The 72,089-nt window shown below is 40.9% G+C and overlaps 4 protein-coding genes and 1 long non-coding RNA gene across 8 annotated transcripts in view; 2 read left to right on the top strand and 3 right to left on the bottom strand.

Moving 5' to 3' along the window:
• LOC140763814 (electron transfer flavoprotein subunit beta, mitochondrial-like) overlaps window positions 1–2,326 on the bottom strand; it is a 6,023-nt gene extending 3,697 nt beyond the window's left edge. The window contains exons 1-3 of the mRNA XM_073102169.1: window positions 2,163–2,326; window positions 1,783–2,070; window positions 567–647 (exon numbers count right to left, since the gene is read on the bottom strand). Of these exons, the coding sequence (XP_072958270.1) occupies window positions 567–647; window positions 1,783–2,070; window positions 2,163–2,231 (438 nt within the window). The 5' untranslated portion in view covers window positions 2,232–2,326. The remainder of the gene's footprint in view (window positions 1–566; window positions 648–1,782; window positions 2,071–2,162) is intronic.
• A 24,241-nt stretch (window positions 2,327–26,567) lies between these two features.
• LOC140762556 (uncharacterized) lies at window positions 26,568–28,374 on the top strand (the record flags this gene model as incomplete). Its single annotated transcript, XM_073100432.1, has 1 exon — window positions 26,568–28,374. A coding segment is annotated over exon 1 (1,692 nt), but the record flags the coding sequence as incomplete, so codon positions are not given.
• LOC140763647 (MDIS1-interacting receptor like kinase 2-like) lies at window positions 28,365–30,161 on the top strand. Its single transcript, XM_073101933.1, has 2 exons — window positions 28,365–29,380; window positions 29,609–30,161. Exons 1-2 carry the CDS (start codon window positions 28,396–28,398, stop codon window positions 29,920–29,922), a joined length of 1,299 nt encoding a protein of 432 aa, XP_072958034.1. The 5' UTR covers window positions 28,365–28,395; the 3' UTR covers window positions 29,923–30,161.
• A 14,079-nt stretch (window positions 30,162–44,240) lies between these two features.
• On the bottom strand, window positions 44,241–56,197 carry LOC140763648 (uncharacterized). 4 transcript variants are annotated; one of them, XR_012104859.1, is made up of 7 exons: window positions 56,089–56,197; window positions 55,333–55,401; window positions 55,049–55,176; window positions 54,802–54,938; window positions 54,639–54,713; window positions 52,216–52,276; window positions 44,241–44,874 (listed from the first exon to the last, which is right to left on the bottom strand). It is a non-coding gene; the product is annotated as an uncharacterized lncRNA (long non-coding RNA). The 4 variants fall into 4 exon arrangements; XR_012104860.1 differs by lacking the exon at window positions 52,216–52,276; XR_012104858.1 differs by lacking the exons at window positions 44,241–44,874; window positions 52,216–52,276 and having other exon boundaries at window positions 54,508–54,713.
• A 1,668-nt stretch (window positions 56,198–57,865) lies between these two features.
• LOC140763307 (CDT1-like protein a, chloroplastic) lies at window positions 57,866–61,562 on the bottom strand. Its single transcript, XM_073101433.1, has 7 exons — window positions 61,172–61,562; window positions 60,819–60,938; window positions 60,451–60,685; window positions 59,477–60,157; window positions 58,899–59,100; window positions 58,716–58,806; window positions 57,866–58,258 (listed from the first exon to the last, which is right to left on the bottom strand). The coding sequence occupies exons 1-7, from the start codon at window positions 61,534–61,536 to the stop codon at window positions 58,171–58,173; spliced, it is 1,782 nt and encodes a 593-aa protein (XP_072957534.1). The 5' UTR covers window positions 61,537–61,562; the 3' UTR covers window positions 57,866–58,170.
• Window positions 61,563–72,089: the final 10,527 nt, after the last annotated feature.

Below are 72,089 nucleotides of genomic sequence, written 5' to 3'. Positions count from 1 at the left end.
TAAATACATCAAAATGAAAGATCTCGATGGGTAAATTCTCAGTGCAATCTGCATCTTACTTTCCTTCTCTGTACGTATGTTGAATAATAACATCTTCTGAACTTTGCAAACTATCCGAAGTTTCATATTAGTTGACAACTAAATATCTAAATGGATAAATATTGATACATCCATCTCCAAATGTTGATGAAAAAGAAATTTGTTCGTACATGTCATCCTTCATATGTTTTATAGAAGAGCTTGAATTACAGCAAGTGATCAGTAGCTTACAATGCATTAGCTATGGGATTAGTTTTAGTAAATTATACTGACCATGATAGTCAATAAAGAGTTAGACAAAAAAGGTCAGTAACTGAAGTGTGATTTTTAAGGTTTTACAACTCAAAAGGACATATAAATAGGATTAATAAGTACCCAATGAAACTTTTCATTCTAAGGCAACAAAGTTAATGTTGGATTATTGACCTAGATAGGTTTCTTAGTCATTTTCATAATTGAGCATGACATGAGAGAGAGAATTGCAAAATAAAATCATTTTGTAAACAGAATGATATATAATGAACAACCTTTGAAGCAAAGGTTCCTTGTGGCCATTTAAGCAATCCAGCTACCATCTGCCCTGTTTGATTGCAATCATCATCAATAGCCTGAAAACACCAATGCAGAGTAAGCATGAGAAACACTCACAGGAAAAACAAAAAGGTTGTGAAAGTTTGCTTGAAATCTATTGAGAATAAAAATGTAGTGGAGACTACATAATAGAATAGTACTATAACATTATAACAGGTAAGGGATAAAATGAACTGAGTGAATGGTGTGAGCAAGGATAGGAGAAAACTCTGGATGCACCTAAACTATTGAAAAAAAAAACAGAAAAAGGAAAAAGATATTGTTCATGATTCAATTACTCAATTTAATCAAGGAAGAAGATGGTCAGGAAACCTTTTTAATCCATGCCTTGTTCCAATATTCTTGTATTTAAGAGGATTGAGTATAAGTTGTGTTTGGTGGTCATTGCCAAATATCAGGAGTATATACAGTAATAATAATAAATGACAGTACAATCAGAGGATAAATATTGGGATAACACAATTCAATTCCTATTAGTAGAATCAGACTAGCTATCCTGAAACTAGTCAAGGCCCTTCCAAATCTTCTACTCTGGCAAAAAGAAGCCCCATCAAGCTTGATTAATCCAATTATTGCCCCTTATTTCTTGCCTAGTGTTAGTTCTCTGCTTTTCCATGTCTCTCCATATAAAGCTCTAGCATGCACTCTAAAAAGATTGTTTTCATCCTCTGTTGATAGAGGGCAGGTCTTTGGAATCGCAACCATCAGAAATGCAATGTAAAGCTTTCGCTTAATTTTTCATTATAAATCAACCAGATGATAACATCAAACCGGTTTGTCAGATTAAAGCAGAGGATCAGCTTTTAAGAAAGCAACCAATTAAATGCATATAATCATCCTAACAAAGAGACACAACCCCACGAACTAATTCCAATTTCTCTTATGACAAGACATAATCACAATCCAAGCAAACCCACCTCCGAAAATACCACCTGTAGCTCGCAAAACCAAACGTCAAGCAAACCGACCTCCCAACTTTCCATTACGGATCCCCTAACTTGATAAAATCAAACATCTTTCCTTCAATTCAAATATCGAAGAAAACGCACTTACCCGTACGATTTCCTCTCTCATGTCCCACAACCTAACCAGAAAAATCACTATCCACCACCCAAGATCCCAACTTTAGCTCAAAAATCCAAACACCGTTACCTGTTTCCCAAGGATCAGTAGCCCAGTCTGCTCCACCTGGATGAGTGCCCGGAGAATTTTCGCCACCGAGAGCGGAAGCACCGGCGACACGCCAGCGTCCACGTGGACCGCGCGGTCGGCCCCCATGGCGAGGGCGGTGCGAAGCGTGTCGGCGCACTGCGTGGGGCCCACGGAAACAGCGATGACCTCGGAGGCGGCGCCGGATTCGCGGATTCGAAGGGCTTCCTCTAAAGCGATCTCGCAAAAAGGGTTCATCGACATCTTGACGTTGTTCGTCTCGACGCCGCTCTGGTGGAAGGCATGGAGGGGATATCAGAGCCGTCAGCCGTGCGATGGGAGTAGACAGTAATTAGAAGAGGAGGGAGGCTGAGGCTGTGTACCTTGTCAGGTTTGACGCGGATCTTCACGGCATAGTCGACGACTCGTTTCACGGCCACCATAATCTTCATCGCCGGTTGCTTCCTGAGCTCAATTTCTTCCCGTTTATCTAGTAAGAGTTGACGATGATAAAACAAAGCTTATGGAACGATTAGACTCGATAGAGTCGGATGGCAATAGAACATGCGGAGTTAAAAAATAGATAAGACCGTATCGAACAGTTTCGGCTGTTTGGGTGACTGGCATCAAAATTGAAATTTAATTTTTTATTATTTTATTTTTTTTATGATAAAAAAGATAACCGGCTATCACAAAATTCAAATCTATCGTGTGAGAATAAATCTAGAGATTACTTAGTTTCCCTATAAATTTGATTAAAAGTAAATTTTACAGAATATATAAATTTGATTAAAAGTAATTTTTACAGAATATTCCTTAATTATCAAAATGTCTTAGATAATGTGATGTATAGTCCATGTTTATCCAGATCCTTCACAATGATTAATGAACTTTAAACTTTGAACTTTGAACTTTGATACGCTACATGCCATGCTCCCAAGCCTTTGGTAAACCAACTTTATCGCCCAAGTTTCGGTGAACAGCAATGACACCGCTTATATAGGGCAAGCCCAACCGGCTAAGTTTCGTAAAATAAATCTAGCCAAAGCTTTGTTAGGCAGATTATCAAAAGCCTCTTTCGAGTTGAAGGTCTGCTATCTGCTCCCATCGGGAATCAGATTACAACTATCCTTGAAGAAGGCAACAATTTTTCTAACCATGGTGTGTGTGCATGGGGATGCTCAGTAGTTTATTCGAAAATGAAATCATTCCTAGCTTTCCATAAGTAACAGAAGTAGTTAGTAATAAATGAAGGAATGAAGGGGCCACCATTACCTTCAAAGTTTCAATCTGCATCGTCCCAAGAGTTACAAAGTTGAAATAAGGTATTGTGATCTCAAGGCAGATTCTGAGCTTAATAGCATAGCAACACTGAAACAGGATATAGGCAGAAGACTCTTCTCAAGGAAACACAAGTGACAGAGGGTGAATGGACCCACAATAATCCAATACATATAATCCATTGTGGGGAGACGCTTCCAAAGAATCTTCCACAAAAAGGCAATTACTCTAGGGGCAGTATGTTCAGATCTTCCCCCAACTTTTTCACTTGTCAGTAAATTTTGTTTCTCTTTTAACATCATAACCTAATTTGGATTATCTCTACCCATTCTTTACTTAAAGTAAATCTTTTTTAATCTTCTCTTTTTTTTCTTTTTGAGGAAGAGCGACAAGCAGAGCAGGGGGTGGCAAAATTGACTCAACCTAATAATCTGACACGATAATATAACTCTTATTCAAGTTTGAGTTTAATCTAATCGGATTCGGGATGTAAATGGGTCAACCCACCTAACCCAATTAATAATCGAGTTGTGTTTGAATTTATACCACTGACCCATTTTGACACATTTGACTCGTTTAAATATACAGATCGAGTCAAATCAACCCACCAACCCTTAACCTAATATATATACTAAATTTCTAACCCTAATCCTACCCTAACTCATCACACTCTCACATTTTCCCACTTTCCCTCAAATATCAGCAATCTCCCACTCTCGTACTCTCCCTCAAGCATTAGCTACTCTCATCACACTCTTTCTATTGCCTCCCAGGCTCCCACCATCTTTCTATTGTTGCAGCCTACTGCCCTCATCGAAAGCCCTCTTCCTCCCATGCCGTTACCGCTACCTACCGAGCCTTCACTGCCAACTCTTTTCTTGCCAAGCCCTAAGTGCTGCCACTATCTTCCTTTCATCGCCTACTGTCCTAAAACAAAACCCTCTTCTTGTCGAGCCCTCACCGATGCTCGTCGAGCCCAAGAGTCATTTTTTGGGCTTACTTTCTTTAGTTAATAAGTTATTGCACTTATTCTTATGGAAGATTTTGATGTTTAATTGGTTTTTAATTGTTAGATATGCTTGACCATAAATTTAAGTGCTTTCCCTTATTATTACTGAAAAAACCCCTAGACACACGTATGTATCTAAACACTAGGCAATGATCTCGCTCGTTCGCTTAAGTAAAAATCCGAAAAAATATTAAGAACGAAAGTAGAGATGAACGCCAAGATTTTAACGTGGAAAAACCAAAAACGGGAAAAAACCACGGATCCAAACTCAGATCAAAACCAATCACTAGAATAGTAGCAGTTACAAGACTGACTCACAAAACAACCCGTCGATTCAAACGACTTTGTTTCTCTCAGTCTTGATCGCTAGAACCCACGATTCACTGCTTCTTGTGATTGAAGTCCAATCTCAGTAGCTCTCGAGATTGATCTTTCGTCTAGATCGCCCTTAAGACAAAAGATTAAATTCTTGTAGATGAGTAGAACCTTGTTGGTTAAAGAACCGATGTAGCCTCAAGAAGTCTCCTTCAATAATATTTCTTCAACCACCATAGAGATAGGGTTTCATAATCCTTATATATGATATTCAAGATAGAGCCAAATCCGAGTCTTATCCGGACTTATGATCTTCAAGATAGAGCCAAATCCGAGTCTTATCCGTACTCATGATCTTCAAGATAGAGCCAAATCCAAGTCATATTCGTACTCACGAAAATCCAATAAATTGCAAACTTCATAGGTGCGTTCGAACGCGGCCCGGGTGCGTTCGAACGGCCTGACTTAATCTCAGGTGCGTTCGAACGGGCCTAAGTGCGTTCGAACGTGACAGCTTGAATTCTTCAGGTTGCGTTCGAACGCGTTTGTGAACGCTGCTCTCGGTCTGTGTGAACGCAGTGCCCGTGTTCGAACTCGTTTGTGAACGCTGCTCTCGGTCTGTGTGAACGCAGTATCCGCGTTCGAACTCGTTTGTAAACGCACCGCGTTAGAACACGTTTGTGAACGCGGTGTGAACTCAACAGTTTTTCTCCCCTAATCTTGTAATTCTTCAAACCAGAGATATTCTAGACTTGTGTAAAGCTCATATACATGAAAAAAATACACTTAGAATATTTTGTACACAATTGCCAACAAATAAAAACCTAACAATTACTACAATGTTTTAGATATGTTTAATTAGTTTTGTTTATTGCATTGATATATTATATAAGTTTTGAGTTGAAAAGAGACTGTTTTGTTTGTATAATAGATCATCTATATATGGTAAATAAGCAAATGGTGATTTTTATATAGGGTAAATATTATTATATTATTTGTGATTTCGTGTCATATTAAATAAGTAATCATGTTACCTTGTTGTATTACACAGGTCGTGTCATGTTACGCGTTTAATAATCTAGATGTATTCATGTCTACCAAATGCAACCAGTTTGATAATTGAGTTGTGTTTGTGTTAGGGTAAATATAACCAAACCCAACTTCTATTGATGACCAGGTTTTGATTAAAAATGCTTTTATGAATTTCTATTGCTCCTTATGGGAAATCGCTGAGAATGCTATAGACCATCAGATCCCTTAGCCAACCACCCTTCATGATCTTGGCAGTGGTTGCTATGATGAGTTTATATCGCTCCAATAGGATGAACGTTCTACTTTTGTAGATTATCTTATCTAAGTAATTTGCGTTCATGGTAGGTAGGCATAATCATGATAATATTGTTCTTATGCATGAACTAGCCAATTCTATCTTTGCTAGTGCCGGAAGAGAAAAATATATCATGATAAAAGTGAATCCTGAGAATGCCTATGATCAAGTGAATTGATATGGATCGTACGTCCGTTCCGGATCAAGCTCAAATGTAGGAAATTAGTCTGCGCTGTCAGAGGAGAATAATCGCAAAATATTCTCCCGTAGTTAGAAAATTATAAAACTAGTGGTGGTCATTCCGTATCTTTTTTATCTACATTTTTAATATTCACATCCCTTGCATATTCTAACTGCATCTTGGGAGAAAATATCTAAAAATGGGGTAAATGTGGAGATGATGGGTGATGGTGATGATGGTGAAAGAGGGGTGATTATGATGATGGATTGGGTGGCATGTGGTGTTGATGGGATAAGGATGAAGGGGGAGAAGTTGGTCGAGATCCTAAGGAGGAGGGAGGACTCGACAGTCGAGGGGGATTAGAGGTAACCGGCGACAAGATGGCACATAGCTAGGGCTTCAACGAGGAGGGAGATGAGTTGGGGTAGAGAAGCAAGGGAAGGGAAGGAAAACCAATGTTCATTCATAATCATCCTTTAGGTTGCCATCTATATCTTATAAGGCTAACCTAACAAGCCAAAATGACCAAATAATGAATTTTTGTTGACCGTATTCGAACGGGGTCTTGCGCATTCGAATGTGGAATTAATTTTTACTGTCAATGCAAACGTATATAGGCATTCGCACGCGTGCGTTCAAACGGGGTCAAGCACATTCGAACACATAAATTGTATTCTTTGTCGATGTGAACGCCTATAAGTGTTCACAAGGGGCGTTCAAATGTGACATTTAGAATCCTTATTTTTTTGAAGAAAATAACTAAACAAAATAAGAAATAGATCCCATAGGTTGTATCCATGCTCGAGATGATTCAGTGTGGTTTGAAGACGTCATTTGTCAACCATTGGAAGGTGGAGGGGGCATTAGCGAGTCCAAAATGTATGATCTTAAACTCATAATACCTGTCATGTGTGCAAAATGTGGTCTTAAGCACGTCCTCGAGTCTTACGCAGATGTGGTGGTAGCCGGCTCGCAAATCTAACTTGCTGAAGTAAGAGGCCCCCAAGAGCTCATCCAAGAGTTCTTCAATGACAGGGATGGGATATCTATCCTTTACCGTGATGGTATTGAGTGCATGGTAGTCCACTCAAAATCGCCATATTCTAGCTTTCGTCTGCACTAAGAGCACTAGTGATGAGTATGAGCTCTGACTTAGTTGGATGATTTTGTTGTCCAGCATCTCCTTGACAAGCTTTGTGATCTCCTCCTTTTGCACAAATGGGTATCGTTAGGGTCGTACATTAGCCAGTTCAACTCCGGGAGTAATCTCAGTATGGTGGTCTTGGGGTCGAGTTGGCGGCATGCAGCGTGGTTCTTTAAACACCTCGTCAAATTCCTTTAGTAAGGCGGACAGATCAGTGGGTACTTTTTCTTCCTTTGTATAGTCTATTTGACTCTGGATTAATTGTATTAGATGTCCATGGCATCTAGCCTTTGGCAATCCCACCATCGGCTAAAGTTGGGCTCCAAATTGCAGTCGAATTCCGTCTAACCGCACTCATTTGCCACTTTGTTTGAAATTCATCCACATTTCTAAGAAGTCAAAGGTCACCGGGCCCAAACTTTATATCCATTGAGTCTTCAATACAAATGTCAGCTCCTCATAAGGTCAAGGGGTGAAGATTCAAGGTGAAGGAATTGCCTTGAATCTTCAAAAAAACCCCTCGGCATACGCTGTTCGTCCGGAGCATCGTGCCGTCTCCCAAAGCTACATTGAATCCAGAGATAGGGTCTATAGCCATTCCTATCTTCTTGACCACACGTTCATCCATGAAGTTGTGGGTGCTCTCGGTGTCGATGAGGATCCTCAATGTTTGATTCTTCAAGGTGCCATTGACCCGAAGCATCATAGGTGTATTAGCACTAGTATAGGCATGTATGGATATCTCGGGATGGACCTCCTCACTACTCTCCAAGGCTTCATGGTCTTTCGCCAAGTTCTCTAGTTCATCTTCCACTACTTCCTCTTCCTCCGCATCCTCTACTTCATCCAACACCATCATAGTGGCCATCGGTCGAGCACATTTGTGCCCGGGAGTGAATCACTCATCATAATAAAAGCACAACCCTTTAGGTCTTCTTTCTTCAACTTGGGCTGGGGTAAGTCTCCTCATGGTAGTTTGGGGAGGTCCCCTCACCTTTGGTTATGGTCGTGGAGGCAATCTTGCACCTATTGTCCTCAGTGGAGCTATTGACACATGATGTGTGGCTACAGTTTATTGATGTGCTCTTCTAAACTCTGTGGTGCTCCAACCACCTTTTGCCACCAACCGAAGCTCTCAAAGTTTCTCTTCCATCAATTGAGTTGTTGCAAAAGCCTCAAGCAATGTGGTTGGTCGAGTAGCTTTCACTTCGGCTTCAATGTCTCGTCTAAGGCTACTAATGAATGTGCTCTTGAGTTGAAAATTTGACCAGCCCCACACTCGATTGCTAACACACTTGAACTCCTCTTGATATGCTCTCACCGTAGTACTTTAAGTTAGCTTGGTAAGAACAGCTTGGAAATCTTCATAACTAGAGGGCCCAAATCGGACGCAAATAGCATTAGCGAACTCCTCCCATGTTCGATAGGGCTGAGCTCGATTTGTGGCCTAGTACCATCGAATGGATGTGTCTTCGAGATGAAAAGATGCTAACAACACCTTTTGTGCATTAAGTATTCGTTGGTACTCGAAGAATTGCTTTGCTCGATAAACCTAATCGAGTGGATCTCCTTTATTAAAGGGTAGGAAGTTGAGGTGAACAGTCCCCGCACGGACGCCACGTTCTTTTTCTTCATGTCAGTTGGGCCTTCTTTCCCTTGGGTTTAATCCAGCATCCCTAAGATGATATCAAGGGGTCGTTGGTTCTTCGTAATCCGTGCACTTGTCATCGTCATTGTGGAGAGTGAATCTATTGCTCGGTCGTGATGAAAAGCCGGCAATGGTACATTGTGCCTTTCGGGCGGCGTAAGCAGCAAGGGCCCCCTTGTGTGACCACTCATGGGGTCTTCATGATCTTCCTCCCGCCTAGTACGGAATGGTGGAGGCGGTGTCACTTGGCAAAAAGATGGTTCCATCGGTGGTGCAGCTCGTGCTCGTGTAGGGAACTTGGTTGTCACCATACCCCTTGGTGCGCCTAAGAGTACTTGAGTCATTACTTCTATCGACTCTTGCATGGCTCGTTGCGTTTCCATCATGTCCGCAAACATCTTGATCAAATATGAGTTGACCGTGGAGGTCATTGGAGAAGTCTTGACAGGTGAATTTGGGTTAGCCTCTGATCTAATAATATCTGTGGCCTCCCCCCTCAACGAAGGTGCCTTCATTGGGTCTCGATGCCGTAGATCTAGTTGTTGGCATGGCGTTCGAGGAATGGTGGCTCTGATACCACTTGATATGGATCATACGTCCGTTCCAGATTAAGCTCGGATTTAGGAATGCAGTCTGTGCAGTCAGAGGAGAATAATCTCAAAATATTCTTCTGTAGTTTAAAAATTATAAAACTAGTGGTGGTCATTCTATAACTTCCTGATCTACTTTTTTGGTATTCACGCCCTTTACATATTTTGATTGTACCTGGGGAAAAAAATATGCAAAACTAGTGAAGGTGGAGATGACAAGTGATGGTGATGATGGTGAAAGGTAGAGATGCAAGGGAAGGGAAGGAAAACTAAAGTTCATTCATAATCATCCTTTAGGTTGCCATCCACATCTTATGAGCTAATTTAACAAGCCAAAATGACAAATAATAATCCTAGAAATAATAAATTCTCACCAACCGTGTTCGAACGGGGTCTTGCGCGTTCGAATGCGCAATTAGCATTCACTATCGATGCGAACGTATGCAGGCAGTCGCACGCGTGCGTTCTAACGGGGTCGAGCACGTTTGAACACACAAATTACGTTCTCTGTCGATGCGAACGTCACCTCCCCGCGTTCGAATGCGACATCCAGAATTCTTATCTTTTTGAAGAAAATAACTAAACAAAATAGGAAATAGATCTCATAGGTTGTATCCATACTCAAGATGACTTAGTGTGGTCCGAATCACATCATGAACTAGAGTTCGATCCGAGAGGCTATGCTCCATATGTGGTTTCCTCGACTCATTATTTTGTTGCATTTTTTTGATCTCGTACATAGCTCTTATCAATGGCTCTCCATCGCATTGATTTTTGGGGCAAAGGGGTATCCACCACGCGAACCTCTTTCCCCATATCTATTTATCATTTTATCTTAAATTTGTTTTACTAGTTTTATGAATGAGGCAGTTTCTCTTGAGCGTATTATGCCATTAATGAAGGGTAATAATTTTCCATTACTCACCTTATGTAAGCTGACAATTTTCTTATTACTATGAAAGTCAATCTTGACTCTTGTAGAACCCTTATGGATATTTTTAAAACTTATGAGAGTTTCACTAATCTGTGCATTAGGTTGTCCAAATTTGAGATGTTCTTGCCCCCAAATCCTCCTGCCAACATGATTAGAGATTTCAAAACTATTCTCAAAATTAAAATTGACAATTTCCATTTCAAGTATTTGGGACCAAAAATCTCCTCGGAGCACCTTGCTCATCCAAGATCATGAGGAGCTTTTATCTCGCATTAACTAGCATCTTGCGAGATGGAAGCAGTACTCTCTTATTCAAACAGGTAGATTAACTCTTATCAATCTAGTGCTTAATGTTGTCCCAGTGCTCGTCCTCTTATGTACTTAAACCCCACTTTCTATTATTCATCAGATCTTTAGGCTAGCTCGTTAGTATTTGTGGGCCCTAGAATAGAGCCACTAGGGTCCACACCTCCTAGGTAGAAGATAGCCACCTGGCCAAAGGATGATAGTGGGCTGTCCATCAAGGAGTTGCAGCTTGCCAAGCTGGCACTTGTTGCCAAAAATGTTCTGAAGGTTCTTAACAAAAATGAGAGTGTGTGGCCTCCGACTCGTTCAGACTAAGTATAAGCCCCCACATCCTTTGGGGGTGCCAAAATTAATAAGCGGCTTAGCTCAACTTGACTCATTTTGGCTTGAGCTGAGCCAAGCCTAAGCCTTATTTTACAGCTCTTTAATTTGAATTTCGACCCACCTCTTGTCAATGCTTGGATTGCTTTTTCAAGCCTCACAAGAGTGTATATCACTTCTTTCATCAACTTGACCACTCCGGATCTTAATGTTGGGAGGGCTAGAGAGTTATCTAGGGTATCCTAGTCCCTACCAAAATAAATATCTCTCTTTGAAAGGTGTGCTGGAATAAGTTTCCGACTTGCCTCACGTTGCACCACATTAGGTTGTGTTCAGACCTAGTGTGTGGGTTATCTGATAAATCCTTTGAGCACCTATTTTCTCAGTGTAATTTTGCCCATGGCCATCTAGTCTTGTGTTTCATCCTACTGGAATCTTAGTCTAGAGCTGTGAAAGAGGGAGGATGGATATTGGCTCTTAGTGGGAGGGGACCTACCTTCTCCTCGAATATTCCTTCTCTATTTTATGATTATCATATCCCTCGGTCATATCTAACTTCATTGCAATGACATAGCTTTCAATGGTGCTAGGAATTTCGTCTTTGTCACTTGGGAGTGAATTGTTGCCCTTACTTATGAGTATGTTAAGCTCTAGAGCACCAAGCCTGTTAATCGCCCTATGTAGATCACCTCATTCATTGGGAACCTCTTTTGCCAGGTTTTCTCGAGCTCAACACTTATGGTTCATTTTTGGGTCTCATTGAGCTAGGGGTGGGCTTCATCTTGTGCACCCCGTCTAGTTCCATGATCGTTTGTGGTCGCTTTGCATCCACCTTAGTTACCAAAGCTTTTGGTTTTCGCGAGAGGCTAATCTATATCTAGCACCACAACATCCCTACTCTTATGATCGAGCCAGATACCTTACTCATCATCAACACAATTACGGGCATCTAAGAAGGACCCTTGGTCTATTGCTCCAATTATTGTATTGATCTTATTGCCTTGTTTTCTCCTGCCTTGATTTCTTATGTTTATTATGAAGCCAACCGTTTTGTCAATTAGCTAGCTAACATGGGTTGTTGGTATTCAGGTTTTGGATATACTCGGGAGGGGCTCTCCCCGACCCTCTTATCTTCTTTATGTTGCTGATGTTAACACCTCATTTTGTACTCGAGGTTCCGGGTTAGTACAATTTTTTTCTTAAAAAGAAAAAAGTCTTGGGCTGCTCTTTACTCATATCTACTTTCCAAAAATAAAATTTCTCCCCTTCGTGACTTTGTTTATATTTATCCATACAGAACTTTTTAAGTTACAAGTTTATTAGAATTACTCATGTGATATCTTTTTTATTATAAAGATACTCCGGTCTGCAATATTTTAGGATTCCATTAAGTGATTTCGATCAGAGAATAAGATTTGCCTTCCGCCAAAGGTACCAAGGGCTAGGGGGTAATAACCAAGGATCGTTTTTAAGATTAATGGAGTTGCAGTTACCCACCACCCAGCAAACGTTGGCAATGAGGGAATCCTTGACCGGCGAGATTGCCGGCCAAGTCCAAGACCAAGACCGAGAAGGTGAGAGATATGTAGACTATTGAACATCATCGCTGGTCTGCAACTTTTATAATATATTATTTTTTTCCCGAAAAAGGGTGTCGTGAACTGCAACATCTGAAGCAGAGAGACGACTCTGTGTCTTCTCTGAACCACCACGTTTTGCTTGCGGAAATTGGCTCAAGAGGACGTGGGGAAATTGGCCAAGTCTTATATTGGCTCGATTAAAAGTACACCTCTCTTGCGTAGGCAGTGGACTTCTATTGCAAAACCGTAGAATTCCACGTAGCTCTTCACATGCACTAAAGGGTATTGAAGTAGTTAACTCTAAGTGCATGCCCATGAAACTGGGGATTATGTTACCTCAACTAAGTACTGGTCGGACAAGTATATGCAGTAGGTGTAGGGGTGAAAACGGATCAGATACGGATCGGATAGTGTTCAATCCATATCCGGATCCGTATTTTTAGTTCGGATACGGATTCGGATACAAATATTGGACGGATAGCAAAATTTAAAACCATATCCTAACTAAACGGATACGGATAATTTTCGGATAAAGGATCGGATCTTAAACGGATATTGATTAAATTTAAAATAATTATAATATTTTATTTAAATATAATTAACATAATATTATTAAGAGTTTTACAATAAATAATTTTTTTGTATATCAAATATATAAAATTAGAGAAATTAATCTTTATAAATAATATATAACGTATTATTAGTAATAATATTAATACTTACTAAAAACTGTAAATCATTTAAAAAAATATGCGGGTAAACGGATATTCGATATCCGTATCCGAATCCGAAAAATTTATCCGACCCGTATCCGAATCCGTATCCGGATTTTTTTCAAAAATTCTATCCGTATCCGGATCCGAATCCGAGTCGAATAAAATTTTTTTATCCGAATCCGATCCGAGTCAGATCGGATAGCGGGTCGGGTCGGAGTTAATCCGACCCGTTTTCACCCCTAGGTAGGTGAGTTGGACAAAAGCTTTTACATAAACCCCAGAACTCTATTGGGCTTAGAACAACATAATAAGCTCAGTTTTGACTATGAAATCCTTGTTGTCGATCCTAAAGTTCCTCTCATTGGTTCTACTGCTACTCTTAATTCTCTCAACTGCTGCAAATTCAGTATCACTTGATTCACAAGGAAACCAGCCTTAAGAGTCATAAAACCATAGAATCATGTAATCTTATGCTCATCTCTTTTGATCTATCTGCCAGCCAATTCAGTGGAATTATTCCTTCAGAGATTGGTGCACTTGTAATGCTCAACACCTTTTATCTCTATAAGAATTAGATAAATGGTTCCCGCCCATCTCTCGGTAGAATAATATTTTAGGTCCTATCCATAGGGAACTCAGAGATCTGCATAGTCTATTAAGCTTGGAATTGTCTATTAATGTCTGAGTGGACTCATTCCCCGTAAAATATGACATCTCTCCAACATGAATGAATTAGATTTCTCCATCAACATCCTATTAGGTCCAATACTTAGCAAAACTCACTATCTTATACCTTTGGGGTAATAAGTCTTTTGGTTCTATTCGTCTTGAAATAGGAAATCTAGTGAATTTGACGAACTTAGAATTTTATCATGACCAATTAATAGGTTCTATTCCAAGATGTTTTGGGAACTTGACCAATCTCATTAAGTTAATTATTAGGGGGTAACTAGCTTTCTGGTTCCATTCGCATTGAAATAGGCAATCTAGTGAACTTAAAGGACTTGAACTAATTGAAAACCAACAAATAGGTCTCATCCCGAGAATTCTAGGGAAATTGACCATGCTTGAAATCATGCACCTAGATAATAACAAGTTCACTGGTGCCATCCCTCAAGAAATAAGAAATCTAAAAGTTTTGGTTAGTTTAGATATCACCAAAAGTAGCACAACCGGCTTAATTTTCCGCAAGTCTTGGGAACTTGGAAAAGCTCATTATTGTAGGCCTTTAGAGTAATTAGCTCTGTGGTTCCATCATTTGTCAATTTGAGGAATCTAAAGCACCTTATACTATTTGACAATAGTTTGGGTGGTTCTTTACCTCAAGAAATGGCTAATATCACAAGTTTAGTTCGGATTAGACTTGAAAAAAATTAGCATACCGGAGATATCTCTGAATTAGGAGCGACTCCCAATTAGTATTTATGAATTTGAGTTCCAACAAATTCTTTGTTGTGATCTCACAAAATTTGAGAGAACGCTACAAATTGACAAGCCTACAAATCTCCAACAATAAGCTAAACGGACGAATTCTTCCAAGTATTGGAAAACTATCTCAACTGCAATTGCTTGATCTTTCATCAAATAACCTAAAAGGATAGATTCCAAGGGAATTAGAAAAGTTGTTTGAATTGTTTAATTTGATTTTGAGTAACAACTTACTCTTGAGATAGATACCTCAAGAGTAGGGGTGTAAACGAGCCAAGCCTGAGAGAGCCGGCTCTAGCTCAGGCTTGGCTCAAAATTAATTTCGAGCCTTAAAATTGGGCTCAAGTTTGCTTAACTCAACTTGAGCTGAGCCCGAGCTGGGCCAGACTGAGGTCAAGCTCTATTATTAAGCCTCATTCAAACTGAGCCAAATCGAGCCGGACCAAGCCAGATTGAGCTCAAGCCGAGCTAAAGAAGAAGAAGAAGAAAGAGGAGGAGGAGACGAGCTAGCGGGGCACTGCGATGGCACGCAACGACTTGCCGCTACCAAAAGAGGAGGAGGTGGCACCGCAGTGGCACACGACGACTTGCCGCTACTGAAGGAGGAGGTGGCGACACCACTGTGGGACCACGACAGCTTGCTGCTGTCGAAGGAGGAGGAGGCGGGCCATCGTGGCCGCTATCAAAGGAGGATGAAGCAGCACCGCTGCAGCTTGCTGCTCCCAAAGGAGGAGGAGGCACGACTACAACACCGCAGCGGCTTGGCACTATCGAAGGAGGAGGAGGTGATAGCCGTGGAACCGGTGCTAAAAAGGAAGGAGGAGGCAGGGAACTACGAGTAGGGGTGTAAACGAGCCGAGCCTGAGCGAGCCGGCTCTAGCTCAGGCTCGGCTCGAAATTAGTTTCGAGCCTCACAATGTTGCTCAGGCTCGGCTCAGCTCAACCCGAGCCGAGCTCGAGCTGAGCCTAACCGAGCTCGATTAGAGGATAAGGCGGTGGCGACGTGGGCGGTGGCGACGTGGGCGGCGGCTTGCCGAAGGAGTCGGAGACAAATGGAGGAGGCCGACGACGAAGGAGGAGGCCGACGACGGAGGAGGAGGAGGAGGAGGAGGAGGCCGACGACGGAGGAAGGTGTGGCGCCGTTGTGGTGGTTTGCCGTCGTTGCCGATGGAGACCGACGGGGAGGGAAGAATGAAGGTGATCGGGTGGATGAGGGTGAGAGTGAAGGTGAGGGTGGGGGAATTGATGATGGGGAAGGTGATGTGATGGGAAATGTGAAGTAATTAATGAGGGTGGGGTAGGTGAGGGTGGGGTAGGTGAGGATGATGAATGTTGAGGTAGGTTACGGGTGAGAATGAGTTAGTGAAGGACACGTGGCAATATTTCCTTATGCCACATGTCCTTAGTCATAGGGACTCAGGCTATCGAGCCTATCGAGCCGAGCCTGAGCGAGCCGGCTCCAGCTCAGGCTCGGCTCGATATTAATTTCGAGCCTATTATAATGGCTCGGGCTCGGCTCAGCTCTGATCGAGCCGAGCCGGACTCGAGCTTCACCCGAGCCGAGCCCGAGCTGCTCGTCAAGCCTGACAGCCCTAACTACGAGCGCTTGTCGCTACTAAAGGAGAAGGCAACACTGTTGAGCACTGCGATGGCTTACCGCTACTAAAGGAGGAGGCGGCAGTTGCGGCACTACTGCTGTAGAAGAAAAAGGAAGAGAAGGAGGCGACATCCTTAACGAGCCTATCAAGCCGAGCCTGAGCTAGGCTCTAGTTCAGGCTCGGCTCGATATTAATTTTGAGCTGATTTTAGCGGCTCAGGCTCGGCTCAGCTCTGACCGAGTTGAGTCGAGCCTAAGCCAAGTCTAAGCCGCTCGTCAAGCTTGACAGCCCTACTCAAGAGTTGGGAAACCTATCAAATATAGAGATTTTGAATCGATTAACAAACAATCTAAGTGGATCGATAGAGAGAAAATTTGGGGATTGTCGCATGCTTCTCTTTTTAAAATTTAGGTAATAATTATTTAAATGGAAGCATCCCCATTTAACTTGGAAATATAGTAAATCTACAAGAATTACTAGATCTAAGTCACAATTCATTTTTGGAAACATGCCATCCCAACTAAATAGACTAATGCTACAAGTTTTGAATCTCACTCATCTTTTCAAGATATGATTAGCTTATCATATAATGATCTGGAAGGGCCTCTTCCTAATAGCCAACTTTCTAGGAAAGCTCCAATAGAGTGGTTCACCCATAATAAATATTTATGCTGTGAGGTGCTTAGATTGACTCGATGTAGTTCAAGTCTTTCAACTAGAAGTTCTAAAACTAGACGAAGTCACATCATGCTACTAGATTTTTTCTTCCCATTCTTGGATCTTTGCTTCTGTTTGGTGGATTTGCTTTACTCTTATGGAAGAGGAAGAAAAGACATGATACAAGTGAGATTGTTAGAAATGCATTCTTCCTAGGAAACTTTGATGAAAAAGATTCATATAAGGATATCATTGAAGCAACAGAGAATTTTGCTGACAAATTTTCATTAGCTTTCGTGCATATGGAAGTGTCTATGAAGCTACATTACTAAGAGGAGTAAAAATACGAGAGGTTACACTACCAAGAAAAACAATTGCTATAAAATTTTTTTTATGAAATGAAAGGAGAAAGATCAATAGACAACCAACATTTCTCTAAGAGACAAAAACACTATCTGCAACTTGACATCGGTATATTGTGAATCTTTATGGCTATTGTTCCACTACTCAACATAGGCTCAAATTTTATTGATAAGTTTTTATCAGAGTTTGGATTCATGGCTTTTTACTCAATTTGAGTTTTTTCACATAAAATCTTTTGCATTCATCTTTGCTTATGACTTATTATTTCACATTCATAATTGATTAAGCAACATTATGGGAAGACATACCTAGAAAAATTATTATTTTTCAATATGTATCAAAGCATGTCTCTCTTACTCTTAAGAGAGATACTGAAGGCTGTAATTACCCCCAAGAAGAGCAATCCACTGTTAGGCATCCCTTACTCAATGGATCCAATTATCCATATTGAAAAACTAGGATGAAAGTTTTCTTAAAAATCTATTGATAAACATGTTTAACTCTTTCCAAGTCATCACTATTTAGCTCCTAGTTTGACTATTAGAAGAAAGAAAGTAGAAAAAACATCTTGATAAGTGGGAAAATATATTTTGGTTATGCTAGTTGAAAAGTAAGGCATGTATGCTATCTTTAGTGGGTTTACTTCCAATGAGTTTAGGCGAATTTGCACATGTCAAATTGCCAAGGATACTTGGGGCATCCTTGAGACTACTTATACGGGTACTTCTACTGTAAAATTGTCCAAGGATCAAAGGCTTCCATAAATTTTGAAACTCTTTGCATAGAAGAGCATGAATCATTTATTGATTTCTATGCTGAGTGACATTGTGAATTTCATTTCTAACTTTGGTGAAAATATTCTTGAGAACATGATTGTTAGGAAAAATTTTAGATGTTTGCATGAAAGATTTCAGACAAAATTTATTGCCATAAATGAGAGCAAGGATGTTGACTTGCTTAAAATTGAACAGTTAGTTGGAAACTAACAAATGTTTGATTTGTCTCTTTGTCAACCTCGAAAGTCTAAAATGATTGTCTTTATAACTATTAGGGATGAGGAGTAGGATGATATGATTCGGACTTCACCGACGTCGTCTCGAGTATGGATTCACTTTAGGGGTATTTTTGTTTAATGTTTTAGTGTTTAATTTCCATTAAAATAAGTTTTCTATAAGTCGCGTTCGAATGCGGATGAAGTGAGTTCGAACGCGGTTTGTGAACGGGGTTGTGAACGTGGGTGAAGAGAGTGCACTGTGTGTTCGAACGCAGTGCGTTCGAACGCACTGTGAACGCCTGCATCGCGTTTGCAAATACCGAGAGTGGCGTTTGATCGCGCGTTTGAACGCGGTTTTGTGAACAGGGTTGTGAACGTGGGTGAAGACAGTGCATTATGCGTTCGAACGCACTGTGAACGCCTGCATCGCGTTTGCAAATACCGAGAGGGGCATTCGATCGCGCGTTCGAACGCCTGCATCGCGTTCGCAAATCCAGAGGAGTTAACTCGGTGCGTTCGAACGCCGTCGGGCGAGTTCAAACGCGGTCGACGAAAATTATATTTTTAGGGTTAATTATGAGTTGTTGGTTAGCCTTTAAAAGGATATGGATGGCAACCAAAGTCAAGATTGATTATTGAGATTGAGTTTTGCCTTGCCTCCTTTGTCTTCTTCGCTCCCATTCTCTCAATCCCCGGTGACGCCGCTTCTAACCTCCCTCGACCGGGCAATCACCATAGTCCCTTAGGAATGGCCCTCTCTTCCCCCTTCTTCCAATCTATCCAACACTTGCCCTAACCTTTCCATCAACCATAACCCTTCCATCACCATTTTTTCACCAGTGCCATCCCATTAACGCCAGTCCTCCACCATCCACCATTACCTAGGATCACGTGCCTCCATCCACGGATCCAAAACAGATCAACCTGACGTTCGTCCACTAAACGGACAATATCTCAAGATCCCCAACCCCGATTCGCCTGAAACTTGATTTGTTGGAAAGCTATTTTATGGAACTACAACATATCAAAATTTCACATCGATCCGATGGCAGCATATTTTGGGATCTTATTTCAAAGTTCCGTGCCAAATCTAGTCTAGATCTGATAATCGGAAGAGATCGATCCTTAGCCCATAAGGAGAGATCGTATCAAGCTTGGTATTAGAGCCACCGTTCCTCGGACAAGCGCTTCCTATGACAACCATCAGATCCATGGCTGCACGGCTTGATGATGAAGAAGAGATTCTCCCAATAGAGGAGAGAGAGAAATGGTTGCAGGGACTTCCACCCACTGAACCGCCCGATCTAATCGGAATACGGAAGAACCTAGCGTTCAAGCCGTGTTGGGGTCTCTTTCCGAGCAAATGGCCATCAATAATCAAATAATGATGGAGATGATGCGGAAACTACGGGCGACAAGGGAAGCAATGGCGAACGGGAACGCACCCTCGACCCCACGACACGAGTCCACCCCCTTGAACCCACCGCCACCGGTTCAGCCTTTGCAACCACAAGAGCCGCTGCTACCACCACCCTATGGGCAGAAGCAAGCAAGGATGGTTACACCAGGTCCAGTTGCAGGTGAACCCATCCGACGAGCAAACAACTATGGAGACCACCTTGCAGATCAAGATCTGTGGGCAGGTTAATACGAACCGGAACCACGGCGAATTAATCAAAACCGAAGGAGGGATCATCAAACCTTCATGGTGCATCCTCCCCCGGTTAGATAAGGACTTGGACATGATCCGGAATGAGACAACGGCATCCGTGGACAAGTCGTGCGTCTTGAATTCCCCAAGTTCAAAGGTGGCGATCCGATCGATTGGTTGTATAGGGCGAAGCAATTCTTTGCATACCAAGGTACGACGGAAGAATACAAGGTGACGCTTGCGAGCTTCCACCTTGAGGATGTGGCGCTTCATTGGTTTCGAGCAGCCAATGCCATTCAGGCCATCGAAACTTGGGCTGAATTTTGCGCCGATATCATACGACGATTTGGAGCATCGGGATATGAAGACTTTGATGCTCTCCTCTCAAAGACCATGCAAAAGACTACGGTTGGGACATACCAAGAAGAATTTGAGAGGATTAGTAGCAAATTTCATCCACCATGGACGGATCAGCAACTTCGCAGCACCTTCATCTCCGGGCTGCGGGGTGACATACAAGCCGATGTGAGGGCTTTAAGGCCTAGAACCTTAAAGGAGGCCTTCGAGGATGCAATGCTTATGGAAGACAAATATAGGGCCATGAAGATACACCTGAAACAGAGTTGGATGAGCCAAGGAAGCCGCAATCAATCCCAACCAACCATAACGGCAGGAAACATCACCGGAGTACCAAGAGTTGCTGCTACAGTGGTACCTCCTCGAGCACCCTTGAAGCCATCCCAAGATGTGAAGTATGCACCTAGAGGTCTGGGACGAGCACTCACACTTGCCCAAGTAGAAGAAAGAAGGGCCAAGGGCCTATGCTTCCGTTGTGATGAGAAGTTTGTACCCGGGCATCGCTGCGTTAAATCGATGGGATCGATGATGCTAATCGATGGATTGGAGGAAGCTGAGGATGAGTTTGCAGCTGAAAATACAGATGTGGCTGGACATCAAGGAGAAGAAGCTGAGGAGCAACCCGTGGAGGACATGATAGCCGAAATCTCCCTCCACGCCTATTCGGGGACAGCTGCGCTAAAGACCTTGCGGGTGAACGGTGTTGTCAAGAAAACCATAGTGAGAATCTTGATTGACACCGGGTCCATCCACAACTTCATTGACAAGAGGCTCCTTAGGAAGATTGGGCTCGAGTCGGAACCCACGGAAGGGTTCGATGTGACGATTGGAGATGGCACCACATTGCGAGCAGATTTTATTTGTGGAGGTGTGGAATTGAAGGTGCAAGGCCAAACCTTCACATTGGATCTTTATCCGTTGGCCTTGCGAGGTGCCGACATTATTTTGGGTACTCAATGGCTTCAAAGCTTGGGGCCCGTAACATTTGATTTCTCAAACCTCACACTGACATTTCGAAGGAATGGACGAAGGGTGCTGCTGGATGGAAATCAACCGCAGCAAGGGCCAACATTGCAACCACTTGTGGGTTTTCCTTGTGCAGGGGACCGAGCTCTACTATTGCAAATGGTTGTTGCTAAACCAGAACATCCACCACCAAGGGAAGTAGCCTCTGACATGGAAGAGCTGCTGCAGGAGTTTCAGGATCTCTTCAAGGAACCTCGAGGACTACCGCCGAACCGTTGTCATGACCATCGCATCCAGATCATTCCAGGGGCTGAACCTGCAAATGTCCGGCCCTATTGATACCCGCATGTCCAGAAGGAAGAGATCAGTAAATTGGTGGAGGAAATGCTCGAGCAAGGGATTATTCAACCGAGTCGAAGTGCCTGCTCATTGCCGGTGCTACTGGTTCGGAAGAAAGACCGGAGTTGGCGGTTTTGCTTCGACTACTAAGCCTTGAATGCAATTACTATCAAGGACCGGTATCCAATACCGGTGATCGAGGAGTTGCTGGATGAGCTCACAAGGTCGGCCTACTTCAACAAACTTGACTTAAGAGCGGGATACCATCAAATCCGAGTCGACCCTGAAGATGTACACAAAACGGCGTTCCGAACTCACGATGGCCACTATGAGTTCCGAGTCATGTCGTTTGGGCTCACCAATGCACCGGCCACCTTCCAAGGACTGATGAATGACCTCTTCCGCCCACTCTTGCGTCGATACGTGCTTGTCTTCTTTGACAATATTCTAGTATACAGCAGGAATTGGAGTGAGCACTTGCGGCATGTGCGGGAGGTATTAAATATCTTGCGACAAAACCAGTTAAAAGTCAAGATAAGCAAGCATCTTTGGGGAGAGTCACGAGTGGAGTACTTGGGGCATATAATCTCTGCAAAAGGAGTGGAAGCCGACCCAAGCAAGATCAAGAATATGCTTGATTGGTCGATTCCTACTAATCAGAGGGAATTGAGGGGATTCCTTGGATTGACAGGGTACTACCGGCGATTCGTTGCCAACTATGGCAAAATTGCTGCCCCGCTGACCTCCTTACTCAAAAAAGGTGGGTTTCAATGGACAGGAAAAGCAACAGAGGCCTTCGAAGCCTTGAAGACAGCTATGTCTACCGCTCCGGTTCTAGCACTACCAGATTTCGGCAAGCCCTTTATGGTGGAGTGCGACGCTTCGGGTGAGGGCATTGGAGCAGTTTTGATGCAAAAGGGTAGACCTGTGGCATATATGAGCAAAGCATTGTCAAATCAGTCGTGACAGCTTTCCACCTACGAGCGCGAAATGCTAGCGATTCTACACGCCGTCACCAAATGGCGACCCTACTTGATTGGCCAACGGTTTACTATCCGCACGGACCAACGTAGCTTACCTTACTTCATGGAGCAACGTGTGCACACCCCAGCCCAACAACGGTGGGTCACGAAACTCCTTGGGTATGACTACGAATTAGTCTACAAAAAGAGGATTAAGAATCGAGCCGCCGATGCTCTTTCACGCCAACCGGACACAAGTGAGCTTGCCTCATTTTCAGCACCAGCATTTCCTATATCTTTAGATATGTGGGGAGCCAATACAGAAGATCATACTATGGAGGAACTTGAGTCAGAGTTCAAAGATCGCTTCACAAACTTCAAACCTTAAGGACAAGGTTGCGAAAGCGTGGTGGATTGAGACGATTCGGACTTCACCGATGTCGTCTCGAGCATGGATTCACTTTAGGGGTGTTTTTGTTTAATGTTTTAGTGTTTATTTTCCATTAAAATAAGTTTTCTATACATCACGTTCGAACGCGGATGGAGTGAGTTCGAACGCGGTTTGTGAACGGGGTTGTGAACGTGGGTGAAGAGAGTACACTGTGCGTTCGAACGCACTGTGAACGCCTGCATCGCGTTTGCAAATACCGAGAGGGGCGTTCGATCGCGCGTTCGAACGCCTGCATCGTGTTTGAAAATCCAGAGGAATGAACTCGGTGCGTTCGAATGCGGTGTGTTCGAACGCGGTCGGGCGAGTTCGAACGCGGTCAGCGAAAATTATATTTTTAGGGTTAATTTTGAGTTGTTGGTTAGCCTTTAAAAGGATGTGGATGGCAACCAAAGTCAGGATTGATTTTTGAGATTGAGTTTTGCCTTGCCTCTTTCGTCTTCTTCGCTCCCGTTCTCTCAATCCCCGACGACACCGCTTTTAACCTCCCTCGACCGGCCAATCACCCTAGTCCCTTAGGAGTGGCCCTCTCCTCCCCCTTCTTCCAATTTATCCAATACTTGCCCTAACCTTTCCATCAACCATAACCCTTCCATTACCACTTTTTCACCGGTGCCATCCCATTAATGCCGGTCCTCCACTATCCACCATTACCTAGGATCACGTGCCTCCATCCACGGATCCAAAATAGATCAACCTGACGTTTGTCCACTAAACGGACGATATCTCAAGATCCCTAACCCTGATTCGCCTGAAACTTGATTTGTTGGAAAGCTATTTTACGGGGCTATAACATATCAAAATTTTACGTCGATCTAACGGTGGCATATTTTGGGATCTTATTTTAAAGTTCCATGCCAAATCTAGTCCAGATTTGAGAATCGGAAGAGATCGATTCTTAGCCCATAAGGAGAGATCGTATCATAGGACTATTAGAAGAATATGAATTTTTTCATAAAAATATTTAAGAATTTCTTGAGAAAAGCAAAAGGTGCCATAGGCAACAAACTTGAGGGTAAAGCCATTGAGAAGAATAAAAATTCTTGTGAACCCTCCACTAACCCTATTTATAAAGGCTCAAAGCTTGGGAGCAAAAATCAAAAGAGAGTAGCTCAATGATATAAATACCAAAGGTATGACCACATTGAATATGAATGCCTAAATTGCTTTAAGAAAAAAAATGTTTCAAGCTAATGTGATCTGGGCCTAATCAGGTCATCTCATGAGGGAGATTCAGTTCACCGAGCTGAACCTACTTATTCTTAGTTTCAATAAACTTCTTGCATAGGGCTTATGTGGTCAAATGCCCAACAAATGGTGTTTGAATAGTGAAACAAAGAGCAGCCTTCATTGAGGCGTTCGAATGCCTAACTAATGACGTTTGGATGCCACAATCTAAGAGCAACAAAACGTTAAGGTGTTCAAACCCTAATATGAGAGTAGTCTTCGTCCAACAGTATTCAAATGTTGTTTAGCAACGCTTGAATGCCCTTACCTGAGAGTGTAGCCATCCAATAGCACTTGAACGCCCGACGCCGAGGTTATTTCATGTTAGGGTAATTTGAATATTTTTGAATTTCTGGTTAGCCTCTAAATATATGGAAGGCAACCACTTTAGTATTAGTGAAGGTTATTGCCATTGTTCTACCTTCTTTCTTCTCTAGTCTTCTACCCTCTAGATCTCTTTCCCTTTCATTTCTTCGATCCAAAGCTGACGCCGTGAAGCTAACGCCAACCCCTTCCTCCTCAACCATCGATCCCCTTAGTCTCGAAGGGCCGGTAATCTTCTCCCCCATTTCTCAAACACTAGCCGTTGGCTAGCTCCTCCCTTGTCATCAGTCGATCCACCTTCTTCTTTAGAGGTAACTATCTTTCCCCCTTCTTCCTTTCTAAATCACAGATCTATCCCTACGCTATCATCATTTGCATTATCCTTTCCTCTCTTATCCTCTAGAGCTCACCATCTTTATTAATTCCACCACCATCACTTTAGATAAACTACCTCAGCCCACTACATGATAATTGGTACCGAAGCTTGAGTACCTCCTAGTATCGGTACACAACACAAGCCACTTGGGATGATCCTAATGATTAATTGTGTAGCTTTTATTATTTCTTTGTTATCTATTGAATTTTCTAATGATTCTTTGAGTGCAAATGAACAAGATTTAGACGAGTCGGATTTTGACGATGATTTAGAATTATAAAAAACATTCGATAAGTTATATCAAGAGTCATATAAGCTGCAAACAACAAATGTGAAGCTCTTGTCCAAGTTGAAAGATGTCATATTTGATAAAGAAAAACTTCAGCACAAATACAAAGAAGAGCATATATGTTTAGTCGAGATAACAAATTAGTTGGACAAACTTAAAGAGATTAAAAGATGTTGAAGAAGAGTGAGAGCACTTAATGAAAGAAGTAAAATTTCTGTGTGTGTGTGTGTGTGTATATATTTTAGGATTGTTTGGTCATTGTTTATTTTCAAGATTTAGTTATTTTTGGTTGTTTCATATTTCTTGTTTTGTTTTATTTTAACTTCTTGAAAAATAAAAGAATGAGAAAACTAAAATTTTGATGCATCGTTTGGATTGGTTACCTAGTTGAAAGCAAGTTTGTTCGTAATGGTCATTATTTAGATGACTGATTTATTTGTACCAGTAATCTGTATATTATCCCTAAGGATTGTGAGCAGACTTAAAATATATTTATCCCTTATTGTTTTGATCACTGTAGTAATCATGTTTGTCTCTTTGTGTGGGCATTAATTTATGAGTAGTTTTGTTTGACAATTATAATATTAGCTAGACGCACTTTGATTGACTTAATAATTTAGTATCACATGTGTTCTTGTCCTTAAATTACAAAGATCAATAATTAGGCCTACCACATGTTTAGTGTGAAATTCGCCTTGAATATGTCCTGTTGACACCATGCACTGTTTTGAAGTATATTGGTGAACATCGCCATTACACTGATATCTGTTAAATATTAAAAAAGGATAATAAAAAATTACTGAACTAAGTTTGGTTCCAAGTAGAGTTTTCTTTTGCATTCTTCCTTCTGTTTAGAAGTGTTTTATACCTCGCTAAGAGTGATTATTTGAGAATCTACAATTGATTGTGGTCACTGGACCTTAGATTGTGTTATTGCCTACGGGTGTAGTCGAGCGTGACTCAGATCAAGCTTGAATTAAAATTGATTTCGAACTTATATTTCTAATTAAGTTTGAATTAAATATATCAATTTAAATCAATTTCAAGCTCGTGCTTAGAGTCGATCAATAAATAATTTTAAACTTTAATCAATTCAAGTCAAATTTTAAGCCTAATTAAGCTTGATTTAAGCTTAAATTAAGCTTAAAATAAAATTTAATTTAAAAATATAAACTAGTATAATTATAAATTTAGAACTAAAAAGATTAAAGTACATCTTTGGACAATTTTAATTGAAATGAATTGTTGGTCTACGGACTTTGTCCTAAAAAAATTAGGGTGATATTGCAGGATATGGGACTAATCCCACACAAAATGTGAAAAGGATATATGACAGAGAATGACAGTCCAACTTCAATCCATAGGGCAGGCAGCTGTATTTCAATTGCCTTTGTCCTTCTCACATAAGATGCCCCTAAGCTATCTCGAAAAGTTGAAAAAGAAACTATTCCTTCACTATGCCGTTAACAACAGATGCCCAAGGGAGAAGGCCACAAATTATAGCCTTCATATATATAAGCCCCTGAATTCTTTAGGACAGACCAATACCTTGGGCTTCAGTTAGATTTAGCTATGGATGCTATGTTGTTTTCCCTTAATTTCTTCTCAGTGGTTCTTCTGCTGCTCCTAAGCACCTCTGGTATTGCTTTAGCATCACTTGGCTCACAAGGGACAACCCTCCTCCGCTGGAGAGCGAGCCTTCTTAAGGGCCATGAAGCCATAGATTCATGGACCCTTGCGACCACTCCGTGCAACTGGACTGGCATAACATGCAGCAGCACCGGGCATGGAACGGGGAGTATGATCGTCGCCATATCTTTGCCGGAGATGGGTCTTGAGGGGACGCTTGACGCCCTCAATTTCTCAGCATTGGTCGTGTTAACAAGTCTCAACTTCACCCTCAACCAGCTGCACGGATCCATTCCAACTTCTATTGCTGCTCTTACTAAGCTCACCTCTCTTGATCTCTCTGCCAACCAATTCAGTGGGATTATTCCTTCAGAGATTGGCTTCCTGTCCATGCTCAACTACTTACACCTCTATGGGAATCAGATAAGTGGCTGCATACCATCTTCTTTGGGTAACTTGACCAAACTTAGAATCCTAGAATTGTATCAAAATAATCTTTCAGGTCCCATCCCTAAGGAACTAGGAGGCCTGCAATGCCTATTGAGCTTGGACTTATCTAGCAATCTCTTGAGTGGTCCTATCCCTCTAGAAATAAGTAATCTAGTGAATTTGGAGGAGTTAAACCTAGGTGAGAACCAACTGATAGGTCTTATCCAGAGAAGTTTAGGAAACTTGACCATGCTTGAAACCATGTACCTAGGTGATAATAAGTTCACTGGTGTCATCCCTCCTGAAATAGGAAAGTTAATAAGTCTGATTGAATTAGATATCTCCAACAATAGCATGACAGGCCAAATTCCTTCTAGTTTTGGAAACTTGGAAAAGCTCACTTACTTGAACCTTTGGGGTAATCAGATCTCAGGGTCCATCCCTCCATCATTTGGCAATTTAAGGAACATCAAATACATTGCACTCTTTGACAATCTTTTGAGTGGTTCATTACCTCAGGAAATGGCAAGTATCACAAACACTGTTCGATTACTGTTATCTAGCAATAATTTCTCCGGTGTCTTACCACCGGATGTGTGCAAAGGGGGCTTGCTTCAAAAATTTGATATTTTTGACAATAACTTTGAAGGGCCCATACCAAGAAGTTTGATCAATTGTACAAGCTTAATCCATGTTCGACTTGATGGAAATCAACTTACAGGAGATCTCTCTGACTTAGGAGTGTATCCCAATTTGGTATATATGGATTTGAGCTTCAATAGGCTCTCTGGTAGGATTTCGAATCATTGGGGAGAATGCTACAATTTGACAAGCCTAAGAATCTCCAACAATGAGCTCAACGGACAAATACCTCCGAACATTGGACAATTATCTCAGCTACAGATGTTTGACCTTTCGTCTAATAACTTGGAAGGGGAGATCCCAAGGGAATTGGGCAAGTTGTCTGAATTGTTTAGTTTGAGCTTAAGCAACAATTTGTTCTCTGGAGAAATACCTTATGAGCTTGGAATCCTACCAAACATAGAGATTTTGGATCTATCAGCAAATAACCTAAGTGGATCAATTCAGAGGAAGTTTGGGAGGTGTTTGAAACTTCAGTTTTTAAAGTTAAATAATAACAATTTAAGTGGTAGAATCCCCCTTCAACTTGGAAATCTAGTAAGCCTGCATGTTGGAAACATACCAACCCAACTAAGTGGATTAATTATGTTACAAGCTATAAATCTCTCGCACAATGGATTGACAGGTTCTATCCCGATCTCCTTCACAGATATGTTAAGCTTGTCATTTATAGACTTATCATACAATGATTTGGAAGGACCTCTTCCTGACAGCCAAGTTTTTAAGAAAGCACCGTTAGAGTGGTTCACTCATAATAATGGCCTTTGTGGAGAGGTACTTGGCTTGACTCCATGTAGTTTAAGTCCTTCAATGAAAGGTTCAAAAACTAAAAGAAGTCGAGTTATTTTGTTTGTTGTTTTATCTATTTTTGGTTCCTTGCTTCTTTTTCTCGGGATTGCAATACTCTTATGGAAGAAAAAGAAAAGCAGTAAACATAATGCAAGTGAGATTAATAAAGATGTGTTATTCATCGGAAGCTTTGATGGAAAATATTTGTACAAGCATATCATAGAAACAACAAACAATTTTGATGACAAATTTTGCATCGGCTCTGGTGCATTTGGGAGTGTCTACAAAGTCACATTACCAAGAATAGTAAGAGTTGGCGAAGTTACACTACCAAAAGGAAAAAAAATTGCTGTGAAAAAGATTCTCGAAATAGAAGAAGAGAGGTCCATAGATGAGCAGCTTGAGATACAAATACTAACACAAATTCGGCATCGAAATATCGTGAAGTTTTATGGTTACTGCTCAACTACCCAACACAAGTTTCTTCTCTATGAGTACATGGAGAAAGGAAGTTTGGCAACCATGCTCAATACTAGAGAAGAGGCAACTTTGCTGGATTGGATCAAGAGATTGAATGTTATTAAAGATGTCGCTCATGGACTCTCTTACATGCATCACGACTGTTCACCACCCATAGTCCACCGGGATATTACGAGCAACAATATTCTTCTTGATTCAGAATTTCGATCTTGTATATCGGATTTTGGAATAGCTAGAATTCTAAACCCCGGCTCATCCAATCAAACCATGCTTGCAGGAACACGAGGATATATAGCACCAGGTAAATGCATCTCCTTAGTCCTAATGATTGAAGGTTTTTATTAGCATTACATTTGCACCGAGGACACTTTTTCTTTAATGGAAAAAAAAAGTTTGTTCTGTGTTCTAATAGCTCATGCAACTGCATGGAACTACGTATAAATGCTCCAATTGATAACTTCACAATATTGAAGTGTATTCAAAGTAATTAATCATAGTTTGATGAAACTTATCTTCTAATGTTTTGCAGAGCTTGCCTACTCCATGATAGTTACTACGAAATGTGATGTTTATAGTTTTGGAGTAGTAGCACTTGAAGTGCTTATGGGAACCCATCCAGGAGATTTTATTACAATTTTATCGTCCACTGATGTGGGACTTGCACTAGCGAATGATATTTTGGACCAGCGACTGTCATTCCCATCAGCTGAAGTTGCAGTCGAAATTTTAACAGTCATCAAGATTGTAATTCAATGCTTAAATGCTAGTCCAGTTTGCCGTCCAACAATGCAACAGGTATCTCAAAAGCTATCTTCTCTTTTAATACCTCCAATCCTCAATTGAGATTATTAATATGATCAAACCTATGCTTTGCTTTGCTAAACTTATTTGTGTAAAGGTGAGAACTCTTACACCTTTCAGTGATTGTATTATATATATATATATACAAAGGAATTTACACTAGCAATTATGCTGCAACCGTCAAGGAGCAATTAAATAGATGTTTACAAATGTAACTAAAATTTGAACATTTTCTTAATAAGTGATTATCCTATGATGGAATGGTTTCAAATTCGTATCATATCATAGCACGAAGATTTTGGGGTAATTTATATCCAGATATATATATGGAATGCAGATTAATTCATTCTGGCATGTGGGAGAATTTGAATTTCAACATACAGTTGTGTCTTTAGATTTCTCTTTTTTCTTTGTTTCTTTGAGGAGGTCTGTAGACTGCATTCATTAAAAGCCAATGTTACACAAAAGATCAATCTCAGCCCCGTACCAAATTTTACATGCAAGATTCATAAGAGCAAATTGAGTCGCTAAAAATCCAAGCTGGATGAATACCACTAATCTTGTTTACCTCCTTCTCACATAATAAAAGAGATAGGGCTTCGAAATAAAGAGCATTTGTGCAGTAATTTAGAAACATAGAACTCTCTCTTATTTCATTCGAGAAATCGTGTTGAAAAAATCCCACGCCAACTAAGTTGTTCCCTTTCTTGATGGAGTCTACCTATGTAAAAGTGTCTTTAGAGTAGGCTCACCTTGTCCATTTTATTCCTCTTGAGCTCTTGAGTAGTTCTAAGTTCACATCATCATAGACTTAACCCTTTTTATTGATTTGCTTGTCCGTGTGGGACTTCACCTTCTTCACAAGATAAGATAAGCCCCGAAGTAAAAGTAGATGCAAGAAAAGAGAGATTCTTTGTAAATTTCTTACTTCTATTTTAATTCATTATCTTTTAATCCTTTACAAATAAAATGCTTGAGCCTTATATAGCGGCAAAATAAAACGTAGCTATTAAGGTTCTTAAATATCTCCTCTAAATATTTAGGGGGTTAGAAATAAGACGACGGCTTATAAATATCTTCTCTGGATATTTAAGGGACTAGAGATAAGACCAAATGCCCTAAATATCTTCTCTATCTAGACCATGGGGTCGAAAAATTTCATTAGGCACGGATATGGATGAGTTTTTTTTTTTTTTTTTGAATAGCAAGCTATATTATGCTGGGCCTATCTACCTGACGGGGATAAAGGCCTCCTCCAAAATAAGGATACATAGTTCCAAGGGTATGGGGTTCGTCGGCTCTAGCCTGACTACCCCCAAACTCCGCTCCCCACATTTGGCCGCCCAGTTAGCCACTTTGTTCCCCTCTTGCCTCACATGACTCAGACAGCAGTTTACAAAAGAACTGAGTAAACCATTACACTCAATAGTTAAACCCTTCATTCCCCACGGACAACTGACCATATTCTTCATGATTCGGACTAACTCCATTGAGTCGGACTCCACTTCCACATTAGTGTGGCTTGCAGCAAGTCGCAGTCCCAACCGAAGGGCCTGCCCCTCGGTTCGTAGCGTCAATTCGCCGGCGAACAGTTTCCAAGCTGCCGCTAACAAGGAACCATCCACGACCCTTATTATTGCCCCTGCCCCTCCAAGGCGATCCCCACCCGAGAAGGCTCCATCCACATTGACCTTGACCTATCTCTCAGCTGGGTGCGTCCACCTCGTCGCCTGCGGCCTAGCCGGATTGTTCCTCGGCTTGCGTTGTTTTGTGTAGTCCTTAGCTAGTTGCATTGCCCGCTAGACTAGCATGTCAGCATGAATCACAGTGCCTCCAAACACCTTTGTGTTGCGCTGCTTCCAAAGCATCCACAGGGTGGACGCCATAATTGCCTTGCAAGCCAGGTTCTCCTCTAGGTCTTCATTCCATGACGTAGTGATCCAGTCCTCCAACAACTTGCATTGCCACTCTTCACCCCATCCTTGACTGGTTGCCAACAATCCCCATACCTTCTTCGCAACTCTGCACGTGAAGAATAGGTGCACCAAACTCTCTCTATGAAGCTCACACAGGGTGTAGTTCTCGTCTGGCTCAACCCAAATTGCATGAAGGTGAGCACAAGTTGGCAACCTCCCCCAAAGTAGTTTCCATGCAAACAAACGTACTCTCGGGGCCACCAGTAGGCGCCAAAGAGTGCTCCATCCTTCCCATCCGTCTTGGCAACCTGGGTGGATGAAGGCATATATTTATTTGGCCTTGGGTTCACCAGCCCGGTCTGGCCTCCAGATCCACCTATCCGGCTCGGCCACCTCCGTCAACTCTGTGGTGCTAATCTGGAAAGCAAGGTCAAGCCTGGCTTCCTCCACTAGTCGATCCGCCTGCCTCCTGGACTCCGCTACTAGATCACTAACCAGTAGTTCTTTGTTCATCAACCTCGGGTGAATTTCTCGTGGCTGTCGATTCTATGGTACCTTGAAGAGCCACGGTTCACTAGTTGCTTTCGTCATTCTTCCATCGCCTATCTACTTACGGCACCCGTCGCGGATCATGACCGCCGTGGTAACCAGCACTCTCCATACCCACAATGCTTTACCTAGGATAAGAGGGGCCCAAGGGTTAAGCTCGCCATATTTGGCTCTCAAAATTTTCACCCACGGGCTGTCTAGCCAATTCATCACTTTGAACACTAGTTTTCCAAGGAGCGCCACCCGTGCCTCCTTCAACTTCCTAATGGCTAAACCTCCTTCAGCCTTTGAGATCATCACTGTGTTCCAGTTTTGAAGATGGAGCCCACAGCCAGCCCCGTTTTCCCATAGGAAAGCCTGAGCTTTCTTCTCTATTGCCTCTAGGGTAGTATCTGGCAGCCATGTGCATCCCAACCAATACGTGGGGATAGCCATAACCATGGCGTTTATCAAGGCGAGCTTTCTGGCGGTGGAGAGTACCCTGCGCTTCCACTCGCCTAGTTTCCTACCCACTCGGTCCACCAGCGCCTAATGTTTGCGAACTCTGACTCGGCGGTCCGAGATGAGCACTCCAAAGTATGTAAATGGCATGGTCGCCAACGGTATACTCGAACGGTTGTAGAGAGTCATCCCCCTCTCCTTATCTATCAACCGAGGGAGGAGAAGCTGAGATTTTTCAAGGTTAACCTTCTAGTTGGTTAGTTTGGCATAGTCGACAAGGCACTCTTAGATAATCACTGCATTTGACTCGGTTGCCTGTACCGTGATGAGGAGGTCGTCGGCATAAAGCAGGTGGGTCAGTTGGGCATCTCCCTCTTGAAAGCCCGTCAGCTGGCCTCGGTCCACTCTATCATTTATTAGACTAGAGAGGTTTTGAGATACCAATATGAACAAGTATAGAGAAAGTGGGTCCCCTTGGCGGAGCCCTCTGAATCGATGCAGCCACTTCGTTGGGGTTCTGTTGATGAGGAAGGCGAAAGACGAGGAAGAGATGCATGCCTCTATCTAGGAGCACCACCGAGCCGAAAAACCCATTCTTGTTATCCTCCTCATTACCGCCTCCCAGCTAACCCAGTCATATGCTTTTTCCATGTCTAGCTTGAGCATCATGATCAGCGGCACTCTCCTAATGGTGGCCATTGAGTGCACCACCTCTTGCGCAGCTAGAGTGTTATCGACTATGGCCCTCCCCACCACAAAGGCCGCCTGCTCTAGCCCCACTAGCTTAGGGAGGAGGCACTTCATTCGGCCTACTAGGATCTTTGCTATGATATTATAGCCGACGTTACACAATGATATAGGCTGAAAATCCTTCACCCGGGTGGGGTTTGCGATCTTCAAAATAAGCGTAATGAAGGTTCTTCCCCATTGCGGCGGCATGCTGGCCTGGGAGAAAAAGTGGTTCACGGCGTCATAGAGGCCATCCCTGATCTCTTCCCCAACTTGACATAAACTTCGACAGGTATGCCGTCGGGCCCTGGAGCCTTGCCCCTCGGTAGACTCCATAGCACTCCTTTGATCTCCTCCCTAGAGATGGGCCCAACCAGTTGGTCTGCCTCCTCCCTTGAGATCTTCGCTACTTGTGGCCATGTCAGGTTGGTGTCCATCCGTGCAGTGTTCTTCCCCCATAACTTGTTGTAAGTGATTCTGAATGCTTCTACCACTTCCTCCTAGCTGTGAACCCACCTCCCATCCTCGCTGAAAATGCCTGTAAGGGTTCTCCATTTCAGACATGGAAGAGGGTTACTACGTCTTTAGGTTTGATAATGAGGAGGACATGATGTATGCCCTGAGCAACGGGCCTTGGACGATCATGGGAAGGGTGCTCAACTTGATCCCTTGGCGAAAGAACTTTCGGTCGACCATCGAGGCGTTTACAACGGCGCCAATATTGATCCAACTGCCCAACCTCCCAAAAAAAATACTGGGAGCTGGAAGCCCTCATTCCAGTGGTGGCGTACTTCGGGAAACCTTTAAGGGTAGATAAAACTACCTTAGACCACACCCGGAGCCACTTCGCTCGAGTCTGCGTCGAGATAGATTTGGCCAAACCTCTCAAGATGGTGATATGGCTTAGCCCGAAGGAAGATGAGCTAGAGTAAGTAACGATCTACGAGGGTATCCCGGCATTATGCTACCGGTGCGGTAGGATTGGGCACATGGAGGAAGCATGTCCTAACCCTAGACAAGAGGGCTCGAGAGGTCCTAAGGCTCCAGAAGAGGAAGATAAGCAAGGGACGGAAGCAAACGAAGCCAGTTCTGTGGAAGAAGATTCCGACGAAGGGCCCATCTACGGGCTATGGGTCAAGGCCTAGCGTAAACCAAGGAGGAAGGTGCACCCCACACCGGCGACACCAAATCGCGCTATAGGGCAAGGCAAAGCTCAGGACTGAAAGACATAGAGGCCACACCGGCAAGGCTGCGAACCTAAGCTGGCGCCGGGATTGCGCGAGGCAAACGGAGGCCAGTGACAAACCCATCCCTCGAAGGAGGCGAAGGAAACCACAAGCAACGTCGGCAAAAACTATGCAGGTGCAAGAGGGATGGAAAGCCACCGACGTACCCCGATTGAACCTAGGGGCCCACAGCAACCGAGAGACAGGCCACCAAACAGCACCAAGGGGAAAATCAAAATAGGGGGAAAGGACGGCATGAGGGATCAAGTCGCGTCGAGCAAAAGTGTGCCAGCCCAACCCCAGGTGGACACGCCAGCAGTCGATAAGACAGGGGGCCATGAAAACGATGTAACGGGGGGAGCGGCGAGCCAACCACAACTCGACACGTCAGTAGAGGAGTTAATGCAAAAAGAGAGAGGGGCACAAGGCGAAGCAAGCAACCACGCCGGGGAAGGCCCCTCGACCTTGATAGGCACGGCAAACATCAACGGGCTTGCCATCAAACTCGAGTCTGGAAGTGTGGAAGTGACGGTACGCCTTGCTCTGCATATGTTAGAACGCTAAAGAAGAACGAAGCAAAGGGCAAGAACAACTGTCCATACCCAGCAGAAGTCTTCTAGGGCGGGTTGGTAGCAACAGGTACCAGCCTAGCAAACGCATGGGACACTCAACAGGCAGAGTGCCATGCAGGTGTAGTCCGGGCTATCAAGCGAGCCTTATTGGCAGCCCCGGGAGGGGAGCTGACTCAGTACATGGAGACTGATGAGGCCAACTTGCAGATGGTTGCCGTCAATCCACGCAATACATGGCGAAGGGGCGCCAAGGACATGGAGGTGGAAGGACCCAGTGAAGCTACTGCGGATGGCGCTGTCCAGCTGCCCTCCTCCAAACGGGGGAGGACAAACTGAGCACTGGCCGCACCCAACCCACTATGTTATCTAATGAACAAGGCCCTAATCTGGAATTGCAGAGGAGCAATGAAGAAAGAAGTCCTTGACAGATGTAGAGATCTGAACAGAGAACACCAACCGGATATTATGGTGCTGCTCGAGACTCATGTGGATTTGGATAAGGTGACTATAGTAGCAAAAGCATTGGGTATATGCTGGTCCTGGTTTGCAGTTCCGATAGTCGAAGTATCTGGAGGCCTTATTCTGCTGTGGAAGGCCAAACTAGGTCAAGTAGATGTCGTGGCACTGTCCCGATATGCAGCACACTTCATAATCACCCCGCCAACCAAAGAAACGTGGAGGTTGTTGGCTGTCTACGCCAGCAACCACCTAGCAGAGCAGAGGAGCCTGTGGGAAGAACTAATGTAGCTCGCTAGCATCGGCAGCCCGTAAGTGGTGGCTGGCGACTTCAATGCCTACCTCCATGCAGAGGAGAAAAAGAGCTACAATACGGTGGAGCTGGGACCAAAGATAAAGGCTTTTGCGACCTTCGTCGACTCGACACGACTATGTGATCTAGGGTTCACAGGGCTACCATATTACCTGGTGCAATAACCAAGTGGGGAGCCGACGTATATGGGTCCGGTTGGACCACGTGTTGGCTAACTCTAGGTGGATCGGATTGCATCCATTAAGCCAGGTCAAGCACCTAGATCGCTCTGCCTCAGACCACGCGCCACTCCTACTAACTCTCCCCACCGAGCGAACACAACTAGCTCGGCTCTTTCGGTATGAACTATACTGGCTGGAATACGAAGCCAGCGTGAGCATTGCCGCGGAGGTATGTTGGAACCGGAGGAGAGGTGACCCCATGCAGCTCTTCTCACACAATATGGGCATGCTGTAGAAAGCCATGAAGAAATGGAGCAAGGAGAAGGTGGGGAATATTGAAGCCAAACTAATGGAGGCCAGACAAGAGATGGAGGAACTCGAGGAGCTTGACGCGGAGGCGGGACCGGACGAGCCCGGGATGCGACGCCTGCGAGGCCTCTATAATCTCAAGTCGGCTCTTAGCAGGCAAATAAACATCAAATGGTTGCAAAGAGCACGACTTAAGTGGGTGCAAGGCAGCGACAAGAACACAAAATTCTTCCACCTCACGGCCACTATCCGCCAACACCGCAACCATATCGTAGGCATTTTCAGCGAGGACGGGAGGTGTCAATAGCCAGGAGGAAGTGGTAGAAGCTTTCAAAACCACTTACAACCAGTTATGGGGGAAGAACACCGCGCGGACGGACACCTACCGAACATGGCCACAGGTCGAGAGGATCTCGGGAAAGGAGGCAGACCAACTAGTCGAGCCCATCTCTAGGGAGGAGATCAAAGGTGCGCTATGGAGTCTGCCTAGGGGTAAGGCGTCGGGACCCGATGGCATTCCAGTCGAAGTATATGTCAAGCTATGGGAGGAGATCAAGGAAGGCCTTTGCGATGCTGTGAATCATTTCTTTTCCCAGGCCAGCATGCCACCGCAATGGAGAAGAACCTACATTACGCTCATTCCGAAGACTGCAAACCCCACCCGGGTGAAGGATTTTCAGCCTATATCTCTGTGTAACGTCAGCTATAAGATCATCGCAAAGATACTAGTAGACCGGATGAAGTGCCTCCTCCCCAAGCTGGTGGGGCCAGAGTAGGCAGCTTTTGTGGCGGGGAGGAACATAGCCGACAACACTCTGGCAGCGCAAGAGGTGGTGCATTCGATGACCACCAACAGGACAGCGACGCCGATCATGATGCTTAAGCTAGACATGGAAAGAGCATATAACTAGGTTAGCTGGAAGGCGGTAATGAAGACGCTCCAAAGAATGGGTTTTCCGACTCAGTGGTGCTCGTGGATAGAGGCATGCATCTCCTCCCCGGCTTTTTCCTTCCTCATCAATGAAACCCCGACGTAGTGGATGCAACCATTTAGAGGGCTCCGACAAGGAGACCCACTTTCCTCGTACCTGTTCATACTGGTATCTCAGAACCTCTCCAGCCTGATTAACGACTGGGTGGACCGAGGCCAGCTGACAGGCTATCAGGAATGAGGCCCAACTCACCCACCTGCTGTATGCCAACGACCTCCTCATCACTGTGCAAGCAACTGAGTCAAATGCGCTAATTATCCAAGAGTGCCTCGCCGACTATACCAAACTAACCAACCAGAAGGTTAACCTTGAGAAATCTCAGCTTCTCCTCCCCCGGTGGATAGATAAGGAGAGGGAGACGATGCTCTACAACCACCTGGGTATACAAATGGCGACCATGCCGTTTACATACCTTGGTGTGCTTATCTCGAACCGCCGAGTTAGAGTTTGTGAACATCAGGTGCTGGTGGACCGTGTGGACAGGAAACTAGCCGGGTGGAAACGCGGGGTACTCTCCACCGCTGGAAAACTCACCTTGATAAACACCATGATCATGGCTATCCCGACGTATTGGTTGGGATGCATGTGGCTGCCAGATACTATCCTACAGGCAATAGAGAAGAAAGCCCGGACCTTTCTATGAGAGAGCGAGGCAGGCTGAGGTCTCCATCTCCAAAACTAGAACACGGTGACGACCTCGAAGGCCGAAGGTGGGTTAGCTGTAAGAAAGTTGAAGGAGGCACGGGCGGCGCTCCTTGGAAAACTAGTATTCAAAGTACTAACTCGGCAGGAATGCTCGTGGCTGAAGATACTGAGAGCCAAATATGGCGAACTTAACCCCTGGACCCCTATTGTTCCATCTAAAGCATTGTGGGTATGGAGAGCACTGGTTAACACGGCGGTTACGATCCGAGGCGGGTGCCGCAAGCAGATAGGCAACGGAAGAACGACAAAAGTTGCTAGCGAACCTTGGCTATCTAAGGTACCATGGAACCGTCAACCACGACAAATGCACCCGAGGCTGATGAACGAAGAAATGCTAGTTAGTGATCTAATAGCTGAGTCCAGAAGGCAGGCGGATCGACTGGTGGAGGAAGCCGGGCTTGACCTTGCTTTCCAGATTAGCACCACGAAGCTGACGGAGGAGGCTGGGCCGGATAGGTGGATCTGGTGGCCGGAACGAGCGGGTGAACCCAAGGCCAAATCCATATACGCCTTCATCCACTCGAGATGCCAAGATAGATGGGCAGGGTGGAGCACTCTTTGGCGCCTGTGGGTGGCCCCGAGAGTATGTCTGTTTGCATGGAAACTACTATGGAGGAGGTTGCCAACTCGGGCGCGCCTCCACGCAATTTGAGTCGGTCCGGACGAGAACTGCGCCATGTGTGGGATCCATAGAGAGAGTGTGGTGCACTATTCTTCACGTGCAGGGTTGCGAAGGAGGTCTGGGGAGTGTTGGCAAGAAGCCAAGGATGGGGTGACGAGTGGCAATCCAAGCTCACGGAAGACTGAATCACCACGTCATGGAACGCAGACCCGAAGGAGACCTTGGACTGCAAAGCAATTATAGCGTCCACCCTGTGGATGCTTTGGAAGCTGCGCAACGTGAAGGTGTTTGGAGGCACTGAGATGCACGTTGACATGCTAGTCCGGCGAGCAGTGCAACTAACTAAGGACTACGCAAAGAAAGGCAGGCCAAGAAACACTCCGGCTAGGCCGTAGGCGACGAGGTGGACACACCCAGCGGATGGGTGGATCAAGGTCAACGTGGACAGAGCTTTCTCCGGGGTGGATCGTCTCGGAGGGGCGGGGGCAGTAATAAGGGCAGCGGACGGTTCCTTGGTAGCGACAGCGTGGGAACCGTCCGCCGGCGAGTCGACGCTACGAACCGAGGGGCACGCCCTCTAGTTGGGACTGCGACTGCTGCGAGCTACGCTAAGGTGGAGGTTGAATCCGACTCATTGAAGTTAGTCCGGATCATGTAGAAAAGGGTTAGCTGTCCGTGGAATATTAGGGGTTTAGTTTCTGAGTGTACGGAGTTACTCAGCTCTTTTGCAAATTATCGTCTGAGTCATGTAAGGCGAGAGGGGAACAAAGTGGCCGACTGGGCGGCCAAATGTGGAAAGAGGAGTTTGGGGTCGGTTAGGCTTGGACCGACGGACCCATTACCCCTAGAATTATGTAACCTTATTTTGGAGGAAGCTTTTATCCCGGCAGGCGGATAGGTCAACTTAATATAGCTAGGCTATTCAAATAAAAAAAAAGCACGAGGATGCAATCTCCCTCCTCTGCCTTTTTTTATTAATTTTTCCCAGTCTCCAAACCATTTTCTTCCTCCCATTCCTCTCTTTCTCAATGGAGCTTCTCAACCCTCCACATCTGAACAAATTAACAAGTGAGAAAAATATAATGCTGACCTCCCTCCCCTCGGTGTCGCTCTCGCTAGTCCAACCTCGATAAAAACCCCTATAAGCACTCTACCTTTCTCTCCAATGTCATTCTAGTGGTGTGTCCAAGCATTTGGTCATTCATTGTCGTCCTCCTCCTTGGAATGTGGCGACCTTCCTCTCATCTTTCCCTTCCCCTTCTTGTCTATCCTTCCTAGCTAGCGACCCGAAGGAGGAAAATACTTGGGCTTTACTGCATAGCCCTGCCAAGCCCTTGGTAGGATGGGCTGGCTAGGCTTAGCTCGCACTTATTTTGCTTACATAATAGCATGATACTAGCACATGTTCATTATCTTGAGGGGTGTGATCTCTACATCTTGACAGTACAGAGTAATGGGCAAGAAAATATTTTTTAATAAAGCCCACTATGAAGCCCTATTGGTATTTTAGCTGAAATCGCAATCCCAAAGGCATCAGCAATACAAATGGTTAAGCTGGACATGAGAGAGGATACTATGATAATTAGGCAACTCAAGCTTATCCACTACTGGACAGGCCTCAAGCTTATCTACTGCTAGATTGACAAGGGCAAAAGACGACACATATTTGATCTTCTCCATTCCTTTCTAAATATCTAGAAAAGATATTTATTAGGTTAACTTAGTAGCTAAGTTTTTTTCCTATATAAAGGCTTAAATACATTACTTGTAAAGACATCTAATGTTTGAGTAAATGAAAAGAAATGAAACTTCCTTAAGAAAAAAATTTCTCTAAGTGTCAATGAAGGCTCTTTTTTCCTTTCTTGCTTCTATATTGACCTTACTTCAAGGCTTACTTTATCTTACGAAAAAGTTGAAGTGCCTTACGGACTTGCAAAAAAGTTGAAAAAGCATAAGTCCATGACAAGTGGTATCAGAGCTAATCGACTAAGTATTGCTGCAATCGACGATACGCTATTGCGATCAACAAAGTGCTACTGCAATGTCGTCTTGCAAAGCCATAATCGTCGACGTCATGCCCAAGAAGAAGAAGCACCCGAAGCGCAACAAAGAAGCACCCCACCTCCGCTTAGGACTTACCTATTTACCTTTTCTCTATTTTAGATTTTATGCTTTAGATTAAATATTAATTTTATTTCGTTTGGAAACTCAAACAATAACATTGTTTTATGTTCATTGCAATTAGTTTAAATTTAATAAAGCAGATCTTCTTCGTTTATTTATTCTTGCCATTGTACACTTAGGAAGTGTTAGTAAGGTTTCATGTATCTCAAGCATATTGAGATGCATGACAGGTCATGATTTCGATCTCGGGTCATAGCAGTAACCTGTTAGATAGAAAATTAAATAATAAAACCATTGCCACAAGTTTGACAATTACTTCCCAGTCAGCTTGGGTGATGAAGTGATGCAAATCTAGCATGCATACAATATTTTAGAGAACAATCGACCCAAATAAGTAACTAAAGTAAAATAGTAAGCAATAACTGATAAAAAGTTAATTGACTAAAAGGATCACTACTAGATGGAAGGAGAGAAAACCACTCAAATAAGTAGCTTTCTCAACTCTCAAATAGGTACGTTGATAGTAGAAAGGCCTAAAATATGGTGTAAGAAAAAACTTTAGAGTTTAGGTTTACGAATAAATGGAATAGTAGTGCTTTTACTTTGAAACAAAATCCTCATCTTCACGTCCAGGCACCCAAAGATTCTCTTTCACTAATGGAATTTTCTGGACAGCAGTAGTAACCAACGAAAAAGTAGAGATTGAAGGAGAGATTTAGAGAGGAAGTAGAAGAGATTAGAGAAGAATCTTAAGACAAAGTAGGAGAAAGGGAGAGAAAGAAAGTGTGTGTGTGTGTGTGAGAGAGAGAGAGAGAGAGAGACAGAAGAAGAAGAAGACCAGGAGAGAGAGTGAGAGATCTCAAATAAATCTTGTTCCAACTTGTCTTTGTTTCTCATGCAATAACCCTTAAATAGGTTAACAACTTTGATTCTAGCTGATTTTAATAGGAACTTATTTCCTAATAGGACTCTAATTGATCATCTTACCTAAATTGACTATTCCAATTTAGGTAATAACTCGATACGGACATCCCCCGCATATAGGCAACTATATCTATCAATTGACTAATTCAATTGATTATTTGAATTAAAAATCAACAATTAGACCAAAAGTGGACTCAAGCAATTTTATTTTTGGTCAAATTGAAGATGAAGCCCACATCATGAAGTCTTTCTTGTTGTCGATATTAAAAATTTGGCATCATTGGTTGGTTGTCACCTCAAGGGAAATAGTAATACAAACAATAAGATCATTAATACAAACATCATTTAGCATCACAAAATATCAATGAAAATTAAAATAATTAGTAAAACTTTAGCATGAAGAAAACCACTACCACATCTCTAGTATTTCAGTCATATTGACAGCAATATTGGAAACAACACTAAAGATCCATAACCACTTCTACTAATTTCACTACCATTAAAACCTTTAAAACCAGCACTACGACTGTTATCTTTGGTATCAGTACTACAACAATCAAATCAACATAAACATTTCCGACAATGATAATATTATATAAGGCAAAAACTAGAAACAAGAAACAACAATATCATCACCACCAAAGACCTAGTAATTTGTAAATCACAACCTAAAAAGACTACACATCTGTGTCACTACGATCATCACCACTATAGCAATAAATCGATAAAAGCAACAATAACATCATTATCAACAATCATCACCGCTAACACCGGCATCATTACAGCAACAATAAAACAATCACAAACAGAACACAAGTCCATTACAATAGTAAAACAATATAATAGTTGTCCAAAATAGTAACATTATTAAAAACTAATAAAACTATAGGTTCACTACTTAAATCATCACCATTATGGCTACATCAAAACAACAATAACATCATCACTAACAAATTACAACTCCCAATACACCCCAACCGCCACCAACATTACATGAATATTAACAAGATAACATCAGCAATCACACAAGAAAGAAATTAAGAATGACTCACAATACCCCAAAATGAAAAATATAAACAAAAAACCATAATTAAAAAACCATTATTGTCATTTTCCACCACTACAACCAACATTGCAAAAGTAACAATAATATCATCAAATATAAAAACATCACCAAAAAAGAAATCACCAAACTATATTTACACTGTTCAAACCATCACCACTACTAGCACATCTACATGAACCACATCATCATCAAGTCGTCAACAAGCACCATCTAAGGCACCACCATCATCAGAGCAACATAAGAATAATGGAATAGAATCAACCACCAACGCAAAGATAACCACTATTATCATCAATACATAAACAATAATATCAATAAATATCACCACAAACACCAAAACAATAGGAACTGCAATAGAAACAACTATTGTCAAACCACTGTCAGCACCTTAACATAAAAAAGAAGAGCCACAAGTACAACATTTAAAGGAAGGCACACACACATACAAGGAACATACTAACACATGTATGCAAAGATAACCAATTGATGCAGACATCACTGATAGGACTCGATGGCGTGTGTACCAGCGTAGGAGACGACAACAACTGATGATCCCTCCTATAGGGATCTGGTTCTGATTTGATTTATTTATGGTGTCTTTTGTTTATTTTCTATGTAGGGTGTTTTTTTCTTATTCCATTGTAGGTCTATATATAGACCCGTTATATTTTCTTTGGAGGTTAATAAAAGTTTATGTGATTTTCCTTGTACAACGAGCAAGGAAATTACCGTCGACGAGAAACAAAAAGAGTCTGTTGTCATAACGGAATCACCACCACGTAAGATTCCAAGTCCTTCAAAAATTAATTGTTGTTGCATTATTCAGTGATCTACTGGTCCATCTTTATTTATTTTTTATAGATTGAAAAAAATTTTTTGAATTTCCAGTGTTTCAAAATTTCAAAAATTTCCATTTTTGACTCTAAATTTCTGTTAAATCCCAACCAATTCCTCTTTTCTCTAAACTTCCAACCAAATTTCCTTTTTCTTCTTAAAATCCCAACAAATCCCATCTTTCCTAGACTGTTTTTTTTTTTCTCCCTCCAATATTTCCAATTTTCAAAATTTTTCCTCCCTAACTTGAAACCAACCCCTTCAAATCAGCTCCAAATCCAATCTCATTAGCCACCCAACCCAAACTCACTCACACCCATTAACCCAAACACTTCCAACCCAACCCAACCCCATTAAACCCATCAAACCTGAATCCAAAACCCACTAATCCAAAACCCAAAACCTATTAGACTAAATCCTCAACCCGTTAGTCACCATCATCCCAACCCGTTACCCATCTTCATTTCCAACCTCTCCCTCACCTCATACCGAGTCCTAGCCAATTCCTTGTCACTGTTGCCCTGACGCAGCCCCGGTTTTGCCCCGCCCTGATGACACCACCCGACACTGTCACTCCACCAAACGATGTCGCCCCGGTTCTATCCCGCCCCGACGACGCCACCCAACACCATCGCTCCACCCAACGACGTCGCCTCGACGCCATTGCTCAACGACGACACTGCCTCAGCCCGTTTGCTCCACCCGACGAAGGCGACGCTGCATCAACGCCTTCCACCGACGACGCCACTACCAAGGCTTCTCGATAGCGACGCCAACCTTCTCCACCTCCGACGACTACGTTCTTCACTGACGATGTCGTCCCTTTTGATGCCTGCAACCATTATTGACGACGCCGACGCCCGTGCCTTGATCTCCCGTTACCTTAACTGAGATTGATCGCTACTATCGGAGGGAGTGATCGTCGTGCCTCGTTCCCCACCGTAGCTGACTGTAGACATCACCGTCGGACCGTCCGATCTTTCCACTATCTCAGGCCTTGCTGCCGACGTCGCCGACATTGCTGCTGACCATTCACTGGTGCTGACGGAAGAGACCTGTACCATAAGAAATTGTGGATGAAGAGAGGAGAAAGAAGGGTGAAAGAAAATAATTAAATTTCAATTCTTTTTTTTCAGATGGTCAGGTACATGCTCTTTTCATCGTATTAAATATTTTTGGGTCATTCTTTTCTAGTATCATCTCTAAACTTTTATCAGTTCCTGCTGTCCACATATAGTGAATGAGAGATTACATAGAAACCTTATATGCTTTAGTCCTGATATTAAGAGCTGAACTGTGTCGAATAGAATATTAGTATTATGTTAATTATTAGAAAGCAATTTAAAGCGCTTGGCATTTATTAAATGTGACTTTTGTTTAAAAACTATTAAATCTTGACATTAGTCTTTGAATCTCCTAAATGGAAAAATTAAGTATTCATTTTTAAGATTTTCTTGACTGCATAGCATATCATCTCATATCATTTAAATCAAGACATTTGTATTTGGATTAAATTTAGGAGATGTCTGCATTCCATTAGGTTAGAACACTATTTAATTTTATTTAAATTAGCAAGCATAAAATAAAAATAAAGCAATACCTAACCCATTCATTGCATATTAGTATATGCCAACAAGTAGAGGTAAGGCTTATCTCCTCAGTGATTCTAGTGAGTCCAGCAGTAGCAGTATGGATCCCGAACTTATTAAGAAGCTCGATGATATTATGGGTCAACTAGGTACCTTAGCTCAACAAGTTAGAGATATTCATGATACTTTACTTGGGTATCAATAGGTGACCGATGAACGACTACATAGGGTAGAAAGACCCCGTGAGCACAACGCTCCTCAAAATAATTACCGCCTTGACCTTGAACGTGGTGAATCTCCCACTCTTTTACCTCGTCAATACTTTCAAAGGAATGAACGAGATCGTGATGAACGGTACCTTCGAAGTATTAAAGTTGATACTCCGATGTTTGATGGTCGTTTAGATCCATAGTACTTCTTGAACTGGATCAAAAACATGGACCATTATTTTAAATGGTATGATGTTGAAAATCCGAAAGGTCAAGTTTGCTGCCATGAAATTGACTGGGCAAGCAAATCAATACTGGACCAACGTTGAGACTCTTTGTGAGAGTAGGGGTGAGCTTCTAATAGAAATTTGGGTTGACATGAAAAATGAGCTAAAACGTAAATATCTCCCACCTTCTTATTACCCTAAACTCTAGACAGATGGAACCGACTTACCCAAGGGAGTAAGTCAGCTAAAGATTACCTTGCGGCTTTTGATGAATCGCTTGTTCGGTGTAGCGTGATTGAATCAGAAACCCCTATGCAAATCTTGTCTAGATTTAGGGTTAGCCTGCGCGAAGAGTTGAGAAGTGAATTTTTTGCCCGTAACATTGATACTTTAGAAAAAGCCTACAGCTTACTTTGGAAAAAGCCCTAAATCTTATCCAGATTTAGAGCTTGCCTGCGTGAAGAGTTGAGAAGTGAACTTTTTGCCCGTAACATTGATACTTTGGAAAAAACCTACAGCTTAGTTCAAGACTTAGAGGAGTAGACCTAACCACATCTCAAGAAATTACGAAACAAGACCTCTAATTCATAAATCCTCCATAGGTCCTCATCAAGCCAAGTCTACCAATCAATCTTTTAACCGATCTGCCCCTAGCCCTTCATAATCCAAAGTAGAATACAAAGGTAAGAGTGTCGAGAAAGACTTTTCTAAGATTCATCCTTGGATCAAATACTATAAGTGTCAAGACTATAGACATGTTGCTGCAAATTGTGCGAGCCCGTATAAAAAAAGTTTAATTGAGGAACCCTTCGAAGAAGACTCTAAACAAGACTTTGATAGATATGTTCACCATATAGACGATGATGAAGTAGATTTTGAAGACGAAGAGAAAGAAACTACCATAGGATGCCTGAGGCACATAGACTCCACAAGGTTACATGTTGTTAGATATGCCCTCTCTCAACCTAAAGTCAATGATGATTGGAGGCGTAGCTCCATTTTCCACATGTTCACAAAAATTGGAGGCAAAAATTGTAAAGTAATTGTGGATAGTGGGAGTTGTATAAATGCCGTGTCCTCCACCATTATTTCAAAACTAAACCTGAGAGCGATTTCCCATCCTAATCCTTACAAAGTTTCGTGGATTAATTTAACCACGCTTGAGATAAAAGAGCGATGTTTGGTTCCAACTGAATTCACGACTTATAAAGATAGAATCTGGTGCAATATATTGACCATGGATGTGGGTCAAATTATCCTTGGAAGGCCTTGGCTATTTGATAATGATGTGTATATTTATGATCGTTCAAATATTTGCATGTTTGAACACGATAAGAAGATCAAAATTCTTCCATCGCAGCCTAGAAGTGGTAAGATGGAAAAGAAGTCTAATCCCATCCACTCGGACAGTAAAGTCAACTTGATTAATGTGAGGAGCATTGAACGCGAGATGAGTAAAGGAACTCCTATTCTAATTCTTGCTGCTTGAGAAATTCTGAACGAGCCTAATGAATCGATTCCTTTTGAAACCACTGCTTTGATTGAGGAATTCTCGGATGACTTTTTAGAGGATCTCCTGGATGAATTGCCACCAATGAGAGATATTCAACATGCTATCGATTTCGTCCTGGGTGCATCTCTTTTTAACTTGCCTCATTACAGACTTAACCTAACTGAACATGCTGAACTCAAATGGCAAGTTGACAAGTTATTGAGAAAAAGCTTTTTGAAAGAAAGCCTGAGTCCTTGCGTAGTTCCCGCATTGTTAACGCCAAAGAAAGATGGAACCTGGCGCATGTGCGTCGACAGCCGCGCCATTAATCGAATAACGGTAAAATACCATTTTCTCATTCCTCGTTTGGATGACGTGCTAGACATGATGGCAGGAGCCACGATCTTTTCAAAGATAGATTTAAAAAGTGGCTATCAAATTCGTACGCCCTGAAGATGAAGGGAAGACTGTGTTTAAAACAAAAGATGGGTTATATGAATGGACGGTTGTGCCTTTTGGCTTGACTAATGCTCCGAGTACTTTTATGAGAGTGATAACTCAAATATTACGACCTTTTATGAGACAATTTTTAGTCGTATACTTTGATGACATCCTTATCTATAGTCGATCTCGAGAGAAAAATATAGATCATCTTCGTCAAGTCTGCGCTGTCTTGAGGAGAGAGCAACTGTATACAAACCCTAAGAAATATACCTTTTTGACAAACAAAGTTGCTTTCTTGGGTTTTATTGTTTTATTTGAAGGAGTGTCTGCTGACCCTAATAAGGTCAAAGCTATTAATGAATGACCTGAACCTCGTATCATAAGAGACGTGAGAAGTTTTCATGGGCTCGCTACCTTCTATTGTCGGTTCATCAGGGGGCTTAGTACCATTATGGCTCCGATAACAAAATGCCTCAAGAAAAGTGAATTTGAATAGTCAGCAAGTGCCACTGAAGCTTTCACTGAAATCAAAAAGAAAATAGTGAAAGCCCCTATCACGCGACTCCCCGATTTTACTAAGTTGTTGAGGTTACTTGTGACGCTTTTGGAGTTGGTATAGGAGGAATCCTGAGCCAAGAAGGTCATCCGATTGCCTACTTTAGTGAAAAGCTGAATGAAACTAGACAACAGTATACCACTTACGATAAAGAATTTTATGTTGTGGTTCAATCTCTTCGCCATTGGAGACATTATTTGCTTCCTTAAGAATTCGTAATCTTCTCTGACCATGAAGCTCTTCGTTACCTTAACTCCCAGAAAAAGCTTAACGCTAGACATGGTAGGTGGGTTGAATTTCTCTAGAACTATACGTACACCTTGCGACACAAAGTCTGGAATAGACAACAAAGCGGCTGAGCACTGAGTCGTCGCATGATTTTTCTTTCAAGGATGAATGCAGAAGTAATAGGGTTTGATAAAATCAAAACTAATTATGAATCATGTTCGGATTTTCATGAAGTTTACAATTTATTAAGCGATAGAGCGACTGAAGAAGTAGATGGTTTCATCTTACAGGATGGCTATCTATTTAAGTCTCGAAAGTTACGCATTCCCAACACCTTGTTAAAGGAATTTTTAATTTGGGAATTGCATGCTAGGGGTTTAGCTGGACATTTTGGGCATGCGAAAACTATTGAAGCTACGGAACATTGATTTTTCTGGCCAAGCTTAAAGAGAGATGTTATGAGACTTATTAATCGATGCCATGCATGTCAACTTGCTAAGCAGCGAAAGCAAAATACAGGATTGTACACGCCTTTACCTGTTCCTAATTGTCCTTGGCAAAATGTTAGTATGGATTTCGTACTTGGACTTCCAAAGACCATCCGAAAGCACGATTCCATTCTTGTGGTGGTGGATTGATTTTCAAAGATTGCCCACTTTATACCCTGTTCCCGAACTTTTGACGCCTCTCGAGTTGCTAAAATCTATTTTGATGAAATCGTTAAGCTACACGGGCTACCAAAAACTATAATATCAGATAGGGATGTGAAATTCACTAGCTATTTTTGGAAAACCCTATGGCATAAGATGGGAACCAAGCTTCAGTATTCAACCGCTTTCCACCCACAAGCTTAGGTAACCTACTGAGAACTCTTGTCGGCGAGAATCTAAGAGACTAGGATCAAAAACTACCAACTGTTGAATTTGCATATAATAATTTCGTTAATAGATCAATAGGTCTAAGTCCAACTAAGGTAGTATATAGTTACAAACCTAGACAATCTATAGATCTCATTCCTATGTCCCATTATCATAGGTTGTCTGAGTCTGCATCTGCATTCGCATCACATATTCATGACTTGTATAAAGAAATCAGTAACAGAATTGCTCAAAATAATACTAATTATAAAATTCGAGTTGATCTAAGGAGATTCAAAGAATTTAATGTTGGAGACTTTGTGATGGTCCGGATACGTACGAAACGGTTCCCACTTGGAACTGTCAAAAAGTTGCATGCATGAAGTGCTGGACCTTTTAAAATTCTCAAGAAAATTAATGATAATGCTTATGTTTTAGATCCCCCCAGTGATTTTGGCATTAGTTCTACTTTTAATATTGAGGATCTAGTAGCTTATAAAGGTCCAAATTTTACCCCAGATAACCAACTAGATACTGAGCCTATCAATAAGCCTATTTATGAGAGATCCTCTTTACCTCCACTTCCTAATATTCTACCTAACACAGCAGACGAAATTGATAAAATTTTAGATGATGAGATTATTTCAACTAGAGAAGGTGGATCCCAACGGTATCTAGTACGTTGGAAAGGATGACCTACATCTAATGATACGTGGCTTGATCGCCACGATTTGGAGGTGCATCACCCTGATATCTTAGAGCAGTATGAGAGCAGCAGAGCAGTACACTCAACGGAGTTGAATTCTCTCCCACTCGAGGAGAATGATGCGAACATCACTGATAAGAATCGATGGCGTGTGTACCAGCACAAGAGGTGCCCACAGTTGATGATCCCTTCTATAGGGATCTGGTTCTGATTTTGATTTATTTATGGTGTCTTTTGTTTATTTCCTATGTAGGGGTGTTTTTTGCTTAATTCCATAATAGATCTATATATAGACCCGTCATATTTTCTTTGGAGGTTAATGAAAGTTTATATGATTTTGCTCTCTAGAGAATTTTGGTGTGAAACCATTTCTTAGGGTGGAGATATGAAACCTCATTCCTTCCCTTCTTATTTTTCTCTTTCATCTTTCTCCACCACGTTTTGTATCACCACTATTATCATCAATACATAAATAATAATATCAACAAACATCACTACAAACACTAAAACAATAGGAACAACAGCTACAGAAACAACTATTGTCAAACTACTATCAGGACCTCAACATAAAAAAGAAAAGCCACAAGCACAACATTGAAAGGAAGGTGCACACACATACAAGGAACATAATAACACATGTATGCAAAGATAACCACTATTATCATCAATACATAAACAATAATATCAACAAACATCACCATAAACACCAAAACAACTATTGTCAAACCACTATCAGCACCTCATAGCCAGAAGCACAACATTGAAAGGAAGGCGCACACACCCGAAAGGAACATACTAAAACATGTATGCAAAGATAACCACTATTATCATCAATTCATAAACAATAATATCAACAAACATCACCGCAAACACCAACCCAATTGGAGCAACAACTACAGAAACAACTATTATCAAACCACTATCAGCACCTCAACATAAAAAGAAGAGCCACAAGCCAACATTGAAAGGAAGGCGCACACACATACAAGGAACATACTAACACATGTATGCACATGCATTTATGAACTTGTGCTCAAAGAAACAACATTGTAACATGCACAGACAAACAAGCAGCCTACCAAATTCAAGTATCTGTTAAGAATAACTCGTGCACAGGTGAGCAATCTCCTGAATGCAACCACAGATTTATACATGCAAGAACATGTGCATGTGTGCAAGGATTCACACATGAATAGTCTAATTTCTTAAGCTGAAATACAAGCTCACGCATCTTAAGATCAACATTTCCAAAGAGTTAGTCTAAGAATGGGATAGTCTAGAGACGCTACACGATAGAGAAATATAACTTTTGAACATAGAGTCCCACATTACTATAGAAGTAATATTATTGAAAGAAAATGTGATCCAGTTGATAAGGTTCAATGCAAATTTCAAAATGTAAAGACGGATAGCAGATTAGATTCAATTTATGACTCAGATGAAGATCTTTATATTCGATTGATGATACACATAAGAGGAGCATCATCTACTAAATAAGATTGATGAATGGTTCTTTTAAATAATTGTTGCTTAAATTAGGGCAAAAAGAAGATAAAAATAATTGTTTAAAAGCAAGAAACTTTAATACATATACTTACAAGAAACATTGATAAAGAAAATCTGGTGTGGAATGAAAAGATGTACTAGATAGAATTTTAGAACAACAAAACTTTTGCAAATAAAACTGTAAGTTAAATAACTTATGCCAATATGATAAGAAAAAAAGCAGGACATAAGAATGCAGATTTGACTTGTAGATGCAAAATTAGAATTTTTGAAATCAACATACAAAGCATTAGGTATCGACATCAAAAAAAATTTGTTTATGCTACTATAAAAAATTTGAACCATTTGATAAATGGCCAGGACATAGATAACAAATCAATGGGGATAAGATTGCAGCATAATCAATGGTTACAATTAACACTCGAGAAGTTGGATCATCTAGATATTATAAATCATCAACATGGATTAGATTTAGCAATTAGCACCATGTGAGGACCAAACAAGATCATAAAGATGGCAGAAGACGTGTTGACGCAAATCAAAGCAAATATGATGCAAAAAAGAAAAGAGAGAAGGGCATACCACAGACAAAGTTCTGAAACCAGAATTCACCCAATCAATCTTTGTTTCCGCAAAGCAAGAACTAGAGAAGAATAAAACATTTACATCTCATTGATCTGAAGAAGATAATAAAAAAATCTAAGCATAAATAATTAAATATTTGATCCACCTAACCTGTGGATATCTAAACAGTTTTAGGTCATAACCATATTCATCATAACAAGATCTTGAGAATCAAGCTAAGCACAAATATCTTCTCTACAGATTCTATTTTGATCATAAATGTTAATCAGAATATATCACAGGAAGTAGCAGCTACAATGTAGAACCAAAGAATACCCAAGATTTTTTCTAGATCAAAGGAATATATGAATCTAGGATGAAAGCACTATCCTGTATTGAATACAGACAAGCAACGTTTATGTGTTCTATCTTATTTAACCAAATGTTCATTTAGTCAGAAAATATTGCAATATTCTTTTGCTTTGATCAAACAGAAAATTGCTTGTAAAGAATCATCAGTGAAATTGTAGAACTTAACTTTAGCTACCATTAGTGAAAGTATTCATATACCAAAAGTGTAGAACTTACGCTCCTCAATACATAAAATGAAAATAGAATCCTGTAATTTTCTATCTCTCTCAATCTATTCAGTTATTATCACCATGGGTTGAAATATCGGCCAATCTCTATCTGTATCACCGAAACGGATTGGCCGATATGGTCAACTTGGCCAATTTCCGATCCGAATCATCCGAAATGGATATATCGTATCGTATTTTCAAGAACTTGAAACCAATACTTAGAACCTTGAATATCACTGTTAAATTCTTTCATAAATAAAATTTTCTAGAAATATCATCATAAATAGGAATTAAAAATAACAAACAAGTTCTTCAAAACAGAAAACAACATCTTTCATAGGAAAAAAATTCTGTTAAAGATGATCCATTTCTATATCAAAACCTAATTATGGCAGAAAAAGGTTGTATAACAATTAAACCATTACATCATCCAATCAGTAGTTATTAGCTAATGCTCCTACCATCACTCTCCTTTCATCATTATAAGGGTTGTAAACTTGAAAAATATATGCACGCTATCCCCAACCTACATGAAGTAGATTCCAAGGACAGTGAATCAAATTAGAAAAGTGATCTTTTACTATCATATTGTAAGCTAGACTAAAAGATATATTGGTCCTTTTTTATCTATCTTATGTTCAGCACTGGGAATGCAACAATTTATTTGCTCATTAGCTCGTAGAGAGGAACCACAGAATTCCATCAACAGGATATTTTTTTTTTCTTTCACTAACCATAGCCTGTAAATATACTTGAAAATTGTTCTATTACATCACTAAAGTCAAGCTAAATAATCAATTAATCATATATGGTATTAATATGTACCATTGCATACTATATATATGTAAAACCCACTTTTATACAATGCATGCATGTTACATATACATTTATATGAAGCATTAAATTATCTTCTATATGGGAGTGATGTAGAACGGGAAAAATATAATAATATACCAATTTTTGGAATATTATAAAGTTCTCATATCATGAATTAATATTTTAATAATTGTGCCAATTCATCTTCAATAAACATATGTGTATGCGATACAAGTTTTAACATACACCAAGTAGAGATACTCATAATCTAGAAAGACCAAAGATTTTTTAAATATTTCCATATTTCATGAAGACATACTGATATAATAATAAAGTACTAATTATATTATTTACAAGTTTATGCTCAACAAACTCATTTTCTAGAGCAGTAACATATACTACTAATCTACTCACCTTTAAAATATTTGCTTAAGATATATTGAAGTAATATATGAAAATGCAGTTTCTTATATATATATATATATATATATATATATATATAGAGAGAGAGAGAGAGAGAGAGAGAGAGAGAGAGAGTGAGAGAGTAACATCCTAATATATCGTGATTATTATGTACTCACTAAACACTAAATCACTGATAACGTAAATCAATGTGCATCACAATGGATTGCATTAAAATAGATAATTCCTTGATACCTATACAGCAAGTAATTTGTCAGACTCATAGGAGTTCCTACTTTTGCACCAAAAGGTGATCAAAGAGATTATTTTTGCTAAAAGTGCTATGGAACAACATACTAATTGCAGCTTTAGGCTCACAATTAGGAAAGTAATTCTTATTCACAACAAGCAAAAACAGTCGCTTCATATATGCATCACAATAAAAGCTATTACGCAACTCTTCATAATATTTTTTCATAAGCTAAACTATTAAAGAAGCAGCTCTGAAAACTAGCTAGAAAGAGTGAGTCTCTGTTTTATAAAATATAAACTCTTTTAATGACTTAAAGGCACAGAAGAACCAATGAGCATGTTATGATCTTGGCAACTTTTACCATGATACCTGTCCTTTACAAACCCTACCTTGTCTGGATCTATTAGTTAATGGAGCAGTGCATCTTGGGATTCTGATGATAACAGGACCTAATTGTCTTTACACTGCAAAATTACATCATTTTAAGCCACTAGCTCTTAGTTTCTTACAAAATGATACTGACAGCAAAAGGAGATAATGTGAGAAATGTACCTGCCATTGCAGAGATAACCTTCTTAAGGCTTTGGTAGAAATGATCCTCAGGTAGATTTCAGCCACAGTAATACTTGCCTAGTGGGGACAAACAAATCAATCGGTGTGATTGGAAGAGCACAGGACTATGAAGTAACCTAGTACAGAAATGAAAGGCATCATCAATTCTTCCACGTGATTCAGTGAATGACTGCTATTGTGTGACTTATTTTCTGATTGTCACTAACAAACTGCATCAGATCAATACCAGTGCTATTATAAGACCATAAAACTTTGTAGAGTAACCTAGTACAGAAATGATCGAATGTTTCCCTCATCTCTTCCACATCTGATTCAGTAAAGAACAGTGAACACCTGACTTTCTTTTGATCGTCACTGGAAAGTAAAAAAGCCTGCATCAGTGATAAGTTATAGAAGAATACTGTGAAATTTTTTCATTACTAAAAAATAAAAGATGGGAATAAGGCAATTCCAAATTGAAAACGAAAGCCAATCTAGTCATGCAACAAACGTAGAAGTTCTAGTGTTTACCGGAGAGATTAGAAAAGCAGGGAGTTATTGTGGAGTAGACCTTTAAATTTTCTTAAAATTGCAATGACACTGCACAGGGAACCATCAAATACAGATCAGTTGGCTTAATTAGAGCTTGGTACTACAAAGTATTCCATATATAGAGCATCAAATATAGTAGTTGTACGTTGCTGAAATGTAGGGGAATTATCTTATTAACTTTAAGGTTAAAATAACGAGTAAATGAGGAAACAATGACATAAAAAACGATTAAAACCCACTTCACGAGGATAGGAATTATAAAGCGCGAGGAAAGCAATCTTGCCCGTAATCAAACCGAAGATGGCAAGAAAGAGAGAGAGGCTTCAGGAATTAGGCTATCCTCCTCGATCTCTTCTTTGTTGTAATGAAGAATAAGAATCTTGGATTGCAGGCATCGTGGGTGAAATGGAATATAAAATAAGAATTGGGGTAAATAGCAGAGAGAGAGGGAGAGAGAGCCATAATAAAATAACAAATTAGAATGGACAAGAAACACAATAAATACCATATTTAAATCGAAAACAGAAATTAAGTCTAAAGAAGATTGAAAGAAAGCCTAAGACTCGATTAAATAATCAAGAATTATTTCTACAAATGTTGATTAGCCATCTGAACCAAAGCACAAGAAAGATAGGGAGAAAAGATAACGAATAAACATGAATAAATTCCAATTTCGAATCTAAAGATCAGTTAAGACACACACACACACACACACACACAGAGGGCGAGGAATACCAGAATCCTTCTCTTCTTCCTCCTCCTCCTCCTCCTCCTCCACCACCACCACCACCACAACCAATGGAATCGCCATCTTCTATCTATGATAATATCGCGGAGACGGAGAGAGACGCTTGAATTGAGGAACAGAAGAAAGGAAAGGAGAAGAAAGGAAAGGAAAGGAAAGGAAAGGAGAGGAGAGGAAAGAGAAATGAGAATTGAGGAACAGAGGACAGAGGAAGAGGCTTATTTGTAGGCTCTCGAGTCTCGACTCGTCATAAAATGGTCGGGAAATTCAAAATTACTGAAGAGAGCCGTTTGAAAAAAAATAGGAAAAAGAGGAAAATTCTGTCTAACTATCGTTAGAGGATTATTTTTATTATTTTTTACGAAAATTTACGTTTAACATCCTGCTTTTCACCGATTTAACGTACACAGTATTCTTAATATTTATAAATTGAGCCCTCTCTTAATTTTTTTTTTTCCTTGAGTGAAGCTCTCTCTTAGTCTATTTTAGTCTATTTTTAATTTTTTATTAAATATACACAGAAAACATTCTACGTTTGTGTTAACATTAATACCTTTCAACAATCTATACACTGTAAACTATTATTTTTTAAAATATAAACCTGTCCCTATCCTCTTTTTTCTTTTCTCTTTTAGGGACAATGGGCTTTATCTTTGTCTAAAATTAAATCTTAAAGCCAAGAGAAGGCAACTTGGATCCGAGCAAAAGTTAAAAAGCCGAGTTCTTTCTCTTCCAATATCATTTCTCATCTGGTCTCATAGCGTGGTAAGCGTACTTCAGATTTGATTTGGTATCTTGGGTTGGTAGGGCATTTTAAGTTGGATAAAGTATTTTCAATTAGATAGGAGTATTTTGGTAATCTTTTGAGAGTCTGCCATTGTATATTATCTTGTGATTAGAGGTGGCAAATATTGTCCTGGCTTGAGAATCCGCATTTTAGTCGGGTTTGAGTTTAGTTGGGTGATAAATAGTTCAACATGTCTAACCTAATTAATAATTTAGTCATATTTAAATTTAAATAATTAACTTGTTTAACCCATTTAAGTGAACGAATCGAGTTAGGTCGGGTTGGGTCAACATGCCAACAAACCAAGCCTTACTATATAAACTAAACACTAAACTTAACCCAACCTTAATCTCTCACTCTCAATGCCTCACCCTCACACTGACTCATCTCGCCTCCACCGGTCGTTCCCCATGTCATCGCCCTCATCTCCCCATGTCGCCACCCTTAGCTTGCCTACCACTTGCCTCAACTCGCCTATTGCCGTCATCTTCCTCACAAGTCAACCAAAACCCTCTTCTTTACTCCTCCCACCAAAATCCTCCACCTCACGTCGCTGTCTACCAAGCCTTTATAGTGGAACGTTTACATGATTACATATTAATTGTGCTTACTTGTTGCTTGTTATATCTATTGTGGTGGACTGATTACTTGATTAGATGTTAATTGTGCTTACTTGTTACTTATTGTACCTGTTGTGGTGGACTAATTTCTTTATTATATGTTAATTGTGCTTATTATTACTTGTTATACCTATTGTGGTGGATTGATTTCTTGATTAGATATGGTTTTAGTGATTTGCAAGCCTCAGAGAGGAAAAAGATATGGTTTTAGTAATCACTTACAGATATTAGGTGTGTATGAAGTAGTCAATTGTTATCACGATGAAATGGTAAGTTACTGGCCACAGGACTATTGAATTCGTACTGGAAGGATTTTCTAACATGGCAATAAGATCTGAGCAGAATTTCTGATGAGCAAATTTGAAGGCATCAATAGAAGGTTGGAATATATTTACACCAGCTAACCATATTTAAAGAAAGCTATCTCCAAGGATAGCTCTAAATACAATTCAAAGGAGGAGAATATAATGTAACCCCCTCCCTAAATCGATGGAAGCACACCAAAAAGAAAATGGGTAGGAGGAACTAGCTGCCAGCTCTTGAGTGAACTCTAGAAGAACTTTCACAGCGGTTAATGCTTGTAAATTGCGTCATCCTTTTCCTCCTTCCAGTTTCTTTATGGTAAATGTTGTGCAACAACAAGCATAATGGACCTCAAGTTGCTCCTAGTATCCAGACTCCAGGGAAGTTGTCTTTCTACTCGCTTCCACTAGTCTTTGCCGAATCTCTTTAGGACTAGATACCATATTGACACTGGAGAAGAGGATCATACAATTATGTGAGGAATAATAGGAAAGGCTAAAATCAATCTTTCAATACAGATAGTCTGACAAATTACAGCATTTCTTTGGTAGATTTTTAAGAGGACAAAGCGTATTTAAAGTTGGCAGCACACCCCTAATTTTCAGCATGTAATGCAAAGCTTATGAAATGCAAATAAGATCATAGATCAGAGTTGCTCTGGCAGCTCCAGAATCCCAGATACAGACTCAACTTCCAGAACAATTATTCTTGCTACAAGTGAGTTACCATGTAACTCATAGACATCAAAGCTTTGAAGCTTCCTTATTGACGTCAAACAGTAGATGTTTATTATTATTTCACATAATGATAAAATACAGAATTTAACCTTTTTACTATACCAAATTATGGCCCTTGTACTAGAAAGCAGAAAGTGAATATAGACAGATCTAAGAATTAGTAAGCTCACCAGCAGAGAACATCTCCACTGCATGCAATCTTTTCTGAGATCCAATCTGGGACAAGTTCTTGCAACATTTTCAACTGTTCTTCGACTTCACCTGAAAATTCAGAATAAGAGTTTAGCTTCCAAGTTCCAATCAGCCTCATTTTGCATAGTCAAAAATGAATCTCTACTACCAGATAAAAGTACCTCTATCAACTATTTTTGAATGACCTGCAATTATCTTGTGAATAAGCTCTTGTTTTGTCATCACTGATCGCTTCATTGACTGATAGATGAGTATGATAATATCTAACATACTAGGTAAGCATGCTATCAACTTTTCTCGTCTAACTGCATCAGCAACACCAGCCTCCTTGTCCACCAAAGATTTCATTTCCTTCTCTCTTAACTATGAAGAACGAAAGCAATTATCGTCAGAAAAACTTATAGCAAGAAATGTTAAGTCTGTTATCCTTGAGCTTATTTCACAAAAGGTGCCCAAAACCACAGTAAAATGTACCAGGTAAATTTAGCATGAACTAGCAGATCATGACAGCTTCAGCATCTAAATATGTACAAGATATATAAGACAGGATAAACCATCAAAAGTTAAGAGCCAAGGAGAAACACCATTCAAACAAGCCTTTGTCTAAACTCAGTACTCATAACATGGAAATGATTGATAAGAGAAGATTCTACAGTCATTTGAATTGAAGCGATGTATTTATTAGAGAATCTTTTGAGAAGTAATTTTTATTTTTCAACTCTAAAAGTGAAGAACTCACAGATTGCAAGAGCGTCTCTGGTAGAAAACTGAGGATGTCGTCATCATCAGAAAGCAAGCTTCTATTTTGCTCTTCTTCCTTTGCTTTTGTAATCTTTGTCGGAGTTGCAAATGATATTGTTCGCTTTGTTGCCTTCTTCAGTGGTGGGGAATCACAAACCGTGCTTGGGCAATATCTCTTTGGTGCTTGAATTTCTGGTGTAGCAGCCATTAGCCTTACTGGAGTAGAAACAAGTTTGGCAGGAGTTCCCTCCAAGACATTAGATTCACAGAGTGGGTCATTCTCAGCCTTTACTAGCTCTTTCACATCTCCTGTAATAGTTCCACAAGTCCTGGATGGGCTGAATGAAACAGGGGAATTGAGTAATGACTTCTTGAGTATTGGTAGTTCTGGAGCACATTTCAAAGGAGATGGAACAGAAGCATAATTGTTGTCTTTTGACGAAGCACCTCTTACGAATGCAAGAGGAGTTTTGCCTGAATCAGGAATAAGCTTCTGGGAGAATCGCTGCCGAAAAGATTGAGACATGTGAGAGAGCATAACCGACTGCTGCTGAGAAGAAGCATTAGATGACGATTCAACAGAAGCCAAGTGAGTTAAGACTCTTGGTAGAGATGGAAGTATGCATGGTTTTGCTTGACTAAATGGATGAGGCAGTTGCTCTTCCGGAATGTCATCTCCCTGGCAAGCAAGACGTCACAATTAACATGAGGATTTACTTCACAATTAGCAAGACATCACAATTAACATGAGAAGCATGATCTCAGTCTTCATCTAAGAAAAGCTTTAGATATAAGTACATCATTCTTGCATATGAGCTAATCAGTTATAATTAAAATATATATGCAATAAAAGAGTCATAGATAAGAGCTCTGGTCATAAGAAGAGACTAATAGTTAAAAGAAAATGATAGTAATTAGTAAGGACAGTATAACACCAACAAAACAATATAAGTCTGGGCATAGTATCAGTACCTCTGGATGTTCTTTGAGGAAATTCACAAGCCTTTCTCTGAAAATTTTCCTCAATACTGAATACCTGCTTTCTCCCTTTCCCTTTGTATCTTTCCCTATTGCCTCAACCTGTAATATGACTTGAAGCTCCGGCTTCATGCAGCAAGTAGCCTCATCACGCAAGAGCACCTTCTTGATTGAAATGGCTTCAGGTAATATGTACATTAGCTGAGCCAAATGTCCATAGGTAAACCTCCTAAGAGACAAATCCCAGTACGAAGCCCAGTGAATTGATAATTGCATTGTTTCAATTTAATGCAGTAAACAAACCAGAATCTAAGTGAAAATATATGGCCTAATTTGACTACAGGAAGAGAGAAAATGGGTACCTTTCTGTCAAATGCTGAATACTAGTACAGATGTTTGGAAATGTTGTCGTAGATCCTTTCAAACGAAGCAACCGGATTGAGCTTTCCATGGAATTGAAGAACTCACAAAGAATCTCATACCTGACCGCCAAAAAACGATAACTTTTAATGGAGAAACTAAAAGTCACAGGTAATTCTAGGCCTACAGCAACAGAACTTACTTAAAATGCAGGGTAAAAACATATTGATGTCAAATATCTAAACTTTATATAACTCTAAGAACCCCCAAAATCTAAAATTACAAGAAAAAAAGAAAAAGAAAAGAGGATCCTCTATAAGAAATTTGGACCCAATTAAACATAGTAAGAACTTACTTCTCTGGTAGCTTGATCTGAGTTTTGGGTCTCGAAGAACTTGGACTTCGATCTGCCCCCGATCCAGCACCCAGCTGCTGTTCCACACGCAGGAGATCTTCATCGGATCCATCGAGATCTCGACCTCGATCGACGGATCCCTTCTCGGGCCTTTGAAGCCCGAGCGCCACCTGCTTCACCTCCTTGACCGAGAAAGCGACGCTCCGGTTCCTCGCCCGCCGGGGGAGATGGGCCGGCTTCTCCGGCGTCCAGATCTGGTTGCGGTCGTTGACTGCGGCAGGCGAGGGCTTCATCGGAGGGAGGGGAGACGACGGGGGCTTCTTGGTGGATCTGGTGGACCGCTGAGATGGGGCGAGGGGTTCCATTTTGGGGTGGGAGGACTCGGTAGGGTCTAGGGATTTTGGACCGGCGGAGGGAAAATGGCGGGATGGGGGTTATAAGGAGCGGGAAGCGACGTCGTAACGTTCCGTTTTGGCGGGAACGGGGCATTGGCGGGAAACGCTGGTGGTGTGGCCACGTGGCGAGGAGTTGATTCCCGCCATATGGTCGACGAGCCCAACAGTGAGTTTGGACTTATAAGAGAGCTGCTAGCTACGTGGCGGCTATCATCAAGCTTGACTAGAAATTAATTTCAAGCTTAACATGGCCTTCAAATTTAAATAAGTGGAATTCTACTCTACTTTAATTCAAGTTCGTGCCAAGCTTAAGCATTAAAGAAGCCGACTGATGTTAAGTTTAACTCGAGTCTAATTCAAAGCTTAATCAAATTGAGCAGCTCGAGTTTGATTTAAGCTTGGATCCAAGAATGCTTGATTCAACTCCATAGGAGACAGATTGAGATAATATATTTAAATTATTAGATCAAATATCTAATCCTTTCAAACTATCTATATTAATATTTTAAACTAAATTGATCCGAGTTCAAGCAAACCGGTTTCTGATCAAGCTCCACCCAAAATTAATTTTGAATAGTATTAAGCTTGAATCGAGTTGAATCCTAGTTCCTACTTTACCCGATAGAGTGGAAATAAGTAAGCTCTATATAAAGGTGAAAACGGATTGAATATCAGTATTCATGCATAAACAATCCTAGGAAATGAATCTACCACACACCAATATAATGTATAGATGCAAAATAATAAAGATTAAGTTAGGCAAATGACACAAGATATTTTACATGCAAAACACTTAAAGCTAGGGTATAAAAAAAACTATAAATCTTATCAAGGACCAAATCAATCATAAAATTAAATGTAACAAATATAAGATGCTTATAAACTACTTGCCGATCTTCATCACTCTATCTGTAATTATCTTATTCGACTCCTTCTCAATGTACTATATCTAGGGGATGTAGACAATTTGCTCAGGCTCTGCTCAAAATTAATTTCAAGCCAGAAATTATATATCAACTCAGCTATATTCGAACATAGCCTGAGTTATAAATAAGGATACACATTTGAGCCGTCGTTGCTATATTTAAGAACCCACAACATAACAACCAAGACATTTAAGTTGTGGATTTGAGAAGGGCAAGTAATAGGAGAGTTAGGGATTTAGGTGTAACATCTAACAGAAAAAAAAAAATTGCACGCGTGCTGGCCATGGGTGCCCCTTTTCTTCCCCTTCCCTCTCTCTTTTCTTTCTTCTCTTTCTTCCCTTCTTTCTTTTTTTCTTCTTTCTTCTCCCTGCCAGCGGTCCTTCCCCCCATCTTCTTCTTGTCGCGCTAGAGTGCCGTCGAAACCGCCGACCCTTTGGATTGAAGCGCTTGAGCTCCCTCGCCCTTTAGATAAGTTTGATTTGCAATTCGTTAGTTAATTAGAATTTTTCTTTGATTTTTCCCCTCCTCTCTGTCTTGCCGTGATCCAACCGGCCGATGACCTCGTGCCATGCCACGTCGGTCCGGTGAGCTTGCCTTTTTTTTTGTAAGGATGCCACCAGTGGCTTCCTTCGGTGCCCTCGTGGCCGAAGCAGTCAGATAGTCCCTCGCCTTAGCTAGTGGGGTGGGTTCTTGCCGTGGGCCGCCTCTAGCAGCTTGGCTTCCCCTCGGCTAGCTTCTACTTACCGAGAGGAGCGTGTCATTATCCTCCGCCCCCCCCCCCCCCCCACCCCCACCAATTGGATTCTTGCTCGTCAATGGGTGGTCCCTATTTTCCCCACCAGCTGAGTATGCACCGTGCACCCTTGGGGCCTTCCTCCGCTGGCGAGGCGTCGACCGGTGTGCCAACCTGGCTGCTGACGACGGTGGCCTCCAAAAGCACCCTTCCTCACTCCTTTCAGTCGAGGTGAGGAAGGAGGGAGGGGGTGCTAGGTGCGGCCCAAACTGAGTTCCAAGTCGGGCTAGGTGTAGCCTAGCCCAAGGCCCATGTGTCGGGTTAGGTGTGACCCAACCTAGGCCCGCAATCCTAGTCAGGCTGGGTGCAACTAAACCCGAGGCCTGCATGTTGGGCTGGGTGCGGCCTAGCTCGGGCCCGCGTTCTAGATCGGGCTAGATGCGGCCTAGCTCAAGGCCCACATGGCGGGCTAGGCTAGGTGCGACCCAACCTGAGGGCTTAGATGGTAGTATTGAAATGTAATATTGACTTATGTGATGGGCTTACGACTAAGATCCTTAGTCTATAGTGGTAGACAATTGGTTATATTGTTCGCCGAGTGTTAGGCTAGCAATTCTACCTCTAGGATCTACATTCTTTTTGGGGTATGCATGTGGTTGGGTGTGAGATGATAATGTGGCCTACGGGTGTAGCTTTGCAAGAGCCTAAGTTATAAACTTGATAGTCCAGATGATATGTGATAGGTTATTGATTGCTAATACATGTGCGCATTGGATGAACATGACGGGCATGTGAACTGGTGCATTCTATTTGATCATGAGGCGCATATTCATATTTACTTATTTTTACATTTTCTACCGCACTACTTTTAGACTATAGCAATGGATGCTTGTTAGGCTTTGTACTCACCACCGGTTGGTGGAATCATTTTCAGATTAATAGATGACCCTCAAGCCCATGGTGGATCTAGCAAAGACTAGCCTAAGTCTTCTAATTTTGATTATTTTATTCATGTAAATTAAGCTAAATGGCTTGTAGCTCTTACGTAGGCTTTGTCTTATTTTTGTTATGGATATGTATTTTGGGCTTATTGTGGCCTTAGTGTTATGGGCTTTTTTTGTCTGTATTATTTATGAAAATATGAGCTTTTTACTTGTATATTATGTTAAAATATTGACCAACAGGTCACGTTGTAATCATGTGGCTTCTACCCACTTGAGGGACACTTATTTGGTGGCGAGTGTTACATTAGGGTTTCTATGGGAAAAGATATTAAATATTAGCCATTAGATCAAAAATCTTAGAGTTAAAAATTGTCTAATAATTATAAATAATACATAATATAAATTTAATATATATGTGTGTCTGTGTGTTTGAGAGAGAGAGAGAGAGAGAGAGCTTATCAAGCTGAGCTGAGCTAGTTGGTTTACAGTTCAGACTCAACTCAAAATTAATTTCAAGCCTCAAATGAGGTTAGGCTCGACTCAGCTATATCAAACTGATTTTGGGTTGCTCATTTGTTTTGATAGTTTTACCTGATTCCCAACCTCAATAACCCTCAAGATTGTCTTATATCTTAATAACTCTCAAGGTGAAAACCTTTAATATGCATAGTAGGTAAAATCTTTAGAAACCCTTTCACCACTTTTCATCACAGAGTCTCTCAATGTCATACCGGTGATCTCTGAAAGCTCTCAAGTTGTAGTAGGAGAGATAACATAAGTTTAAGTCAAATGCCTCTTAAATATTGTTGACGCAAAAGGTCAAAAATGCCCTCAGAAGATCTCAAAATGGCATCAATGAAAAAAAAACCCTCATATGCTTGAGTGTTCGAACGCACTTAGAGTGTTCAAATGCCCGACACAAAATTGAGCCTTTTTATTAATGGATTCTCAACAACTTCTCCCAAACACATTCTAAATGGTTCTCAACAACTTAGTAGCAGCATCCTCAATGCAGTCATACATAATGTACTCGGTCAGATGTCAACCCCTGTAGCAGTGGCAAGAATCAACTAGGCATGATCCTTGTTAATTGTTGATTTCCAAATATTTTGGAGAGATGTTGAACAAACAAATCAAATGAAGCATTCTGTCGAACTCTCTCAACTTAGCTTGAAGCATCATGCTTATTGTCCATTCGTCATTTGGACCAAAAGGCACTATTTCAATATTTCATATAGAAGGATTCTTGTTAGATGGATATGGAAAACTGGTTGTAGGCTGAGGAAGCTGAAAATGAGGCAATATAACTAGTACCTTCGAGCATTGATTGCATCAAATTCTTTGATGTTCACTAGATGCTCACATGTAACCAGATGAGTTTTAAAAAATAAAATATGTAACAGGAGAACATTTTCGAGGACCAACCTAGGGTGTTTAGAAACGGCCACTTTCCTCCGAGGCATATTTATGTACCATAGAATTAAAAAAAGAAACAAATTATCACGAGGAAATAAAAAACCAAATTTGAGAGTCTCATCAAAACTGATTGGAATATAAAAAGTATAAAAATCACTTTCTCTAATAGCTTAAGTTTTTAGAGTGATTGATGATGAGTTAATATGATATTAGTGTCGGAGATCACCGGTTCAAAGCTTGTCATGCTTGTCTATGCCTAAATTGCAAAACTTCACATATTTAAATTAATTCCACTTTTTGAACTTATGACCGACCGTTTAGCTAAGGAGCCCTCACAAGCTCACAATTTTGAAGAAAGTCAATTTTGATGATTCTTAGAATACTTCAGTCATAAAATGTTAAAATTCAAACAAAAATAACATTTACACTTAGATTTTATCTTCAAACTTTTAAGAAAGATATATCACACCCTTCAATAACAAGTTCCAATAACAAAATCCATTCATAAAATATTTAATAATTTGAGTTCATAAAATATTCAATAATTTGACTAGTAGGAGAGGTACATGTATTCTAAATTTCATAGGAGACGGATACAAGTGAGCAAGCATAAATATATTAAAGAACCAATTATATAATCACACTCCGACGGTCTTAAAACACAATCAATTACAGTTTAAGAAAAATTTAATCCAGTAAAGCACTAAAATATAAGATCAAATTTAGGACATAACAAACAATAAGAGAAGACTCTACACTGAAATCAAGCTGGACTTATAGCACTTTCAACCTTTTTCAACATAATTTATTTTCTTTTTTCTTTTGTTTTTCTTTTTTTCAATCATATATATTTGTATAAATAGAGATTTCAGATAGGAGTTAGATAGTTATTTCTCTGCAATACAATATATTTACTTGCAATAATCATTAAAAATAATTTTATATAAGTGTATGATGTCAAACTGAATACAAAATCAAAAGTGGCAATCGGAATTCTACCTAAAAGAGCCAACTAGAGACTTAATAGTGGGTTTGATATTTTTGACTACAAGAGGAAAAAGTTTATCTTATATCCAAATCTCCTAGTCACTACTGTTGCTTCAGAGTCAACTTTCAATATTAAGAGAAATGTTATAAATACTTGTAGAAGTGAACTCAAGTCTATAATTTGTCTTAAGATTGGGTACATGCAAAAGAAAATCTAGGTACTTTTATTTACCAACTTAATTATTTTACAAAATTCTATTTGCCAACTTGGAGACAACTTGTGTTTCTTCTATTTGAGTAGGAAATAATCCGATATTATGAATTACGGGCTTGTTTTCTACTCCAAGTATAGATAGTTCTTCAAGCTCAGAAAAATAATAATGAATAAATTTAGACTCCATTAATCTTGCATGTCTTAACTAGGCATATTGTGCATTTTAAATTTCGTTGAATGTTAAATATTAAACTTGTTAATTTAAATTTATTTTTTTCCTTTTTTGAAGAATTTTAAATAATATTTGCTTTGAGGGTCAAGCGTTTGCAAGAAGGAGACAAATACCTAGGCAACCCCCTCATCCTCCCTCATTCCAAATGAACTGCTTATGCTTTTGTTGCTAACAAAATCCGGGAAAAACTCACAAGTTGGAAGGGCAATCTCCCTCTCTCACGGGGGGAGGCTAACCCTACTAAGATTGGCCCTGAGCTCAATCCCCATTTATCTCATAGCGCAGCACATTTACCCCAAAGTCCTCCTAGCAAAGTTAAACAAGCTAATGAGAGATTTTTGGTGGGGCTTCTCGGACAAGAAGAGGCACATCTATTTGCAAAGTTGGACAAACATATGTAGGCCAAAAGGAGTCAGAGGATTGGGCATCTGAAGACTAGATCTCATTAACCAGGCGCTGGTTCTTCTAGCTACCTTGGAGGTTAGTCAAGGAGTCGACATTAAACTGGGCTATTTTGCTGAAGAAGAGATATTCCAAACCTCAACATTTTGGAAAGCTAGAGCAAAGCTATAGGTGACCTAGACATGGAATTCTATTCTCAAAGTACGCAATCACTTCCACAAGTGTATCCTTTGGCAAGTGGGTAATGGACATCCTATAGGGATAAGTGACAACCCTTGGACCCCTCTAGACCTCTCAGAAGTCTCTCCCTCGGCCAACATATCAAAGGTGGGTGGCAAACCTAATGGATAGGGATGCATGGGACGAAGGCAAGCTTCAAACCCTCCTCAAAACAACATAGCTGCAGCTATCAAGAAAATATTTATAAGGCTAGCAACCAAAGCGATTCTGGATAGACTGATTTGGAAGAACTTCACATCAGGTGATTTCTCAGTGAAAACAACTTTTAACACTTTATTTATAGCCGAAGTAAAAGGAAGCTGTGGAAAGTTATTTGGCAATGCAAGCAAATCATGCTAAGGGTGCAAACGTTCCTTTGGTGCAGCTTCAATGGAGCTCTCACAGTTCGAGAAGAACTAAAGGAATGGTTATCACAACTTGTGTCCACTTGCTCAGTGTGCATGTTAGAACCAGAAAGTGTCAAGCACCTCATATTAGGTTGTCAGTGCGCCCGAGCCACTTGGTTTACGAGTGAGCTAGGTATTAGAATTGATAGAGCGCTGAAATGATTGGAAAGGTGGATCATGCTCATGTCAAAATGATTGCTATCGGAAAAGCTAGCTTATATGTTCACGGTAATGTGGGAGTTGTGGAAAGTAAGGAACGACAGTTTTTAAAGGGGTGGAATGCCGACTAGAAGCAGTTCTTAGTGCAGCCAAACAGAACACTACAACAGTAGATTAATTAAATGAAGTGTCATGCACCAACGGCTTAAGATTTCATGGCCAATACCACCCTCAAGAGAACAATCTATTCTATTGGGTTGATGCCGTGTGGTGGAAAGACATCTCTGGAGGTATTGGTATTGTCCTTTATAAATATCCTAATGAGTTTTGCATCACCAAAAGCATGTGCATGGATCACTGCCCAATACCACAATATAGAGAAGCCCTAGCTAGCCATTCTAGAAAGCCTGAAGATGATGGAAAGATACTCACAATAGGGACCCAGTTGGATCTTCAGTGACTATCTAACTATAGTTAAGGTTGTAAACGAGTATGTGGATAATATGGATTGGACCATTTACCATTTGGTGCTTGAATGTAAGAGGTGGACTTTGATTTACCCTAGGACTAGGGTCTATTTCATGAGCTGACCTAACAATGAGAAAGCTCATAGGCTTATCAGTCAGTCTTCTCAAGTTTGTAAAACTAGAATTTGTACTGATCCATCATCAGACTTTGACTTTAATTCACTTCAAATGCAAAATTAGATGTCCAAGGACCTTTATAAAAAAAATAATCAATTGGATTTGGGCACATAATATTTATTTGATTGCAAATTTTTAATGCTAGAAAGCTAGAAGTATGTAGGATGGGCTTGGGCCCAAAAGATAAGTAATTTTCTCAAGCTAGTCGGAGCTCGAATCCACTCAAAATAGTTAGACTTGGAATTGGGCTCAACCAAAACCAACATGGCTTGTCAAATGCTTAAGTCTAGTTAAAACTTAAGTTTACAATATCACTCAAATTAGCATAAAACTTATTAAATATTTCATGCTCTTCCATGCAAATAGTCTCAGTGCTAGTAGCAAGTCTTTGTAGAAAATTTGACTAGAGGTACCCTATGAATAGTCTCAAGGATGTCCTAAGCATTGTCGACAATTTCACAAATGCAAATTTGTATAAACTCATCGAGCGTAACCCCACTAAAGATAGCATCAATAGTCTTACTAATCCAACCTGAATTTTTTAAATCCATTTTATTCCATTTGTCAATAGGTTTCTCAACATCTCATTAATATATAGTTATAGTAGGAGGTACCCAATCGTGAAAGATAAATAGCCATACCTATTCATCTATAGATTTCAGGAAAGCTCACATAATGTCTAATTGGATCCATTAAGTATGGGAGGTTTATTAGTAGAATGTCCCTTTCATGATAACTTCATTTCTTCCTCTAGAATAAAAAAGAACTGCTATGATAAATAAACAACCCAAGAAAACAAATCTACCATAAGCTAATATAATGTAACAATGTAGAATAGTAAAGATTAAGATAGGCAATTATAAGCATAAGATATTTTAAATTGAAAACACATAAAAATAAGTAAAAGAACACATATCATATCTAGGATCGAACCAAACATTAAAATTAAATGTAGAAGTTAGAGCAACTTCAGCCGAGTTCCAAATCACCAAATTAGGAGAGGATTTCGAACACTGAGCCCACCATTGACATGGGCCTACAAATCGGGCTCCATTTGCATAAGAAAAGGTGGCGACCACTACTACTGAAGCCCCACTAGAAGTTTCTGATTAATCTATCAAGCTATTAGGAGTGATTTTGGGTAACGTCGTCGAGCCCATGAAGTAGATAGGTATGGCACTTAGGACCAACTTGATTAAGGTCAGCCTACTAGTGTGAGATAGGAGATTGCTTTTCCACAAAGCCAACCAACCTTTAACTCTGTCGAGGATGAACTAGAAGGCTTCTCTTTGCAAAGCAAGAGAGGAGTGGACACCCCAGATAGCTATCACCCATGGTAAGGGGCTTAAGATTTATTATACTAAGAATATGCAGCTTAGCTCTCGAGTCCATGCTCTTGCTGAATAGAAGAGGAAATGTCGAGGTTCAACTTCTAACTAGAGATGGCACAAAAACTGCATGGTGGAGATTTCATTTAGGGAAGTACGTCCAAAGATAAGAGGTCGTCAACAAAAAGAAGACATGAGAGAGTTGGCGCTGAGCGTGAAACCTTAACACCCTTGAGTAAATCCTCATTAGCTATAGCCTTGAAGAAGGAAAGGATGTTAGTGCCCAAGATAAAGAGGTAGGGGGAGAGCAGGCAACCTTGCCGCAATCCCCTAGAGGGCTTGAAAAAATCACTAGCATTGCCATTAACATCCATAGCCAGAGAAGAGGTGGAGATACACTAATATATAAGGTTGGTATAAGTGTTGGAGAAACCATAAAATTTCAACCTGGCCATCAAGAAATTCCAATCCATTCTATCGAAAGCCTTCAATAGATTAGCATTGAGAAAGAAGAATCCTCTCTTGCTCTAAGAGGATTTGAGATGGTGAGCCATTTCATGGGCAATGACATGATTATCCAATATTTGTCTACCAAGGACGAACACATTTGGAGCATCAAATATAAGTTCTGGTAGAAGAGTTTTCATTCTAGTTGCTAGCAACTTTGAGATGATTTTGTAGAGGGTATTGCAAAGCCCAATCTGTTTGTAGTTGTTGACAGTGGAAGCCGAGTTGTTTTTGTTTATAAGGACAATGATAGTTTTGTTGATTTTCATGTCTAAGCTGTGGAGTTGCAAATAGCAGTCTTCAAGTCGGGTCAGAACATCTGATAGGATCTAGCTGTAAGCTCATTAGGCCCCAGCGCCTTATTTGGGTCGAGGCTCTTCAGGATGGCAAAGATCTCCTCTTTAGTTGGCATCTCACAGAGCTTGTAGATGGCACTAACGGGAACTGTTGGTAGGGTATTCTAGTTAGTGTGATTTAGGTTATCAATGGGAGTGAAATTTGTTAATCCGAAGAGATTGTAGAAATGTGAGACAAATTCTTTTCGAATGAGAAGTTGATCATAGATAATTTTATTACCATCGACATTGAGGTAGGGAATGTCCCTCTTCTTGCTGTTATATGTGGCAGTGGAGTGAAAAAACTATGTTACAGTCATCGTGGCTGAGCCACTTGATACAAGATTGTTGACACTAGAAAATTTACTTTTAAGGAGAAGATTCTCATGCTTGGATCCAAGGAAGTTCTCCTTGGCTAGATTAGCGTCGATACAAGTATAGCGGGCTTGCAGAGAGAGGAATTCATGTTCAGTGGCATTGAACTCTCTTTGAATATTGCTAGTGTTAGCACAAACCCGGTATTTTATTATGCAAGTCAAGGTGGTAAGGTTTTTTGAGAGGGGCATGGCAAAATTATAGCAAGATGCCCAAGACTACTTGTAGAATAGGACAAAAGGCTTAAGAAGAGTCCACCAACTCTCAAACAGAAAGCATTGAGGGTAATGTCTGTCTTTCAGACTCAAGATCAGAAGGAGAGGATTATGGTTGTTGTTGATCGTAGGAAGGTAAAAGACATGAGCAATAGTGAAGGAGGAGCACCAAGAGACAGAAACCAAGGATCTATCAAGCCTTTCTCGAACCAGAGAACCATCCATTTGTTTGTTCGACCAAGTAAAAGCAAGGCCTATGAATCTCAGGTCAAGAATGCCAGCATTGTTGATATGGTTGGTAAAGGCGGAGCGACGTGAGTGGAGAGAGGAGCTTTGCCACCATCAATCTCGTCAACGGCGGCAATAACTTTGATGGAGTTATCCTAGAGCAACACAGTGAACACAGTGCAAGGGGAGGTGGCGGGGAGGGGGGGGGGGGGGGGGGGGGGGGGGGTGTGTAAATAAAGAAGATTAAGGATT

The sequence above is a fragment of the Typha angustifolia genome, chromosome 7 (assembly GCF_048772165.1).
Source record: "Typha angustifolia cultivar Huaian chromosome 7, ASM4877216v1, whole genome shotgun sequence".
NCBI lineage: Eukaryota > Viridiplantae > Streptophyta > Magnoliopsida > Poales > Typhaceae > Typha > Typha angustifolia.
The sequence above is the reverse complement of the archived record's forward strand: the minus strand, read 5'-3'. Positions and strand labels throughout refer to the sequence as shown.

Bases quoted from the DNA above. Each gene is read 5' to 3' on its own strand.
- LOC140763647 (XM_073101933.1), top strand. From the start codon at position 28,396: ATGTTACAAGCTATAAATCTCTCGCACAATGGATTGACAGGTTCTATC. The intron at 29,381-29,608 runs GTAAATGCATCT...AATGTTTTGCAG, and splicing joins ACGAGGATATATAGCACCAG to AGCTTGCCTACTCCATGATA.
- LOC140763307 (XM_073101433.1), bottom strand. From the start codon at position 61,536: ATGGAACCCCTCGCCCCATCTCAGCGGTCCACCAGATCCACCAAGAAG. The intron at 60,686-60,818 runs GTACCCATTTTC...TTTGTCTCTTAG, and splicing joins ATTCAGCATTTGACAGAAAG to GAGGTTTACCTATGGACATT. The intron at 58,259-58,715 runs GTGAGCTTACTA...CCTCTTCTCCAG, and splicing joins AGTGGAGATGTTCTCTGCTG to TGTCAATATGGTATCTAGTC.